The 72,089-nt window shown below is 40.6% G+C and overlaps 1 protein-coding gene across 1 annotated transcript; it reads right to left on the bottom strand.

The window, feature by feature from the left end:
• Nucleotides 1–29,466: 29,466 nt before the first annotated feature.
• LOC140197249 (leucine rich adaptor protein 1-like) lies at nucleotides 29,467–53,983 on the bottom strand. Its single transcript, XM_072257171.1, has 2 exons — nucleotides 53,212–53,983; nucleotides 29,467–31,027 (listed from the first exon to the last, which is right to left on the bottom strand). The coding sequence occupies exons 1-2, from the start codon at nucleotides 53,416–53,418 to the stop codon at nucleotides 30,638–30,640; spliced, it is 597 nt and encodes a 198-aa protein (XP_072113272.1). The 5' UTR covers nucleotides 53,419–53,983; the 3' UTR covers nucleotides 29,467–30,637.
• Between the last annotated feature and the right edge of the window lie 18,106 nt (nucleotides 53,984–72,089).

Raw genomic sequence — 72,089 nt, 5'->3', positions numbered from 1 at the left:
GTTCTCCCCTCTCATTGCAAAGTCCACATACTGATGGAATTTGGGGAGCTTTAATTGAGATGTTAATTGTTTCCACCACTGACAGGAGCTCCTATACCTGAAAGAATATCAGTTGCAATGTAATCTTCTGAGTGAGTCAAAAAATAAATTAGGACAAACCATGGAAAAAAACACATCAGGGAAATAATTCTACAATCCCCAAAGTAAATGAAGTTAAACTGGAGAGAATGTTGTTACCATGGTAATTTTTGTATGCAGTCACGGTGAGAACCTTCGTCCGTTCTCTTTAAAATGTTTGCACTTGTCATGCATCAAACAGCAGGTTATTAAACTATCTGATGATATGTTACAAACGTATCATCTAGTCCAGTTCAAAACTAATGGAACATGCACTCACATTCCCTAGGATCTCTCATTCATATCCTATGCACATTGCTTTTCCATCCAGACACAAACAAACCTTAGAAGTGTAAAACTCTTTAAAATTTGTATCTAAAGTTAGAATAAATAGGACTTCTGAGTTAAGTTGTGATTATTCTCTATCTCTTTTCCAGGACTTAGCTTGTATCACTGAGGAGACTAAAACTAACCACAGCACTTCAAAAATCCACCTTTAAATTAAAAGTAAATGTAAAATTGTCCAGTTTGGCTTGTATGTTAATCAGGCATGAAATGGTGAACATGGTTTTAACAAAACTGTATAAATCTGCTGCTGTGGTTATCAGAACCCAGACATTGCCCATTCAATTTGAAAGCCATCTAATCCCCTGGGAGAGCTAAACCCCAGGACAGGAAGAGGAAAAACAAATCCTAAAAAATCTTCTTTTTGCTCATTAGAATCTAAATAATATTATTTAGAAACTGTACAAGGTGATTGCTGCTTGAACAAGAAACAGTCTTACTCTTGAATGGAGATACAGGATGTTGTGGATGCTGGAAAACTGAAGCAACAGACAAAACTGCTGAAGGCACTCAGTGCATCAGGCAGTATCTGTGAAGCAAAATAAATAGCTGACACTTTGGGTTGCGACCTTTCATCAGGTCCAGAAAGAAAAAGGGGAGATAGCCAGTATAGAAAGCTTTCATACTCACTTTCTCTCCTCTTTTATTCCAGTCAGGATGATAGGAATGTTGACTGCTCAATTCCCTCCATAGATACTAAAGCAATTGAACAATTCAATGGCCAAATTTGTTAACTATCTTCTTGGAAAAGTGTTACTTGTTACATCTAACATGTTTGCGAAACCTGTGATTGTTGAAACTGCCCCCGTTAAACTATTTGGCGTTAACATAATCCACCATGATCCTATGAATTCTGACCAAATCACCACAAAAATATGCTTCTTCAGAGCTCCATCTATCTCACCTAATTATGGTAGTTACTGTTTAGAGCAAACTAAAAGGTCACTCACATAAGCAATGGATGCCATTCAGGGCTAAATGAGAAAATTAACAAGTCGATTGAGAATCTAACTGGAAGTGGCTTCCATTTCCATGTGCATTTAGTGAAAGGATTTGAAAAAATAAATTAAAGAAATGTGATTTTTGAAATGGAGGCATGATGGTAATGTTGAATAAACATCTTGGGATGGAAACTGGCTAGTCCCAAGCCGTGGTCTAGAATTAGGATTGCATTCACCAATGTCTGATGCACTGTATGAGTTTGTCTAATCTTGTGGTCTGAGTTTTATGAAATAATAGAGGGGAGAGTGTCACTGGAGATGGATGCTTATAATGGTGGTTTTGGTGCCAATCTCCTGATTCATTCCTGCAACCATTTTAAGGTAGTCTGGATCAAGCACTATAAGGGACCACCTTTTCCCCAAAAGAACTCAAAATGCCACCTGAGTTGAAACCACCCATAAACTGCATAGCAGCAACTACCTAATTCAATCTCAATGGTTCCTATTCATTTGAATCCATGAGAAAAAATCATACCAGAGTTGAAGCTCATAATTAAAAGCAGACTATTAGGCTGAAGTAATGGAGAATAATTGCTAACTGGGTATTCAGAATACTACGTTAACATCTTCAGCAAGTGTAAAGATAAAATTTGTGAAAAAAGCGAAACTACTTTTTCAAGTGTTAGGGTCTCTGGATTCCCTTTCTTTGGAAGTTGAATTTCTTGTCAAATCAGAAAATTCACTTAAACATTTGCACGGATTTAGTAATATGTGGAAATGGTTGTAGTTACAGATTCCAGTCTTATGAAGTCATAAAAACTAATGTTAAAATTATAAACAGCAGAGCACAAAATGCTGGAGGAACTCAGCGGGTCAGGTGGCATCTATGAAGAAAAATGAACAGTGGGTGTTTCAGATTGCGACCCTTCAAATGGATTATAAACATTTTCCCTGTGAGGAATAATTTGCCAGTGGTTCTGTTACAATTTTCTGGATAAAGGTGGATATGATATGTACTATTATATCTGGCTGCAATTGATGAATAAATTAGATGTTATGAAAATGAATATATGGACAAGTACACTTACCTTTCAAACTATTTTTTTAAGATCTATCAAGAATAAAAAAAATGATACATGATGGTAAAGGGATCACATGTCACTCTGTTTATACTTTAGGGTGTGGGCCAAACACTGACAATTGAGACTAGCTTAGATACCATGGACAAGTTCGGGCAAAGGGCCTGTTTATTTCCTACAAAACTCTATGACTCTGATACTGCATAACAGTTTGCTTTTAATACAGCAAAGCTGTGGTTGTCTTGTGAGGAGTGATGACGACCAAGATCTGCAAACATTGCTGAAGTGCTGCCCATTCAAAGATCATGTCTGTTCTTGTTAAGCACCTTCCAGGTTTCATTCGTACAATAATTTGTCATAGCATAATTGGATGGACGTGAGGAACTGCTGTCCAATGAAGGTATCATCATCATGGCTGCTTCCTGAATAAGAGCCATTGATCTCTGTAAAGTAGTTTCTGGAGGCACACTGCAGCTAAAGATTAATTGCATTTAATAGTTGTCTCAAGAGAATCTTCCCATCTGTTGAAAGTTCTATTGCATGCCAAAAGTGATGAAAGCATCTTGTGAGGCAACTTTGGGCTGTTTTCTTCGGAACTTAGATTGGTTCTTGCTCATAGAGCCTGAGAGGAGACTTGATAGAAGTTTATAAAATTATGAAAGGTATAGGTAGGACTGACAGCCAGAATGTTTTTCCAAAGATAGAAGTGTCAAGTATTAGAAAGCACATATTTAAGCTGGGGGGGGGTGGTTGGGGGGAGAGTTTAAAGAAGAAGTGCGAGATGAATATTTTACACAGACAGTGTTTGGTCCCTGGAATGAAATCTGAAATGATAGTGGTATTTAAGAAGCTGTTAGATAGACGAGTGGAAATGTGGGAAATGGAGGGATATGGATCACATACGTAGAGATTTTGTTTAATTCAGTATTGTGTTCGTTGCAGATCATGGCATGATTGGCATGTTCCTGTTCTGTATTACTCAATGGTCCACATTCCAAGTTCCATTATGCAACAATCCTCCCTTGGTTAAAATGACTACCCAGCAAATAAACAGGCAGCACAACTGCCATTTTCTGACTGATTAGCCATGGAGCCTAGATGCAATGTAAAGACATTGCCCAGATGAAACAGAAAGGAAAAACAAATGACCTCTGTCTTCAAGGGTAGTTTCCTTACTGGAATTGATTGCTCAGCAGGGGAGTCTCTGCCAAGACTGTTTGCAAGAATTGTAAATTCCGAAATGGAGAAATCAATCTCAAGGGTATAAAATTCACATGTGAATAAAACTGTTATCCAATCTACAAAAATAGATTGCTTGAAGCTAACTTCTGAAATCAGGTCAATGCATCAAGTTTAAATTAACAACAACTAATATTGTAATACTTCTGATCTGATTGAGCCAAATACAGCTGCAAATGAATGATGGAAATGACAATAAAAAATGCCAGTGGTGGAAGTCAGAAATAAAAACAGAAAATGCTGGAACTACCTAATGGGCCAGACAGATATGATGAAAGAGAAACAGAGTTAACATTTCAGGTCAAAGATCCACTGTCAGAACTGCGGTAAAAAGGAAAGCCGGTTAGTTTTAAATTGAGGAGAAGGTGCAGAATAGCAGATGGGCTTTGACAGCAGTTAGCGAGTAATAATGTAGGCAAAGCTGTATTAAACATAGCAAACATTCAGCATGACCAGCAGGCCAGGCTGTGTTGGTGAAGGGAGGAGAAACAAGCAATATCAGAGGGTTAGACTATGAGGAGAGATTGAGTCGCCTGGATGAGAGATCTTATAGAAATACTGTATATAAAATTATGAAAGGGTTAGATAAGATAAAGGAAGGAAAGTTGTTTTCACTGGTAGGTGAGTCTAGAACTAGGGCCATGGCCTCAACATTTGGGGTGAGTAAATTTAGGGCAGAGATGAAGAGGAACTTCTTTTCCCAGAGAGTGGTGAAGCTGTGGAATTCTTTGCCCAATGAAGCAGCGAAGGCTACCTCAGTAAATACATTTAAGACAAGTTTGGATAGACTTTTGCGTAGTAGGGGAATTAAAGGTTACGGAAAAAAGGCAGGTAGGTGGAGAGTCCATGGTCAGATCAGCCATGATCTTCTGAATGGTGGAGCAGGCTCAACAGGCCAGATGGCCTACTCCTGCTCCTCTTTCTTATGTTCCTATGTTCCAAAATCACAAATGGAAGAGCTATAGTAGAAATGCCAGTACTGATCAACACAGGAAGAATGAGCTACCAGAAAATGTAAAGTTCAATGTAAAATTCAATGCTGAGTCCAGAGGTTGTAACCTGCTTAGATGGAAGATGAGGAAATGATCTTCAAATTAGCATTGGGCCTTGTAACTATGCAGGAAACCACAATAATGAAATAATACAAGCTAAAGTGCGATCTTTTCTGTTTCCAGTCAAAATGAGTTTGTTCCCAACAAAGCACAATATGCTGGAGAATTCAGTGTATCAGGCAGCATCTATGGAAATCAATGGCAAATTCATCTATTGGGCCAAGACCCTTCATCTCCTCCAGATTTTATGCGTTGCTTTGGATTCCAATATCTGCAGTCTCTTGTGTCTCAAGTTATTTTCATGTGCACAAGTACGGTGAGCTACAGATACAACAACTTGCTTATGCAGCATCACAGCTCATAGGTTCAGACACCCACAGAGTAATATTTATATATACTTTGGTTTTAAAATTTACAGGCAAATAGTTACTTTTTAAAAAATATCTCATTAGTGAATTTAATTAAATAACTTAAGAAAACACACACCACAGCCATTTCTCTTACTCTGACAACTGCAGTAAATTTAAGTAAGTGCAGATTACATCCATCTTTTTGGATTATCTAATAATAATAATTCAGTGAAATGAGTAGTTATAGTTAATATTGTCAGAACTGTATCTGAGAAAAATTCAGCTGTTGTCAACACATTATGCATGAAAATTAACCAGAGTTCGTCACATTTAAAAAGAAACACGTCTTACCAGGTTGTGCATAACTGAATTTTTTGTGGAGTTAACTGGCAGTTTTTTGATGCAATGAGTTGTATGATTTTACAGAGAAATATACAGGTTATAATTATTGAGATGTGGGCAGGTAATGATATTCAGTAAAAAGTCAGGAGAGAAAAGGTGACAACCCAAATAAGAGAAATATATACAGGATTCAAATTCCTTGTGTGAACATTGGGAAGCTGCCAAAATTCCCTGATCAAATTTCATGACTGAGCAGTGTGGAATCTTCTGCAGTCTTACAAAAAAGAGGAGGCATGCTCTGTAAACTTTCTCAAAGAAGTGAAGGATTTTTGGAGCCAAGATTATAATGGTTTGGAATGCAAAATGAAAGCACGATTGAAAATAGTTAGTTTTAAACTAATGTTTAGTGGCTGCACACATCCCTGAAGCATTCAGTGCTCCCAGCTTGGGGGGATTGAGAGCAGCTGAAGTGTATTGGGTATTATTGTGTCCTTGTGCAGAACATCCTAAAGGTTAAATTGCAGGTTGAGTCCGACATGAGGAAGGCAAATGCAATGTTAGCATTCGCTTCAAAACATCTAGAATATAAGAGCAGGGATGTGATGCTGAGGCTTTATAAGACACTGGTAAGGACTCACCTTGAGTACTAACAGTCCTGGGCTGTTATCTACGGCAAGAAGTGCTGATATTGGAGAGCGTTCAGAGGAGGTTCAACAGGATGATCTGGGAATGAAAGAGTTATCCCATGAGAGACATTTGATGGCTCTGGGACTTTACTCACTGGATTTTAGAAGGATGATGGTGGAGCCTCATTGTAACCTTTGGAATGCTGAAAGGCCTGCACAGGGTAGATGTGGAGAGAATGTTTCTCACGATGGGGGAGTCAAAGAAAAGAGGGCACAGCCTCAGGACAGAGGGGAGTCCATTTAAAATGGAGTTATGGAGAAATTTCTTCAGCCAGAGGGTGGTGAGTTTGTGAAGTTTGTTACTACAGGCCACTGTGGATGTCAGTGCTTTGGGTGTATTTAAGGCAGAGATTGATAGGTTCTTGATTAGCCACAGCATCAAAGGTTATGGGGAGAAGACCGGGAAGTGAGGCTGAGGAAGGAAAAAAAGGATTAGCCTTAATTGAATGGTGGAGCAGTCTGAGGGTAGCAGACACCAACAGAATCAACAAACTCATTCGTAAGGCCAGTGATGTTGTGGGGATGGAACTGGACTCTCTCACGGTGGTGTCTGAAAAGAGGATGCTGTCTAAGTTGCATGCCATCTTGGTCAATGTCTCCCATCTACTACATAATATACTGGGTGGGCACAGGAGTACATTCAGCCAGAGACTCATTCCACTGAGATGCAGCACAGAGCATCATAGGAAGTCATTCCTGCCTGTGGCCATCTAACTTTACAACCCCTCCCTTGGAGGGTCAGACACCCTGAGACAATAGGCTGGTCCTGGACTTACTTCATAATTCACTGGCATAGTTTACATATTACTATTTAACTATTTATGGTTCTATTACTATTTATCATTTATGGGCAACTGTAACGAAAACCAATTTCCCCCGCGATCAATAAAGTATGACTATGACTATGACTAATGGGCCAAATGGCCTAATTCTGCTCCTATATCTTATGGTCTCATGGTCTAATGCTGGTGAAATAATAGGTGCCCTTTTAATTGGGTTGAAAGAAAGGCGAAAGGCCTGGAGAGAATGCAGACGGAGGTTTTGCGGGTTTTTGTCCGGGCTAGCCCAGATAAAAATCTGGACTAAAATCAGGTTGGATTTTAGTCCAAACTGACCATTGACTAAGATCTTGGGTTCTGGTGAAGGGTCTTGACCTGAAACGTTGCCTGTTTAATACATCCATAGATGCTACCTGACCAGCTGAGTTCCTTGAGGATTTTATAATGTGATATTCTAAATAAACACTTGGGTATTGTAAAGAAGGTCTCCAGCGGTTGCTGAAAGAAGTACAATGGCAACATGAAATAAGGACATAAGAGATCCTGCAGAGGCTGGAAATCCAGAGCAACACACACAAAATGCTGGAGGAAGTATCTATGGTGGAGGTGAAACAGTCGGTGTTTCAGGATGTTTCAATCGTTTGTCAGGATTGGCTAGGAAGGGAGAAGAAGCCAGAATAAGAAGGTGGGGAGAGAGGAAGGAGCACAAGCTGGCAGGTGATAGGTGAAGCTAGGTGAGGGGGAAGGTGGGATGGTGGGGGAGGGGGGACAAAATGTGAAGTTTAGAGGTGATAGGTACAAAAACTAAAGGGCTGAAGAAGAAGGAATCTAGTGGGAGAGGATAATGGATCTTGGAAGAAAAGGAAGGAGCAGGGCCACCAGTGGGAGGTGTTAGGCAGGTGAGGAGAAAATCACACCTGTTGTGGTAGACAGAGCAAAGGTGCCCAATGAAGTAGTCCCCCAATTTACGTTGTCTCTCTGATGTAGAGAAGGCCATAACAGAAGCACTGGATACAGTGGATGGCCCTGATAGACTTGCAGGTGAAGTGTTGCCTCACTTGGAAGGACTGTTTAGGGCTCTGAATGGTGGTAAAAGGAGGTTAAGGGGCAGGTGCAGCACTTGTCCCACGTGAAGGGATAAGTGCCAGGAGGGAAGTCAGAGGGGAGGGACAAGGGAGTCATAGAGAGAGCAATCCTTGCCAAAAGCAGAGAGTAGGCGGGAGAGAAAGTAGTGTTTAATGATAGAATCCCATTGAAGATGGTGAAGGTTCTGGAGAATGGTGTGTTGGATGTGGAGGCTTGTGAGGTGTTAGATAAGGACAAGGGAAACTCTACCCCTGTTATGGTGATGGGAAGATAGGGCACAGGTGAATGTTCAGGAAGTGGAGGAGATACAACTGAGGGTAGTAAAGAAAGAGAAACCCTGTTCTTTAAAGAATGAGGATACTTCAGATGATCTGGGATGGAAAACTTTATCTGGAGAACCAGTGTGCCAGAGACAGAGGAATTGAGAAAAGAGAATAGCTTTTTTCAAAGTGACTGGGAGAGAAGAGGTGTGGTCAAGTTAACTATGAAGATCAGTAGGTTTGTAAAAGACATCAGTAGACAGTCAATCTCCAGAGACGGAGACAGTGAGATCAGGAAAGGGGTGAGAGATGTCAGAAATGATCTGTAAGTTTGTAGGCAGTGTGGAATTTTGAGGCAAGGTTGATGAAATTAACGAGTTCAGCATAGGTGCATGAAGCAGCATCAGTACAGTCATCAACGTCACGCAGAAAGAGCAGGGGAGTGTTAGCAATGTAGGTTTGGAATATGGGTTGTTCCAAGTAACTGATGAAAAGGCAGGCATAGGTGGGGCCCATGCTGGCTTCTTCCCTTTCTTTCCAGACCTGATGAAGGGTCTTTTCCCAAACCTTTGCCTGTTTATTCCCCTCCATAGATGCTGCCTGAGCTGCTGTGTTCTGACTGCATTTTGTGTGGTGTTCTGGAGATGAGGAATTTGGGTGCAGTCTGTAGTGAGGGATTGTACTGTGTTGTATTTTGTCATGGGAAAGGAACATTGGATCAAACCAAGCCTCAGCAATTGGTTGAAAATGCTAATCACATCATTAGACCTCATCTGCATGCTTTAGAGATTAAAATCCCAAAGATTTCCTGTGGTCATTCCACTCACTACTTGAATAGTAAAATGTAGGATCAATGGATGCTAAATAAACCCCATTGTTTTAACTTCCTTCTGTCCTGAGACCAATGTTAAGGGCATTGAGGTTCCATTAGCCTTGATAAAGCCATAACCATGTCCTTCTCTAATATTATTTCTGATATACTCCGGAGGGGCAGTAGAAAACACCGGTCGCAGTGTGGATGAATCTTTGGAGCTTGATGTTCAGGAGCCATGCAGCTGAGTGAGATCCTACCTTACCATCCCAGAATCGATGTGGACCTCTGTTCAAAGTCTTAAAGTAAAAAATAATTAACCTGTCAGTGTCTCCGCCATCTCCTTGGTTTGGATCCAGTTGGATCCCCCTGTGAACCTCCTCTCTTTATTTTAACGGCTGGTTTTGACCCTCAGAAGTTTAACTCTCAAAAAAAAAACATTCTGTGTGCTGGAAATGGGTTCAGTCCTTAATAGGAACACTAATCCTGTGAATGTATCAATAGTTTGGACGAATAGAGAGACCTTGGCATGTGTGTCCAGCGATCACAAAAGGATGCAAGACAGGTCCATAAGGTGGTTAAGAAGTCATATGCTTTCCTTTTCTAATCAAAGCTCTGAATATATGAACAGAGGTGTTTTGCTAGAAGTATATATGTTAGGCTGCAACAGGGGTACCACATTTTTCTGGTCATTAGACTAGACGAATGTGTGCAAGATGTTGTCAAATACGCAAATTATAGATCAACTAACATCCCAATTAAAGTTCTATGACAGGAACTGGAAAGGAAGGAAAGACTCAGGAACATTACAATTACCTGTGAAGTTATACTTAGCAGATTATTGGATCTATTGGCTATTTTTTGAAATTTTTGATTTACGATATTTGATGTTTATTTTTTAGATATGCATATAAAAATAAAGTTCGCCACAAAAAATTCCTTAAACAATTTCTCCTGGAAAAAATTATCCCAAATGCAGAGCGCAACCAAATCATCAATTTTGATTTAGTCATTATGGTTGAAATCAGGGTAATCTTCAGTCAGTCTAAATTATTCCACAGAAGTAAAGATGTGCCTTTCCATAAATACCCAATTTTGAACACCTGTACCATATGTAGTATTGGTCTGTGGACAATGTTTGTCCCTTTGGTGCCATTATTTTTTTAAGGACTATATCACATGACTAGCTTTCTTATTGTTGGTGAATGAAGACATTTCCAGATACAGTTTATTTGTAAGAAGTCTATGGTACAAATTCCAACTTGTGCTATAACTCTTGTACTGTATTAACATAACATCTTCATTGATTTTTTAAAATTACTAACTAATGTCAGCATCTTACACATGGAGTAAGTCTTATACTGCAATAGAGTTGCTTCATACCATAAAAATATGTTAAAAACATTAATAGTTATTTTACCCAGATCATTTACAGTTTCACCCTTCTACAAAATATCCATTGCACTACATCATTCCGGAAATCAGGCTGTGAGGAATTGTACAAGTGAAAAATAAAAGTTAAAGGAAAAATCTGCAATATACATCCCAAGACCACAGCAATAATTTTAACAGCAGTTTCAAATTTCCCAATGTCTCCATCCCTAATTTCAGAAAAAGAAATATATTTAAAATGATCCATAGAATGTAAAATGCATGAGATATGTGCTCACAAAAACTTCTGGCACCCATTGAAGCTTAAAAACTGTGGCTGCAACGAAATTCTGAATTAATTCTCATTCTGTCACTAGCTATCTGGGTGATAATTAAACTATCATTAGATAAAATAATGCATTTCTTGTTTACTGGCATATTCAACAGGATAATCTGCAGACACATTTTTTGGACATGATTTATCTTATTAAATTTTGATACTGCCCTAATTGTGACTAACAAAAAGGAATCAAATAAATCATTGGAAGCAAAATGAAATTACTTCACAAACAAGAGAAAATCTGCAGATTCTGGGAATCCAAGCAACACACAGAAAATGCTGGATGAACTCAGCAGACCAGGCAGCATCACTGAAAAACAGTACAGTCAGCGTTTCGGGCTGAGACCCTTCAGCAGGACCAGAGAAAAACTAGATGAGGAGTAGAGTTAAAAGGTGCTGGGGGAGGGGGGGGAGAAACACAAGGTGATAGGTGAATCTGGGAGGGGGAGAGCTGAGGTAAAGATTGGTTGGCAAGAGAGATACAGTGCTGGAGAAAGTGGAATCTAATAGGATAGGACAGAAGACCATCGGAAAAAAGACAAGGGGGGAAGAGCACCAGAGAGAGACGATGGGTAGGCAAGGTTATAAGGTGAGAGAGGGAAAAGGAATGGGGAATGGTGAATGGTGATCAAGGTGGGGCGGGGGGGAGCCATGACCAGAAGTTCAAAAAATCGATGTTCAGTAGTCTCACAGGTGAAGTGTTGCCTCACCTGGAAGGACTGCTTGGGCCCTGAATGGTAGTGAGGGAGGAGGTGTAAGTGCAGGTGTAGCTCCTGTTCTGCTTGCAAGGATAAGTGGCAGGAGGGAGATCAGTGGGAAGAGACAAATGGACAAGGGAATGGCTTAGGGAGCGATCCCTGCAGAAAGTAGAAAGCGGGAGGGCAGGGCAAGATGTGCTTGGTTGTGGGATCACACTGGAGATGGCAGAAGCTATGGAGAATTATGTACTGGATGTGGAGGCTGGTGGGGTGATAGGTGAGGACAAGAGGAACCCTATCCCTGGGGGGCGGTGACAAGAGGATGGGGTGAGAGCAGACATGGAAGAAAAGTGTTTGAGGGCAGCGTTGATGGTGGAAAAGGGAAGCCCCTTTCTTTGAAAAAGCAGGACATTGCCTTTGTTCTGGAATGAAACGCCACATCCTAAGAGCAGATGCAGTGGAGATGGAGAAATTGAGAGAAGGGGATCGTTTTTACACAAGTAACAGGGTGGGAAGAGGTATAGTCCAGGTAGCTGTGAGAATCCATGGTTTTATAGTAGACATCAGTAGATAAACTGCCTCTTGAGATAGAGACAGAGAGATTGAGAAAAGGGAGTGAGGCGACAGAAAAAAGAACTTCAGGATGTATTTTGTATGCATTTCTGACATTAAATGCACCTATTGAACTTATTGAACCTATTGAAATGGACCAGTGAAGCAGCGTGGAAGTTGGAAGCAAAGTTGACGAAGTTGACGAGCTTGGCATGGGTGCATGAAGCAACACAAATGCAAGCGTCACGGTAGCATAGGAAAAGTAGGGAACAGACATCAGCGTAGACTTGGAACATAGACCGTTCCATGTAGCCGACCAAAAGGCAGGCATAGCTGGGACCCATGCGAGTGCCTATGGCTACACCTTGTCACAGATGTAGGTAGGAAGGGATTGAACTGGGCGGGGGGGGGGGGCAATAAAAACGAGTCAAGGTAATGCGATATGAGTTCAGTGGGGCAGGAACAAGTTGAAACAAAGGGTCTACCTGGACAGGCAGGTTTGTGGATTTTGGGTAGGAGGCAGAAACGGGAGGTGCAGGGTTCGGGATCTGTGAGGTTGGTGGCAATGAATGGGAGGTCCTCAGAGTTAATAAGGTTGGTGATGGTGTAGGAGACAATGGTCTGGTGCTCCTTTGTGGGGTCTTGTTTGAGGACTAAGTAAGAGGAGGTGTCTGAGAGTGATCGTTGGGCCTCTGCAAGGTAGAGGTCAGTACACCAGACTACTACAGAGTGGTTTCCACTATGCAGTTTGAACCTGGAACAAATAGATTTCCTTGAGTTCCTGAGGACAGTCAACCTGCTTTACTGCTTCTCTGTCCCCAGAATTTCTCTGTTATAAGAACGTAGAACATACAGTAGTACAGCACAGGGACAAACCTCTTGGCTTATAATGTTGTGGTAAATTAATTAAACTCGTAATTAAATGCTTAACTAAACTAATCACTATGTCATGTCTCCCATTAGCCTCTATCACTGCAGAAGAAGCTACACAGGTTTGTCCTACTATCCTACTGATATCCTACTAATGCATGCCCTCTAATCCACAGCAGATGCCATTTCATTGGTTCTTCACTCAACCCTGGAATCCTCTGTATCGACAACAGCTTGGCATTCAATACCATCATCTGCTACTGCGTCCAGCACATAAGAGCAACTTCTAAGAAAGCATAACAGTGCCTCTACTTTGTCAGGAGTTTGTGAAGATTTGGCATGACATCAAAAACTTTGACAAACTTCTATAGATGCGTGGTGGAGAGTGTATTGACTGGCAGCATCATAGCCTGGTAAAGAAACACCAGTGCCCTTGAATGGAAAATCCTACAGAAAGTAACAGATATGGCCCAGACCATCATGAGTAAAGCCCTCCCCACCATTGAGCACATCAACATGGAGCATTGTCTCAGGAAAGCAGCAGAGATCATCAGAGACACCCATCGCCAGGTCATGCTCTCTTCTTGCTGTTGCCATCAGGAAGAAAGTACAGGAGCCTCAGGACACACACCACCAGATTCAAAAAACAATTATTACCCCTCAGCCATCAGGCTCTTGAAACATAAGGGATAACTTCACTCTGCTACATTTGCCCCATCACTGAAATATTCCCAAACAAGAGAAAATCTGCAGATGCTGGAAATCCAAGCAACACACACAAAATGCTGGAGGAACTCAGCAGGCCAGGCAGCATCTATGGAAAAAAGTACTGTTGATGTTTTGGGCTGAAACCCTTCAGCAGGACTGGAGAAAAAAAGCTGAGGAGTAGATTTGAAAGGTGGGGGGATGGGAGAGAGAAATGCCAGGTGATAGGTAAAACTTGGAGGGGGAGGAATGAAGCAAAGAGTTAGGAAATTGATTGGTGAACGAGACAGGTCATGAAAGAAAGAAGAAATTGGGGAGGGAGGAGCACCAGAGGGAGGCGATGGATAGGCAAGGAGGTTGGAGGCTACCCAAATGGAATATAAGGTGTTGTTCCTCCAACCTAAGTGTGGCCTCCAACCTGATAAAATGAACTTCAATTTCTTAAACTTCCAGTGATGCCTCCAACGCCCCGCCCCCTTCACCATTTCCTATCCCCTTGTCACTCTCTCAAGTTATCTCCTTGTCCACTCATTGCCCATCATCTCCTTCTGATGCTAGCCCCCCCCCACCTTTCTTCTTTCTTCCACGGCCTTCTGTCTCTTTCACCAATCAACTTCCTAACTCTTTGCTTCATCCCTCCCCCTCCAAGTTTCACCTGTCGCCTGGTATTTTCTCTCCCCTCCCCCCACCTTTCAAATCTACTCCTCGGCTTTTTTTCATCAGTCCTGCCGAAAGTTTTCGGCCTGAAGCATTGACTGTACTTCTTTCCATAGAAACTGCCTGGTCTGCCGAGTTCCTCCAGCATTTTGTGTGTGTTGCACCGAAATGTTCCCACAACCTATGGACTCACTTTCAAGAACTCTTCATCTTATGTTCTCAATATTTATTGTTTACTTATTTATTATTATTATTTCTTTCATTTTGTACTTACACAGTTTGTGGTTACCTGCACACTGGTTGAATGCCCAAGTTAATTGATCCTATTATGGTTATTATTCTGTAATGGATTTATTAAGTGTTGCAGCAAGAAACTGAATCTCAGGATTGTATATGGTGATGTAAATGTACTTTGATAATAAGTTTACTTTGAACTTTGAATACTAAACTTTTATCTAGGCAACATCTTGTAAACCTCTTTGCACCTTCTCTAAAGCCTTCATATCCTTTTGATAATGGGGTGACCAGAATTGATTGTAGCATCCAGATGTAACCTAACTACATTTTTATAAAGCTGCAGCATAGTTTCCCTATTCTTGAACCCAGTGCCTCAAAGCATGCCATATTTTTTTTTACCACTCCATGAATTCGTGCCACTACTTTTCACGAGCTAGGAACCTGAGACCAAGATTCCTCAGAATGTCAACGCTGTTAAGCATCTGGCTATTAAGAGTATACCGTCACTTTACACTTAGTCTTCTGAAGTGCAATGCCTCATTTATTGCCAAGTGAGGATATCATCTCCCCTATAATGAAAAGAATGAACTGAATCAAGCTATTCAGAAATGGAACTTGGATCGTTAGCAGTTACGGCTCTAATACTGAGAGAATTTTATTTACAAAAACCCGATAGTTTAAAGTGCAAAGTATATTTATCATTAAAGTATGTATAAATTAAGCAACCTTGAGATTTGTCTGCTTACAGGCAGCCACTAAACAAGGAACCCGAAAGAACCCAATTTTAAAAAAAGAACAACACCCAATGCACACAGAGAGAAAAAAAACACAAATCTTTCAAGTGGTAATAGCAAGCAACAGCATTTAGAACAAAAGTGACTCCAAAGACTTGAAGCCCGGAGCAACCAGAGCAGGTCCATAGCCTCAGCCTCTTTTTGTCACCCACCAGGGCAAATTTTCACGGAGTTTGCAGGCCAGAGTATAACACCGCCTCAGCCTCAGCACCGTAGAGAGTGGAGTAAACGCTGCGGAGTAGTGAGCAGAACCGGCCTGACCCTCACCTCCGGTCCCGACACCCTGCCTTTCCTGTCCAACTGGCCCAGTGTTTAAATTGTCTAACAACTGACTTGTGTCCCACATTAGGACCTAGGCCCCACCACATTGATACACTCTGGGCCTGAACCCCGACACCATGCTCGCTCCAACTCCATCTCCAACATAGAAACATAGAAAACCTCTAGCACAATACAGGCCCTTCAGCAAACAATGCTGTGCCAAACATATACATACTTTAGAAATAAAATTGGGTTACCCGCAACCCTCTATTTTTCTAAGCTCCATGTACCCACCCAGGAGTCTCTTAACTGATCCTATCGTATCCACCTCCACCACTGTAGCCAGAAACCCATTCCACACACTCACCCACTCTCTTTGTAAAAAACTTGCCCCTGACATCTACTCTGTACCTACATCCAAGCACCTCAAAACTATGCCTTGTGGCAGCCATTTCAGCCCTGAGAAAAAGCCTCTGACCATCCACACAATTAATGCCTCTCATCATTTTATACACCTCTATTAGGTCACCTCTCATCCTCCGTCGCTTCAAGGAGAAAAGGCCGAGTTTATTCAATCTATTCTAATAAGGCAGGCTCCCCAATCCTGGCAACATCCTTGTAAATCTCCTCTGCATCCTTTCTATAGTTTCCACATCCTTCTTGTAGTGAGGTGACCAGAAGTGAAAACAGTACTCCAAGTGGGGTCTGACCAGGGTCTTGTATACCTGTAATATTACCTCTCAGCTCTTGAACTCAATCCCAAAGTTGATGAAGTCCAATGCACCGAATGACTTCTTAACCACAGGGTAAACCTGTGCAGCAGCTTTGAATGTCCTCTGGACTCGGACCCCAAGAGCCCCCTGCCAAGAGTCTTAGCATTAATACTATATTCTGCCATCATATTTGATCTACCAAAATGAACCACCTCAGACCTATTGGACTGAAGCCCATCTGCAACTTTTCAACCCAGTTTTGCATCCTATCGATGTCCCGCTGTAACCTCTGATAGCTCTCCACACTATCCACAACACATCCAACCTTTGTGTCAACAGCAAATTTACTAACCCATCCCTCCACTTCCTCATCCAGGTCATTTATAAAAATCACCAAGAGAAGGGGTCCCAGAACAGATCCTTGAGCACACCACTAGTGACCGACCTCCATGTAGAGTATGACCTGTCTACAACCACTCTATGCTTTCTGTGGGCAAGCCAATTCCGGATCCACAAAGCAATGACCCCTTGGATCCTATGCCTCCTTATTTTCTCAATAAGCCTTGCATGGTGTACCTTATCAAATGCCTTGCTGAAATCCATATACACTACATCTACTGCTCTGCCTTCATCAATATGCTTAGTCACATCCTCAAAAAATTCAATCAGGCACATAAGGCATGACCATATGCCATACTGACTATTCCTAATCATATTATGCCTCTCCAAATGTTCATAAATCCTGCCTCTCAGGATCTACTCCATCAACTTACCAACCATTGAAGTAAGACTCATTGATCTATAATTTCCTGAGCTACCTCTATTCCCTTTCTTCAATAATAGGGTAGTTAAGAAAGCTTATGGGGTGTTAGCTTTCATAAGTCGAGGGATAGAGTTTAAGAGTCGTGATGTAATGATGCAGCTCTATAAAACTCTGGTTAGGCCACACTTGGAGTATTGTGTCCAGTTCTGGTCACCTCACTATAGGAAGGATGTGGAAGCATTGGAAAGGGTACAGAGGAGATTTACCAGGATGCTGCCTGGTTTAGACAGTATACATTATGATCAGAGATTAAGGGAGCTAGGGCTTTACTTTTTGGAGAGAAGGAGGATGAGAGGAGACATGATAGAGGTGTACAAGATAATAAGAGGAATAGATAGAGTGGATAGCCAATGCCTCTTCCCCAGGGCACCACTGCTCAATACAAGAGGACATGGCTTTAAGGTAAGGGGTGGGAAGTTCAAGGGGGATATTAGAGGAAGGTTTTTTACTCAGAGAGTGGTTGGTGCATGGAATGCACTGCCTGAGTCAGTGGTGGAGGCAGATACACTAGTGAAGTTTAAGAGACTACTAGACAGGTATATGGAGGAATCTAAGGTGGGGGCTTATATGGGAGGCAGGGTTTGAGGGTCGGCACAACATTGTGGGCCGAAGGGCCTGTACTGTGCTGTACTATTCTATGTTCTATGTTCTAATAAGGGAACAACATCTGCAACCCTCCAATCCTCTGGAACCTCTCCCATCTTCATTGATGATGCAAAGATCATTGCCAGAGGCTCAGCAATCTCCTACCTCGCCTCCACAGTAGCCTGAGATATATCTTGTCTAGTCCCAGTGATTTACCCAACTTAATGCTTTCCAAATGCTCCAGCACATCCTTTTTCTTAGTGTCTATATGCTCAAGCTTTTCAGTCCGCTGTAAGTCATCCCTACAATCGCCAAGATCCTTTTCCATACTGAATGGTGAAGCAAGATATTCATTAAGTACCTCTGCTATCTCCTCCACTTTCATACACACTTTTCCACTGTCACACTTGATTGGTCCTATTCCCTTACGTCTTATCCAATTGCTCTTCACATACTTATAGAATGCCTTGGAATTTTCCTTAATCCTGCTCACCAAGACCTTCTCATGGCCATTTCTGGCTCTCCTAATTTCATTCTTAATCTCCTTCCTGCTAGCCTTATAATTTTCTAGATATCTATCATTACTTAGTTTTTTGAACTTTTCATGAGCTTTTCCTTTCTTCTTGACTAGATTTACAACAGCCTTTGTATACTATGGTTCTTGTACCCTACCATCCTTTCCCTGTCTCATTGGAACACCACGCAAATATCCCCTGAACATTTGTCACACTTCTGCTGCACATTTCCCTGAGAACACCTGTTCCCAATTTATGCTTCCAAGTTCCTGCCTGATAGTCTCATATTTCACCCTACTCCAATTAAACGCTTTCTTACTTGTCTGTTCCCATCCCTCTCCAATGCTATGTTAAAGGAGATAGAATTATGATCACTATCTCCAAAATGCTCTCCCACTGAGAGACCTGACACCTGACCAGGTTCATTTCCCAATACCACATCAAGTACAGCCTCTGCTCTTGTAGGCTTATCGACATATTGTGTCAAGAAACCTTCCTGAACACACCTAACAAACTCCACCCCATTTAAACCTCTTGTTCTAGGGAGATGCCGATCAATATTTGGGAAATTAAAATCTCCTGCCACGACATCCCTGTTATTATTACACCTTTCCAGGTTCTGTCTCCCTATCTGCTCCTCAATGTTCCTCTTAATATTGGGTGGTCCATAAAAAACAGCCAGTAGAGTTATTGACCCCTTTCTGTTCCCATCTTCCGCTCAATGACCTGACTGACAATCCCTCTATGACTTCCTCCTTTTCTGCAGCTGTGACACTATCCTGATCAGCAGTGCCATGCCCCCCCTCTTTTGCCTCCCTCCCTGTCTTTTCTGAGACATCTAAAGCCTGGCACTCTAAGTAACAATTCCTGCCCCTGAGCCATCCATGTCTCTGTAATGGCCACAACATCATAGCACCAAGTACTGATCCACGCTCTAAGCTTATCCACATTGTTCATGATGCTTCTTGCATTAAAATAGACACATCTCAAACTATCAGTCCGAGTGCATCCCTTCTCTATCACCTGCCTATCCTCCCTCTCATACTGCCTGCAAGATTTCTCTATTTGTGAGCCATGCTTCAATCTTGCTCTGACCACTTATCCTGAATGTCGCGATTTTGCTTCGACTTTACATCACACCCACATGCTTCGACTCTCGAGACAGACTCGCCTTTGCTTGCCTCTTCATTGTTTGTGGTGATCGTTTACCACAATTTTTGCACAGACAAAGTGTTACGAATAAATTATTTAATTGTATTTCTTGCTTTATGAGCCACCTGTAAGCTGTCACTCAACTTCAGTAGCGCCATCTTGAACCAATGGGGAAAAAAACACTGATAACACAGATTGAATATAGTGATAATACTTCACTAGCTATATACAAGGGTCTGAACCATGCTTTACTTGGCCACGCCCAATTCCATGCACCATCACAGGATGATATCACTAAGCTCTCTACGTTTTTAGGATGTGCTCAAACCTTCCTTGAAAAAAGTTGCAATATTTTCCCTACCTCCTGGGAATTTGTGGCATGTGACCTCTTTGAGAGAAGGAGCAGATGAGATGGTTTTGAAAACCTGGATTTGATGTATCACTAGTTCACAAATATCTATGTAGTCAAGTGGCAGACAACCCACGTGTCCCATTTGTTTGAGCGTCTATCAACAGACACTTCTCAGGACTTAGCATCACTGACGATGTATCTATAACTTTGCCTATCATTATTTTTTGTTCCAAATATGCAAGTTCAAATTTATCTGCATTAAGTTTCATCTGCCATCTGTTTGGCCAGTTTCAAAGTTTACTTATTATCTGCAGAGGTGGTCTATTTCTTTCTATTCTCTTCCAAGATCTTCTACCAGTCTTCTGGTTTCCATGTTTTGTTCATATCACTTAGGAATTAAAAGAAAAAACATATTTAATATGCATGAACTGGGATAAGTGCACCTGAACTAGTCTAAGTTAGTTCTTTTCTGGATGGGGGAATTATAGGATGTTGGAGAGAAAATATGCCAATTATGTTGTATTTTTCCATTGATATTTTTGTCTTTGGCCTAGTTTTACGTTCTTGTCTTGACCGGGAGGCATTCAGCTATCAGGCTATCCGTTGTGTGATTGATAGTTTAGTCAAACCCCATGTAAATCAGTGACCCTTAAAGTACGGAGAAGGAATGCTCCAAACATGAAATAAGCTTTCCCTGTGCAAAGAGATAAACATCAATGTTGCTGCATATTAATTTATTTCTGATAAAGGAATACAGAGGTCTGCACAAACTGCTGTTAAAATCTCAGGTATGTGTATCTTTCTATGTTTCTTCCTTATACTTATTAATGGCTTTTCCACATATTCTTGCATTTATGGGCCAAATGCACCACAAACCAGGGATCTGTCCAAACTGGTATCTCTTAAACTGTGTGTAATTTAACTTATTTTAAATTTTCATCCTATCATATTAGTCAGTAAAACAATACATTGATATATATATATATATATTTTTAATTCTTTTCCTTTTTAGATAATAATTCGATACAAGCTAAGCATGAATTAAGGTAAACTTGAAATGTTGCTTGTAGGTTTCTTGTATTATTGGATTGTTAAATGGACATTAAAACTGACAAATAAATTAAAGATCTGATACATTATTTTGAATGTTGGAGAGGTTACTTTCTGTAACCTTTTACACCTAACATTTTGTATATAAAAATATTGGTAAGATAAATCAAACAAATTGAAAATTTCTTTAATAAACCCCAATGTGATTTTCTGTACTTGCATTTCAGCAGTATATTTTTCATCCATCACCATGGCCTATTATGGAGATGAGGGGCTTGTAACAGAATTTCATGATAGCACTCCTGGGACAGTTCTGAAGCACATCTCTTACCAAAGTGCATTTTACCATCTATTTGAAAGGAGAAACTCTGCAAAAGTGTGTTCTCTTGAAGATCCACCTGTAGAGCATCATGGTCATCTCTACATGGAGCCAAAAGAAACAGCGAAGATCTTAAATTGACTTTTTGCATCTGTTTTTACTCGGGAGAAAAACACAGAGTCTATAGGACTGAAATGAAATGGCAGTGAGGTCATAGACTGTATGCTGACTGCAGAAGATGAAGTGCTTGCTGTCTTGAAGCAATTAGGGTGGATAACTCCCCAGGGCCTGAGATGGTGTCTCCTCAGACCTTGTGGGAGACTAGTGCAGAAATTGCAGGGGCACTGGCAGAGGTAGTTAAGGCATCCTTAGCCAAAATTGAGGTGCCGGAGGACCGAAGGATAGCTAATGTCAATCTATTGTCCAAGAAAAACTCTAAAAATAAGTTGGGAAATTATAGGCTGGTGAGCCTGAGGTCAGTAGTGGGTAATTTATTGGAAGGTATTCTAAGGAAGCAGATATATAAGTACCTACCTGATTAGGGATAGTCAATATGGCTTAATAGGTCATGTCTAACTAATCTTTAAGATGGAAAGACCATGAATGTTGTATACCTGGTCATAAACAAGGCTTTTGACAAGGTGTCACGCAGGAAGCTTGTCAAGAAGATTTAGGCGCTTGGCATTCAGGATGAGGTACTGAATTGGATTTGACATTGGTTTTGTTGGAAAATCCAGTGAGAAGTAGTAGATTGTTGCTTCTCTGAATGGAGGCCTATGACTAATGGTGTGCTGCAGGAACTGATGCTGAGTCTGTGGTTGTTTGTCATCTGTATCAATTATCTGGATGATGTCGTGGGTCAGCAAATTTGTGGATGACACCAAGAAGACTAAAGAACGCTATCAAAACTTGCAGCAGGATCTGGACCAGCAAAAAAAGTAGGCTGAAAGATGGGAGATGAAATTAATGCAGACAAGTGTAAGCTGTTGTATGTTTGGAGGACAAACCAGTAGTACTTACACAGTTAACGGTAGGGCACTGAGGAGTGTAGTAGAACAGAGAGACTTTGAAATAGAGATCTATAATTCCTTGAAACTGGTGTCACAGATAGATAAAGAGCACTTTAGACACATTGGCCTTCAAAAATTGAAGTACTGAGTACAGGAGTTGGGATAAAACAGTACAGCACAGGAACAGACTTTTCAGTCCACAATGCTGTGCTAAACCAATTAAAATTGATGTTATGTTGAAGTTCTCTAAGACATTGGTAAGGCGAAATTTCTAGTATTGTGTGTAATACTGGACATCTACCTACAGGAAAGATATCAATGAAGTATAAGAGTACAAAGAAAATTTACAGGGGTGTTGCCAGAAATTTAGGACCAGGGTTATATGGAAAGGTTAAAGAGGTGAGGACTTTGTTCCCTGGAGCATAGGAAAATGAAAAGAGATTTAATAGAGGTATACAAAATTATGAGAGGTATAGATTGGGCTAATCCATGCTTGCTTTTTCCACTGATGATAGGTGAGATCAGAACCTATAGGTACTAAGTTACAGGAGAAAGGTAAAATATTTAAGGGAAACTTTTTCACTGAGAGGGAGAGTGTGGAATGAGCTGCCAGTGAAAATACTGGATGTGGGTTCAATTGCAATGTTTAAGAAAAGTTTGGATAAATACAAGGATGGGAGGTGTATGGAGTGTTATAGTCCAGATGTGGATCAATGGGACTAGACAGGACAGTTCAGCATGGACTAGATGGGATAACAGGCGTGTTTCTGATCTGTAGTGCTCTATGACCCCATGACTCATAGTTTTTTTTACGTCAAGAGCAGATTGCCATCATCACTGAGGGTGAGTCATCTTTGTACTTTTGCCTCCCATTTGTTTGTCCAGATCAATGTGGTTAACTGGATTAGCAAATTTGCAGATGACACCACGATTGGGGGTGTGGTGGGCAGCAAGAAAGACTATCATAGATAGATAGAATAGTACAGCACAGTACAAGCCCTTCGGCCCACAATGTTGTGCTGACCCTCAAACCCTGCCTCCCATATAACCCCTCCCCCACCTTAAATTCCTCCATATACCTGTCTAGTAGTCTCTTAAACTTCACTAGTGTATCTGCCTTCACCACTGACTCAGGCAGTGCATTCCACGCACCAACCACTCTCTGAGTGAAAAACCTTCCTCTAATATCCCCCTTGAACTTCCCACCCCTTACCTTAAAGCCACGTCCTCTTGTATTGAACAGTGGTGCCCTGAGGAAGAGGTGCTGGCTATCCACTCTATCTATTCCTCTTATTATCTTGTACACCTCTATCATGTCTCCTCTCATCCTCCTTCTCTTCAAAGAGTAAAGCCCTAGCTCCCTTAATCTCTGATCATAATGCATACTCTCTAAACCAGGCAGCATCCTGGTAAATCTCCCATCAAAGCTTGCGGCGGGGTCTGAACCAGCTGGAAATATAGACTGAAAAATAACATATGGAACTTAATGCAGATAAGTGTGAGGTGTTGCACTTTGAGAGGACCAACCAGGGTGTTAGGGCACTGAGGAATGTGGTAGGACAAAGGGATCATGGAATACAGGTCCATAACTCATTGAAAGTGGTGGCACAAGTAGGTAGGGTCATAAAGAAAGCTTTTGGCACATTTGCCTTCATATATCAAGGTGCTGAGAACAGGAGTTGGGATGTTATGTTGAAGTTGCATAAGACATCAGTGGGACCTAATTTGGAGTATAATGTGTAGTTTAGGTCACCTACCTACAGAAAATATGTAAATAAGGTTGAAATAGTAGAGAAAAAAATTACAAGAATATTGCTGGGACTGGAAGATTAGATTAGATTAGATTTAGACTAAATTCAACTTTATTCTCATTGTGCCGAGTACAGATACAAAGCCAATGAAATGCAGTTAACATCCAACCAGAAATGCAAAGAATAGTGTTATTTACAAAATAACTGCCAATAGAAAGTAAGTGCTACAGCACACAAATATAGAAGTACTGAGACAGTACAATATGGGTGCAATACTGCTTAGCGCTGTGATGTGAGGTTCAGCAGGGTCACAGCCTCAGGGAAGAAGCTCTTCCTGTATCTGCTGGTGCGGGAACAGAGGCTCCTGTAGCGCCTACCGGATGGGAGAAGAGTAGAAAGTCCATGGTTAGGGTGAGATGCAACGCACTGCACGTGCACAGCCCTCTGGTGAAAATGATATCATATCCATTCAATAGGGGCTGTAGACAATTCTGATTTGATGGAGAAAGATGTGAAAGCACAGTGAAAATCTGGAGAAATTTGTGAAATGCAGGTTCGCTGTTGTTGCTACTGCGCGATTGAGAATCTTCTGGAGGGAAGGCCTCAAAATCCCCGGCTTTGACTGCTATTGGCAACCGAGATTGAAGTCGAATCATTTGGATAGAGATGGTGCTCGGTACTCGGTGTCGGAGAGCTGATTGGAGGCTCGAAGTTTTTGGAGGACTCAGAGTCAGACTGTGATTGGGCATGGCAGGGAGAATTTTTCTTCCTTCTCCCGTCTGCGTGAGATGTGGGACATTTGAGAGACTTTGAACTTTTTACTGTGCTCATGGACCGTTCTTCATCAAGTTATGGTATTATCGCACTGTTGTAACTATTTGTTATAATTATGTGGTTTTGTAAGTTTTTTCAGTCTTGGTCTGTCCTGTGTTTTGTGATATCACACCGGAGGAAATATTGTATCATTTCTTAATGCATGCATTACTAAATGACAATAAAAGAGGACTGCGTGTCTTCATAATCTAATAATGCTTTTCACCTTGCCCAGGCAGCGTTTATGGTAGATGTTCTCAATGGTGGGCAATTGGGTGCCGATAATCTGCTGGGCAGTTTTCACCACACGCTGGAGTGCTTTGCGGTCCAATACGGGACAATTGCCATATCACACTGAGATGCGGTTGGTGAGTATGATCTCAATGGTACAGCAATAAAAGTCTGTCAGTATTCCGGGACAGAGGAGAGCTTTCTTGATGCTCTGCAGGAAATAAAGGCACTGTTTGTGCCTTTTTGATCAGGATGTTGTTCAGGGACCAAGTGAGATCCTCGGAAATGTGGACACCAAGGAATTTGAAACTTGATACACGCTCCACTACAGCTCTGTTGATGTAGATGGGGACGTGAGTGTGGCTCCTAGCATGCCTGAAGTCCACAATGATCTCCCTGGTCTTCTGGGTATTAAGGGCTAGGTTGTTGTCGGCACACCACGTGGCCAGGTGCTGGACCTCGTCCATGTAGGTCATCTCGTCATCCCCTCTGATCAGGCCAACCAACGTGGTGTCATCTGCGAACTTGATTATGGAGTCAGAACCATGTACAGGAATGCAGTCATAAGTGAAAAGGGAGTACAGAAGAGGGCTCAGCACACAGCCTTGAGGCATGCCGGTGTTCAGGGTGAGAGTGGAGGAGGATAAGTTGTCTAACTTAACTGATTGTGATCTGTTAGTCAGAAAGTCCAAGGTCCAATTGCAGAGGGATGAGCTGATACCAAGCTGGCGAAATTTGGCGATCAGCTTGGAGGGGATCACAGTATTGAATGCCGAACTAAAGTCAATGAACAGCATTCTGACGTAAGAGTTGGGGCTGTCCAGTTGGGTCAGGGCAGAGTGAAGTGCCGTGGAGATGGCATCCTCTGTTGACCTGTTGGTGCGATAGGCAAATTGATGGGGGTCCAGGGTAGAGGGTAGACAGGATTTCAGATGTGATAGAACCAGTCTCTCAAAGCACTTTGCAATGATGGGGGTGAGTGCAACTGGACGGAAGTCATTCAGGCCTGTGGCAGTGGAATGCTTCGGCACTGGCACGATGGTAGTGATCTTGAAGCTTGTGGGGACAACTGAATTATAATGAAAAATTGTACAGGTTAGAACTTTATTCCTTAGAATGTAGAAGATTGAGTGGAGATTTTACAGAGGTGTACAAAATTATGATTTGTGTAGATTGGGTAAATGCAAAAAGGGTTTTTCCACTGAGGTTGGGTGAGACTACAACCAGAGATCATGGGTTAGGGGTGAAAGGTGAAATGGTTAAGGGTAACATGAGGTGAAACTTCCTCAACCAGAAGGTGGTGAGAGTGTGGAACGAGCTTCCAGAGTAAGTGTTGGATGCAAATTTGATTGCAACGTTTAAGAAAAGTTTGTTAGGTACCTGGATGGGAGGGGTATGGAGGGCTATGTTCTGGGGGCAGGTTGATGGGACTAGGCAGTTTAAATGATTTGGCACAGACTAGTTAGGCCTGTTTCTGTGCTGGTTTCTTTTCTATGACTATCTCTGGATTACTACAGTAATCTATACACCATTCTTGCCATGTCAGCTGGGTGTTCATTTGTTTTTGAGTAAAATTAAATTTAAGCACTTGTAATCACACAAAGCAAAGATTTTTCAATCTTATTATCCAACTATTTGACTTAGGCACAAAAGGACTTGCAACTAATCAAATAATCCTTTAGTACAAGATCACTTGATAGTAATAGCTTCCTGTGTACTGGGCTATATTTCACTGTTTTTATATGCATTACATTAAGAATGTTGAATTAGGCTTCCTGGCCTCAGGTTCTAAGCCTGCACATGACTAATCATGCCTCAACCACCTGTCTATCTAATTTGTTCTCATGTAGAAATGAGTAATAGACACATATTTGCATAAAGAGTTAGTCCATTGAAAAATAAATAATAAACTGAGCTGATCTAAAATTGAGTTGTGCTAACTGCAGCATACAGCTTAAACTTTCAGGCAGTAGAAAAGGTGGATTAGTTTCATGCCGTGTAGCTCTGCAGTGGACATTATATGGATATGTCCATTATATTATGGACTGCATTGACTGAAGTCTTCTTAATCTCAGATGTTTAAAGTACCCTATTTTTCAACTTAACTAGTTCTCCCTGCTCCCAAAAAGAAGAGGAATGTAGTAAAACCCTGTCTGTTCATTTGCTTGCAGATAGCCTATTGAATTGATATTTTAAATAATTGTTGTATTCTTGACAGTGTGTTCCAGTCAAAATGACACCAGCAAACAATGGTTCCTCAGGCGACATCCTCTAGATAGCAAGTCTTTTAAATTATTTCACTTTTTCTATGCCTTCTGCTTGTTTTTTTTGTATTGTCTGTGTTATGGTAACTATTGGTATCTGATGTACTGTCTGGATCTTGATCGAAGGATCCAGCACCCTGCTATGTCCAGAGAGCAGCCTCATGGAGATCAAAGATGAGAACTCAAGCTGACTCATGGAAAAAAACAAAAATCATAGGTTTTTGATTGATGGGATAGATTAACCCCAGCCTGAAACGGCAAGGAATACTGAGCATCGAAATGAAGGCGTTCGGACACGGTCAGCGATCACCCCCAAGGAGGGCAGAGGGTCAGTGATCGCTCCCAATGGTGCCAAAGGATCAGCAATCGCTCTCAATCGGGTCAGGGATTGCTCCCAACAGGGCCCACCATTTGGAACAGGCATGAGTTCTGAGTCAAGGAAGGACTGTTCAATGTTCTGAGATTTATGAGATTGGACTGTACTTTATATTGGTCTCCTTGAGTTATTTGGCATTTTCTTTCTTGTGGCCGAATGGTGGGTGGGTGATCTGTAAGTTCTTTGTGTGTGGGTGGGGTGGGGGGCGATGCTGCTCCCGCTGTTCTTTTTCTGCGGGGGAGGGATTGGGGACGTGTCACTATTGTCACTGTCTTTTTCTGCGGGCGAGGAGGGAGGGGATTGCTATTGTTCCTGTTTTTTTCTGTGGGGGAGGGAGTCAGGGATTGTTATTGTCGCTATTCTTCTTTGGGGAGGGGATGGGAGATTCTGGAGTCTGCGAGTTTTATTTCTTTCACTTTTTCATGTGTATTTCACATTCTATCTGGAGAAGACAAAGATCAGAGTTCTATTGTACATGCATACTTTGACAATAAAGTGAATCTTGAACCTTAAACCCAGTGGAACTTCGCTCCATTTACGTGATACCAAACCAACCATTCTTTCAAATGATTTCATGAGTTAACACTGAGTTTTTGTGTTGCTAATTAGCATCTCAGAAATCCTCTTGGCTGGTGCATCACTAAAAGTCTGTCAGTCATATGTAATATAATAGTGAGCAGCCAGTTATATAGCCCCTAGATTCCCCCCTCCTTCCTTTTCTCCTACTGTCCACTCTCCTCCCCTATCTGATTTCTTCTTATCCAGCCATTGACTTTTCCCACCCACCTGGCTTCACCTATCACCTTCCAGCTAGACTTCTTCCCCTCCCCCCACCTTTACATTCTGGCATCTTCCCTCTTCTTTCTCAGTCCTGAAGAAGGGCCTCAGCCCAAGATATCGACTGTTTATTAATTTCCTTAGATGCTTCCTGACTTGCTGAATTACTGAAGTTGCAGAGATGAAACTTGTTCCTCATTGAATGATCTTACTCTGTGGGAATGGTGCTCCGTTAAAATTTGTGCAACAAATTAAGTCAGTGTTTCAATTCAAGTAAATGATAACACACCTTTGCAAAATGTAGCCTAAATATGTTGCTCAAAATTTGAGAATTATTTTACATATGCCTTAAAATATCTTTTAATTTAATGGAAGTCAAGCAATATTTAAATTTAAAGCTAAAATGTAGTCTATTTTTACCAACACATTTAAATCAGGACAATGGTGCAAGAGCTACAGAATCAGAGTGCCCTTGATCTGAGTTCAAATGCATAAGTGAAATTGTCAACTTGTATGTGACTGTTATGTTAAGGCTTTTTAAATAGAGTTTTAAAAATACAACAATAATCTTGTATCACAGATGTCGGGCTGGCAAGTGCTGAAAACAAGGACCAGGGTTCTGGTCTCGGGTTTGGATGTCCGTGCAAGTAGGAGACAAAAAGGCTAGTGACCACGCACCCTCCACCCTCTGAGTCGGTGAGTTTGGAGATTAAAACCTGGAGTTTGGGGTCCCGTCATTGGCTACTTTTGGGTCGATAATGAAGTTTCAAGCCTAAAGGTTGAATGGAAGTGCAGAAGTCAAAATCCGATGCTGAATCCCTCGGTCTGTGAGTCTAAAGTCCACTGGGGAAATTTCAGGTCTGTTGTATGTGACTCCATCGGAGCAGAAAGGCCCGTTCTGTTGTTGGAGGACTGTCTGTGTGTGTGAGTGGGTTTGTGGGTAGGTGAGAGGGAGGAAAGGGGCTAATTATGATGTGCTCTGGGTTGTTTTGTCAAGCATTGTAGACATATCTATTGGCGCCAGAATGTGCGGCGACATTTGCGGCCTAGTTCCTGCACACCCTTAAGTTGTATTGGTTGTTAACGCAAATGACGCAATTCACTGTATGTTTCGATGTACATGCAATAAATAAATGAATCAGAATCTAAATTATATCACTCAGTGTAATTTCAGGAAACAGTTTTATTGCTTTCATCAGTGTTTAATCTTATGTTCCATAATAAGATGAAAACATTCTTATTGTCTAGTTTGATGAGTTGTAATAAAAACCATTCCTTCTCCTTTTGATTTTAATAAATTATACCAATGGGTGCTTCTCATACAAGTTTGTTTTGTTTTCCCTTCCATTTGTAGAAACATGAAAGAAAATCAAGAACAAACTTAAACCTATTCTTTAAAAAAAATGAATTGAATTGTTTACTTTGGCTAAAACTAGAAATTTGCATTTAAAATGCACTTGAAAAATCACTGATTAGAGTAAAGTTCAAGTTTCTACCAATATCCATCTGCATTATCAGAAACGTGAGAGAATACAATTGAACGGTGTAACAGAATGTTGTTTTTCTGTTTTTGTTCTCATCTCTTTTAAAATGTCTCCTATGGTAGCAACCTGGCTTAGTTTCATTTACTCTGGAATAATTTATTAACTATTCCTAAGTAGTTAGTATTTTAAAGTCTCCTATCCAACACTTATAAGTCACCTGACTTAAGATAATTGAAAGTAGCTTTAAAAACTATACTGAACAATTTAATAGTTTTGAACTTAAATCATTTTGTAGATTTATATTAGTTAATTTGATTTCTTTTATATGATTTTAAAAAATGGCATGTAACATGAAACCATGGCTGAAATTACTGCAGCCTTTCTGGAATCCTTGCAAGTAGCAGAGCTGTGCTATTTAGTTCAGATTGAATGGCCAGTTTTCTGACTGAGCTTCATTTGGGTAAAGTGAATCATGAACCCAAGTGACATATTGAAAGCTACACAAAAGTTAATGATTTTAGTTGTAACTCCTATATCAACACGCCTCAGTCTTTTGCATTGGTTTTACTGTTTCTATCCAGTCTGTGATGTTATTCTGCACAGAAACTTTACTCTAATATTTCAAAATATCCTTGCTCACATTGTCCCTTGCACTGAAGTTACTATGGCAATGTAATCTCAAGTAGTGAATTCTGAATATGGACAGTACTTTAAAATAGGTGATATCAGATTAGTCATCCAATATACATTTCCTCTGTTAAATCTATATCAACTATTTCACATCATTAAAGTCAGAAAAACTCAATAACACAGATAATGCAGAGACATTATCTTCTTGGTCTCAAGTAACTTATCCAAAATAATAATATCCATCATCAGAGTCCTCTTTGGATTCTTTATTGATAGTTTCACTTTTCAGTGAATCTTTTGTCAAATGTTCATCTGAGAAAGGATCTATGTCCGAGGGTGTGCGGTGACCTGGCAGGTCATCACCCAGTGTGTCTAGATAACTCCCCACAGAAATTGAATCAAGTCCATCACCACCCTCTTGTAAGCTGTTCCAGCTGCCTCGCAGTGAGGTGTTCTGGCTTTCCATCAAGCTGTAGGTACTACTTGCCAAACTGCTGCCCCTGCTGGCCAATGTTCCCTTCTCCTCCATCATCCATTTGATGGATTCAATACCTTCATTGATGGTGAGTAACTGATGCATCAGTTTGACATCAATTGCCCTGAGACAAGCCTAGGGTAGAGAAAAGCAAATTAGCATGTTTACATAAACCAAATGTCATTTAGCACACAGGCTTGAGATTCTTCTTAACTGAAACTAACATAATGTATAACAGTTCTGATGTGACATTTTCAATTTTGAAAGCATCATGTTTGAACTTTAGCCTCTATTCTGGTATTTTTGGCATCATTTTCATAACAATTCCAAGTACCACTGTGGAAACAGGATATCTTCAATCAATTATTCATAGAAATATGACTTTATTTATATTCCCAGAGTCCATCTTAAATGTTGCAACTTTTAAAGAGGAATCTTAATTCAAGGAGTACGTGACTGAAAAATATGTACATCTGCTGCAATTTCATTCTGAAGTTAACATCTGTTCACTGGTTGAATAAAGAAATCCTAGGGTGAAACTTAGGTTCACTGACTATAAACAGATGATACAAATAGTTCGCTTTGGACTGAATTGGCTGGATTGTCCACAATGTGCTCTGATTTTGCTTGTAGTGTTAATGGTTGCACAGATCTTTGTGGTTACTTTAGCATATAGCTCACTCTGACAACTGACAAGACAAAAATATGGGCCACATTCTTTTAGATCTTAGTTATCTTCTAATCTAATCAATCTATCTTACCTCCATTCCCCGTGAGGAGCTAATGATCCTATTACACTCTTCCCTCGATACATTGCAGAAATGTACATCTGTAAGTGACACCATATTAAGCTAGCTAATTATTAACTGTTCAACAACATATTCTATTGCTCCATGTACATTAACCATCCAGGAAAGTGGAAGCAACTGATCAAGCATAATGCTTTCACGACTGAAACTCCCATTTTTACATGGGAGGAAAAGAAACCTGTGGACAATGACTATAAGCAGCTGGAACATTGTGAATGGTCGCAGTATCAATCGGACAAGGACCAGGTAGTTGAAGAACTAAATGAAACAAAGTTAAGAGAGGTGTTGAAATTATCAATAATATCAACATTGATTATCTACAATATCAACACATGAACCTTCATAGCTTTGCCCATTCGCAGTCAGGAAAGGACCAGGTAACTGAGGATCAAAATGAGACCTTAAAGTAAAATGATGTGTTAAAAATATTATCAATATTAGTGCTAGATTAAAACTACTAAATATGCTTCATGTACATTATATGATCGATGTAACGTTCATGATTCCAAATAGAAAGACCTTTATCATGTAAAATAACAAACATATTTGGCATTTCACCAAATGCACATATTCAAATCTAGGCACTCATGCTGCAACAGAAATATATTCCATTTAATTGCTCAGAATATAACTTATTCTGGCACTGCCATCAATCAGATGATCAGATATTATAAAGACATAAACAACAGGAAATCTGCAGATGCTGGAAATTCAAGCAACACACATCAAAGTTGCTGGTGAACGCAGCAGGCCAGGCAGCATCTCTAGGAAGAGGTACAGTCGACGTTTCAGGCCGAGACCCTTCGTCAGGACTAACTGAAGGAAGAGTTAGTAAGAGATTAAAACTCTTCCTTCAGTTAGTCCTGACGAAGGGTCTCAGCCTGAAACGTCGACTGTACTTCTTCCTAGAGATGCTGCCTGGCCTGCTGCGTTCACCAGCAACTTTGATGCGTGTTGCTATTATAAAGACATGTTTGAAATGCATGGTAGAAACAACATAGGTGCACTAAAGTAATATATGATTATTTTATACACTGGGTTAGATGATCTCAAAACCAATGAATCACTCTAAGTTCCTCAGTCCTCCCATATTCAGATGAAAATAGTCATGGGAATTTAAACAACTTAAGGAAAGGTTCCACTGTACTATTGTATCTGGTGCTCCCAAGGCGGCCTCCTCGATATTGGTGAAACCCAACTTAAATTGGGTGTCTGCTTTGTCAAGCACCTCCTCTCTAACCACAAAAATCGGAATTTCCCGGTGACCAACCATTTTAATTTCAATCCCTATTCCCATTCCAACATTTCGGTCCATGGCCTCCTATTCTGCCACAATGAAGCCACTCTCAGGGGAGGATCAACACCTTATATTCTGTCTAGGAACCCCTTATATCCTCCAACCTGATGGCATGAACATTGATTTCTCCTTCCGGCAATTCTTATTTCCTCCACCTTACCTTTCCTTCTATTCCCCACTCTGGCTTCTTACCTCCCCTGGTGTCCCTCTTCCTTCTATTTTTCCCATGGTCCACTCTCCTTTCCTATTGGATTCCTTCTTCTCCAGCCCTTTTCCTTTCCCACCTACTTTCCAGCTTCTTACTTCATCTCCCCTTCCCCATCCACCCAACTTCACCTATCACCTTCAAGCTTGTTCTCCACCTCTCCCTACCCCCCCCCCCCAATATTTTTATTCTGGCTCCTTCCCTCCTCACTTTTCAGTCCAGATTAAGGGTCTTAGCCCAAAATGACAGGTAATTCCTCACCATAGATGCTGTGTGACCTGAGGCGTTCCTCCAGCACTTTGTTAAGGAAATATTGCTCTATGAAAAATTCCACCTTCAACTGTTGCATGCTGTATTTCTATGTTACTCTACGTCACCACTTCTTTATCATCAGAGTCAAATTCCCACTTAACATCAATGTGGAAATACCCTCATGTCATAGAATATGACAGGTCCATCACCTGTCTAATTAATACCAGAGGCCATCCATTTTAGATGAGAGGGTGAAAGTTCAAAGAGATGTGTGGGGCAAGGTTTTATACATAGAGTTGTGGGCATCTACAGCGTGCTGGCGGGGGTGGTGATAGAAGCAGATATGATAGAGACACTCTTAGATAGACAGACAAATATGAATAGAATGGAGGGATATGGACTACATGCAGACAGTAGTGCATAGTTTTGACTTAGTTAATTAAGTGTCACTAACTTAATTAGTTTGGCAGAACATTATGGGCCAAAGGGCCTGGTCTTGTGCTATACTGTTCAGTGTTCTATCTCAAGAGAACAGTTAAGGATGGTCAGTGCAGTCCTTGTTTGTCACGTCAACATACCATGAATGATTAAAAGTATGGCAAGATGTGCAAATGATCAACTGCAAAATAAAAATAGCCTTACATTTTTACCCCTCAGCATAATAATAACGTTGTGTTTAATACTCTTTCCATTTTAAACACAAATTTCAAATGATGAAAGGTTCAAATAAGTATACTTTGAAACTATACCAGAAAATTGTTCAGCAGTTGAAAACACTGTGCAAGTTAAAGTTTAACTAGTGTTCCACATTTTGTTTTTATTGAATTGCAGTGAATTTTTATGATAGAGTTTGCAGTTTGTTGGTTTCCCATATTTTTCAAATCACTCAGTACATATTTCCTTTTTTTGTGGTGAGATTGTATTGCAAGCTGTGTGTTGGTCCTATACCGTTTGCAAATATAAAACTCACTGCGTATACATGATGAATGCTGCAAAAGGCAAGCCCAGACAAGGTGATAGCAAAAGAGTAACACTTTAAATATGGAGCATGGAAGTAAAATTATAACTAGACAGGTCTAAAAGAGTTGAAAGCTGAAGGAAAACTATTAAGCATGAAATATCTTTAAAGCATTAAAAGGTTTATGAGAATAATTCAAGGAATGAAGGAGTTAATATATGAGGAGAATTTGATGGCCCTGGGCCTGTACTCTCTGAAGTTTAGAAGAATGAGGGGGATGTCATTGAAACCTATTGAATATTGAAAGGCCTAGAAGAGTGGATATGGAGAGAATGTTTCTTATAGTGGGGGAGTCTAGGACCAGAGGGTACAGCCTCAGAATAGAGAGACGTTCATTTAGAACAAAAATGGGAAGAAATTTCTTTAGCCAGAGGTAGTGAATCTGTGGAATCCATTGCCACAGATGGCTATGGAGGCCAAGTCATTGGGTATATTTAAAACGAAGGTTGTTTTGTCCTTGATTAGAAAAGGCTTCAAAGGTTATGGGGAGAAGGCAGGAGAATGTGGTTGAGAAGGATAATAAATCAGCCATGACTGAATGGCAGAGCAGACTTGATGGGCTGAATGGCTTACTTCTGCTCCTATGTCTTTTGCTCTTGCAGCCTTATGGTCTCCATGGCCAATGTCTGTTTATGGGAGCTGTTGGTGATCTGGTCTAACAGCACAGACCAGGAACGAAAACCCAACCCAAAGTGGATCTCACTATAATCTCTTATTACGAAAATAGATCAAAGAATATAAAGATGAATTAATATTAATATTGAAGGAAACAATTCATTAAGATATTGCATCTAATTAACCTCTGGCAAACCCCTGATGCATTACGCCAACACGTTCTCAGCCAACTGTTCTCAATTGTTTTCACTTCAGAGCAAATAAATGCACAGTTTTGTGCTGACATGACATTCATGTCATCTATTGACACCCCATCTGTGAATGGAATCATAATTAAAATATTAGAGAAAGGCACAATAGTTTGGGAGAATCTCTTAAGTCTGCATTAATTTGACACAGAACATTAAATATCACCCTCTCTCCCTCCACCCCACCCCTTCCCTTCCCCCACCCCACTCTTCTAATCATTCCTGACTCCATCTGCCTCTAATCATTCACCTTTCCTCAGTACTCCTATTATCTACAGACTCCAGTCTCAGCACTCTCCCTCATTTCTCTATATTGACCATCTTCCCATTCCACTCTCAGTGCTAATAAATGGTCTCACTCAAAATGTCAACATTTCCTTTCCTCTGTAAATCCTGCTCAACCAACTGAGTTCCTCCAGCAGTTTGTTTACAATCCTGAGCTGGTCAGCATGGATTTGTGAAAGGAAAATCATGTCTGACGAATCTCAGAATTTTTTGAGGATGTAACTAGTAGAGTGGATAGGGGAGAACCAGTGGATGTGGTATATTTGGATTTTCAAAAGGCTTTTGACAAGATCCCACACAGGAGATTAGTGTGCAAACTTAAAGCACACGGTATTGGGGGTAAGGTATTGCTGTGGATAGAGAATTGGTTAGCAGACAGGAAGCAGAGAGTGGGAATAAACGGGACCTTTTCAGAACGGCAGGCAGTGACTAGTGGGGTACCGCAAGGCTCAGTGCTGGGACCCCAGTTGTTTACAATATATATTAATGACTTGGATGAGGGAATTAAATGCAACATCTCCAAGATTGCGGATGACACGAAGCAGGGCGGCAGTGTTAGCTGTGAGGAGGATGCTAAGAGGATGCAGGGTGACTTGGATAGGTTGGGTGAGTGGGCAAATTCATGGCAGATGCAATTTAATGTGGATAAATGTGACGTTATCCACTTTGGTAGCAAAAATAGGAAAACAGATTATTATCTGAATGGTGGCCGATTAGGAAAAGAGGAGGTGCAACGAGACCTGGGTGTCATTATACACCAGTCATTGAAAGTGGGCATGCAGGTACAGCAGGCGGTGAAAAAGGCGAATGGTATGCTGGCATTTATAGCGAGAGGATTCGAGTACAGAAGCAGGGAGGTACTACTGCAGTTGTACAAGGCCTTGGTGAGACCACACCTGGAGTATTGTGTGCAGTTTTGGTCCCCTAATCTGAGGAAAGATATCCTTGCCATAGAGGGAGTACAAAGAAGGTTCACCAGATTGATTCCTGGGATGGCAAGACTTTCATATGAAGAAAGACTGGATGAACTGGGCTTGTACTCGTTGGAATTTAGAAGATTGAGGGGGGATCTGATTGAAACGTATAAAATCCTAAAGGGATTGGACAGGCTAGATGCAGGAAGATTGTTCCCGATGTTGGGGAAGTCCAGAACGAGGGGTCACAGTTTGAGGATAAAGGGGAAGCCTTTTAGGACCGAGATTAGGAAAAACTTCTTCACACAGAGTGTGGTGAATCTATGGAATTCTCTGCCACAGGAAACAGTTGAGGCCAGTTCATTGGCTATATTTAAGAGGGAGTTAGATATGGCCCTTGTGGCTACGGGGATCAGGGGGTATGGAGGGAAGGCTAGTGCAGGATTCTGAGTTGGATGATCAGCCTTGATCATAATAAATGGCGGTGCAGGCTCGAAGGGCCGAATGGCCTACTCCTGCACCTATTTTCTATGTTTCTATGTTTAATGTAAGAACTCTGAATAAATAATCTAAGTGAACGTCAGATTCTGCACACCATTCTCAATAGAGGTTTTTAAATTTACTGCCTTATAACCTCATAGAACTGTCTTTCTCCTGCACTACAGCAAAACACAATAAGCATACAGTGAAAAAGTGGAACTTTTCCTGGTAATTCTTTTGACTTCAGAACAAGAGAGGACCTAAATAAAAGTGTTCAGCAAGCAAGGGGAGAGTGATTCTATCCCAGAAATTAAGCACCAATATAATCAGTATAATCAGTAAATAGAAACTACGTATTTAGAATATCCTCCTCCATGTGTAGCAGACCAACACTGTGATGCTGGAGGATGTAAATCACTTGCCATTAAGTATGAAACATCATTTCCAAAGGAAAATAAATGATTTACATGAACAATACTCCTGAATATGTGAAGCTATATGTGCTACCTTTTTTGAAAACATTACCAAGACATGCTTCTGACCTTTAGCAGAATGTTAAGGTGAACTTGAATGGACTTCCTGTAGTGTATGTACTGTACATTCAGTGCTATATGGCCCCTTTGGCTGCTTTCAGTAAAGGATAGTTGCTCAGTAGCTCTCTCTTTGCTACTTACCTTACACAAAAACCTGATATGCAGAATATTTAATATCAAATTTAGTCTATGACTGAAGTAGGGGATAGGATTACATCAGTGAGGAAATTCTGAAGAAGACCACGCAAGTATGAGCAAATCATAATTCCTTAAATAAATGCAATAGTTTTGATAGTTATTGCACAGGGTTTATTCTATCACTGTTCTTCAAAATCTGCAACACCAAAATGGTGTTGACATGCATTAATGAAAATTTGTATTTTTTTTAATTAGTTCATTCACAGGATATGTATGTCTTTGGTAAAGATAGGATTTATGGACCATTCCTAATCCTCTTTTAACTGAGGAAGCAAGTGAAATATAATCTCTTGGTGAGTCTGGAATCACATATAGAACAGACAATGTGAGAATGCTAGACTTTCTTTCCTAAAGGGTATTAGTGAACTGCTTGTGTTTTTACAACCAGTTTCTTGCCTATGATTATGGAAACTATCTTCTTTTACATTTTAGTTACTTCAATTTATGTTTCCTAGCTGATATAGTGAGATTCAAATTTGTGGTTCTGGATCAATGCTTTACAATTCTGGATGTTATTTCTGTAACTTAACACCATATTATCACAGCCATAGCTAAAATATTTAAACATAAATATTAAAAAAGAACAGGAAACAAAGCAACAGAGAAATGACATTGAGTTATGTTTTGTGAGTATGTTCCGATTCTTGCTGGAATACAAATAAGGAAACAGTTAGTTTGTTTAAACGTTGTTGAGTAGATGAAGCTGTCATGATCTTAATAGCTATTTAACTATGTTCCTTTCTTGACACTAATTTTGATTTTTTTTTTTACACAATTCAGTAATTCAAACTGGTTTTAATGTCTGGAGAATACACTTCATCCAAAAGAATGCTAAGAAATATGTTTAGAAGTAAAACCTGGAAACAGTAGATATAACACATATATATATGTAATATAGATAATAACTTGAGGGGTCATTTTGCTTTAGATTATCTATGTGACAAAGACAGAGTTAGTACTTTCTGCTTCACCAAATACTGTATTTGCATTGAGAGTCAAAATTTTCAACACAATGAAAATCCATTGTAACTCAGCATGAGAAACTAGTTTAAGATGGTAATCCAACCTAACCTGAATGCAAGACACATCCCAATACTTGGCCGTTTAGACTCATTTACTTGTGTCGGTTCTTTCTGGTTCAGTTAGACTAGTATAAAAGATTCCAACAATGGAAGGGGAAATACAAAAAAAAACCTCACGCAATTTATTGCAACATTGGGTACTGTCAGCAATTCACACTGCATCTCCTGGCAACTTCTATTTCTAAGGGGCTGCTGTCTCCAAAATGGTTATTGCTGTGCAGTTCATTATCTGTTATATACTCAATGACTACTCTATTCGTATCTTCTGTGCCTAATAAAATAGCCACTGAGGGGATGTTCATGGTCTTCTGCTGCTGTGGCCTCTCCACTATCTTGCTGTTTGCAACTTAAGCATATCATGGCAAAGAGAGTCAAAACAATGCATCCGCTTTGTTTTTAAACTCGATGACTACACCGGAATCATTCTTCTGGAGTACTGGCTTAAAAACATTATGCTAAAGTGTTTTTATTTTAATGCTTCCATGTGCCAATTTTAAATGCATTTAGATTAATCCTCCTGATCTACACCAGTGTCAATTTATCACCACCATCATAATGTTAGGAATATATTGTACATAGTTGTAGATGACTGTTGCAAAAGTTAGCCATTACGGGTTAAATTTGGGTTGGTTACATACTACTTGGGAGAGTACAGAAGTCAAGAATGATTGAAGGCCTCAATTTTCATATAAATTCTAAAGTATTAATAGCATAAGAAGTTCTTCGTTCTTCAATTTGATCAGAGTAAATATGATTATCAATGATTCTTCAGAAATACCATTGCTGGTTATTATGATGCTGAGATACATTCTAAGGTGCTGGGACACATCATAATTGACATAACCTAGGGTCACTGGGGAGTGAAGTACTGACATTTCAATATCCACAGAAGATGTATCAGGCTATTTAGCTTATCCAAAGAACAGGATAAAATCACCAGGTCACTTCGCATCTATAGTGTGAGTAAGAAATGAGAAAAAAGACAGACTGCTGGTGAAGCTCAGTTGGTCTGGCAGAAGCACTACAGGCAATGTGGACAGTTGACATTTAGGGTTGAGACCCTTCTTCTGGACACCCTGATCTGTAGAGGAAGCTTACATTCAGGTCATCAACCTATCATCAAAAAGATTCTGATGAAAGATAAAGGATATTGCATGGAATCGTTCATATTGGAGTTGGGGAATCATTATTAGTGAATAAAAGTTCAAGAGGAGAGGTGGTGAGTGAGATTTGTTCATCACGATCCTATGTTAACAGAAGGGATGAGCAATTGGTGAGAGGGGGATTGTTTATAGTAAAATAAATTGATTATTGTGGTAGAGGGGTATTGAATTACTTGGGGGAAGGTAAGCATTCAGAGATGGTGAAGGGGAGAGGGCATGATGAAGTGAGAAGCTGATGATCTTGGGGAACTGTTTCATCTCCTGGTGCACAAGAATTACTGGCGAACCAATTAGTTTCTCCCAGTCAGGAATTCTCTTCCTTTAGGTGCTGGAGAAATAGGAAGCACAGGTAATTAGATCTAACCCTGGAAAAGATAATAAAATCTGAGGCATGAAACCAAATTAAAATGTTTAAAAGAGCACTCAACTCTTCTGAACTTTACTGGCTATGCTAAAACACAAGTGGGTGGTGTCAGGTTTGAGATGATGAATATTTTATTAGCCTACATAAACTTACTATTTAAAATTTCAATTAGTGTTGCTTCATCAGGAAACTACAAAGAACAGCTCAAAACATATTATTTATAAAATTCCACTGTCCTCATGAAAGAAAATATACAGTATTTTAACCAAAACTTTATTTTATGATCACAATGCCATTTAGCAAAAAAAATTTCCATCGATATATCTAACACTGTGCAAAAGTCTTAGGCATATACTGTGTGTATAGCTAGCAGCCATAGACTTTTGCACAGTAGTGAAGTAATGATATGTTTTTATTGTGGTGCTGTTGCTGGTGCAAAAGAAATTTCATGACGTAAGTGAGTGATGATAAATCTGAATCTGATGTGCATTTCTATCGATGCAGCTATAAAGAAGACAAGACAGCGACTATACTTCATTAGGAGTTTGAAGAGATTTGGTATGTCAACAAAACACTCAATAACTTCTATAGATGTAACATGGAGAGCATTCTGACAAGTTACATCACTCTTTGGTATGGGGGGGCATCTGCAAGGACTGAAAGAGGCTGCAGAGTGTCGCAAATTTAGTTGGCTCCATTTTGGGTACTAGTCTACAAAGTACACAGGACATCTTCAAGCAGTGGTGACTCAGAAAGGCAGCGTCCATTATTAAGGACCCCCAGCGCCCAGGGCATGCCCTTTTCTCATTGTTACCATCAGGTAGGAGATACAGAAGCCTGAAAGCACACACTCAGCGATTCAGGAACAGCTTTCTCCCTTCTGTTATCCAATTCCTGAATGTACATGAACATGACCTCATTTTTTTAAATATATATTATTTCTGTTTTTGCACAATTTACGTATTTACTTATTTGTTTTTCTTCTATATTATGTATTGCATTGAACTGATGCTACTAAGTTAACAAATTTCATGATACTTGCATATATATGCTGTAGACCTTTGCACTGTACTGTATCTGTTGTTGGGGATCTATCCAATGATAGCAGGAATGTCAGTCTACAGTAATTCATCATCTCAGCTCATGCATTAAGAATAACCATGTGGAGGTACCGAAGTTTAGTGTATCACAGGGATAAAATAATGGAAAGTGCGTGAAATTATATTAGTAAATTATGAATCTGGATAGGATTAATAATGTAAAAAAATACCATTTCTCATGTCAATGGCATTTTCTGAATGTGCAGGTAATCTAGTGTCACTTAAGACCATTGTTAAATTCATTATCCTTTTAACAGCCAAGTGTAACTGGAGAGCCTCTCTAGTTAGACATGAAATAGGGTATTTGTAAGTTGTAATGATTTCATCTTCACCTTTATGGCTGTTCTCAAATCTCATCTAAAACATTTCAACACATTATGCATTTCATCACACCTTTTCATCTTCCCACAACAATCAGCTGCAGGTATTGGGCTATCTTAATTCAATAGAATGTGGCTATACTTCAAATAATTAATTTCCCTTTGTTAGCTATTCTGAAACAAATATTAAATAATTAAACATAATTTGTTTTCTCCCTTGTACAGTTTTGATGAAGAGACTTTGAGCTGAAGTACTAATTCTGTAGCTCTGTCCACACACTCTGCTGGGCCTGTTGAATGTTTCATGCAGTTTCTGTTTTTCCAAATTTCCACCATCTGCATCTCTTGATTGGCATAAAATACACTATTGCACGTTATCCTGTCCTGGAACTAAGGAGTATACATTTTATCAATGCTCAAAATATTTTCAACACCCTCTAATTTGGCATCTGGAATGAGTTGGTGCAAAAGGTGACGAAGACAAAAGCAATAACCACTTTTAACGGGCATCTTGATGCATACATGAGCAGAGCATGGGGGATATAGAATTAAAGTGAATAAATGGGGTTGTATAACAGGCATGATGATCAGCAAAGATGCAATGGTTGAAAGGCTGTTCCTATGCTGTATGACTCTATGACTAAGTCCGATCCTTTATTGTACTATTTAGAATAGCAGATAATAAGCTGCCAACAATCCAGTTGATTTGTGACAACACCTGATTGATTTGGTGTTGTGTTTTCATCCCTCTAAAGGATATGATAGTATTCAGGATAGGGTGCGTTATAAGGATCATATACAGTTTAGGGGCTTGACAGATGAGATTTCTTGGTCTTTTTGTCCTTAGTTAGTTCATCACACATGAAGCTGAAAGACTGAAATGCCTTGCTTTCTCAGATTTCTGATATTTCTACTACAATTGCACCCCTGGATGGAATAGTTTAACATGTATTCAGTCAGGAAAAAGAGACACACGCGCACACACACACACATGCATGCACATGCACAAACACATGTAATATTGTAGTAGTCCACTGTGGTCTGTTCAGCACTACAATTTGTGTTAAGGTAATTATACATTTAGTCAGATGAATCTTTGTGCTAAAACATGATCTGGACATTGCCAGAATTCAGATACCAAAGTCATAATTCATGACAAGTGATAAACCAATGAATATAAACCAGTGAGATGCAAATATCGCATTCCTGCTCATTAACATGATTATTCAGTTCAGCCACTACAAATCATGCTGCAAAACCGATTAGCGGCTCAGCAGAGGTGATCAGCATTGATTTTACAGCTGGGTTGTAATCAAGCTGATAAATTTCTTAAAGGGGAGGTACAACCTGGCTTCAGGACTTGGTGTTTGCAAGTGTGGTGCCAAAGGTGATCGGATCAAAGATGTAGAAACGAGAGCAGCGAAGATGTTTTGTTGCTGTTGACCTAGAGGCTTTAATGGGCAAGGCAGGAAAGAGAAGACATAGCATCTGTCCACAGAACATCAGGAGTCCTTCCAAGTATATAATACAAAGCATAATGGAGGAAATACCTTATAAGATCAGAATCAGAATCAAGTTTAATCACTGGCATATGTCATGAAATTTGTTGTTGTGCAGCAGCTGTACAGTGCAAGACAATAAAAAACAAGTTACAGTAAGTGCATATTATACAATTAAATTCGTAGAGCAAAGAAAGAGCAAAGAAAAAAAAAGAACAGTGAGGTAGTGTAGATGGGATCAGTGCCCATTCAGAAATCTGAAGCAGAGAGGAAGGAGCTGTTCCTAAAGCCTTGAGTGAGTATCTTTATCTTTGTACCTCCTACTTGATGGTAGCAGTGAGAAGAGAGCATGTCCCGAGTGATGAGGCCAAGCAATGTTGCAAAAATATATAATTTCAAACATTTACTTGAAGTCAGTAAAAGTACTTTCAAGCATACAATTTAAACACACACTGCTCAAAAACTCAACACCCCCACCCACTCACCTGCCAACAGCCTCCATCAATCAGGATGTATCCTTAACATTCACTTCCTATACCTCACACCATGCCTTCCAACCATACCTCACAGCTTGTGTAAACTGCCTGTTACTCAACCATGACTAACCACCTAACCCAAACACATTCCACAACACTCATTGACACCTGTCACTTCACCTCTCTTGCAGTTGAATCTGGGAACCAATAGGGCAGCAACTAACTGTGGGTTATGGGCTCATCAATGTCACCCTTTCAGCATTTTTCCATAAGTGACATGGTGTTTCAAGCGGATAAGTTGAAATCTCTGAAGAAGTGATATCTGCATAGCTCATCACACACTTCAGTTCTTTCTTGTCGTACAACCTTACTCCTGCTTTATTTGCCATGTTAACAATGAGTCCTGATTGACAGACACTGCTGACATTTTGGGGTGTAGTGATTTGAGTATAGCGATAATAGTTGCAAATATATTCACTCACTTTGAAGAAATAGATGAAATTGTACTCCTTGCAAAACTCACATGCCCTTGTCTCTCCCTGCAGAGAGCTGAGAAATGCAACTTGACAGGCAGGAGTACAGGAGCCAGAGAGGGGGAAGATACAGCCACAACTTCACTCAATTTATCTGTTACGTTGATATTTTGTGAATAACGTTAATACTTTGTGAATAACTTACGCATGAGTTTTGAGCTGGCATCTAAAAGTGAGTCACTAAGCAACACTGAACTTCATTCAAGGCAGAGGGAAAGCAATTCACGTGTACAGGGGAAAGATTTCAAAGGGGCCCAAGCGGCAACTTTTCACACGAAATGTGGTGCATACATGGAATGATATATATAATACTTAAATTAAATATGCAGAGCAAAAAGAGAGCAAAGAAAGAAAAGGAGAATAGTGAGGTTCATTGTAAGTGGGTTCATTGTCTCTTCAGAAATCTGATGGCAGAGGGAAGGAAGCTGTTCCTGAATCATTAAGTGTGTGTCTTTAGGCTGTTGTACCTTTTGCTTGATGGTAGCAATGAGTAGAGGGTACGTGGACAGGTACACAAAGGGGAAAGGTTTAGAGAGCAAGTGGAACTTGTTTGGCACAAATGAGTTGGGCCAAAGGTCTTGTCTCTGTGCTGCATTGCAAGTACAAAGTTCAAAATAAATTTATTATCAAAGTACATGTAAGTTACCATTTATTATTCTAGATTTATTTTCTTGCAAGCACTCACAGTAGAAAGAAATGTAATAGAAGCAATGAAAGTCCACACTCACAGAAAGACTGCCGAGCAGCCAATGAGCAAAAGAAGAAAAGTTGTGCAAATACGAAAAAAAAGATAAATACATACATACATAATGCTGAGAACATGAGTTCTAGAGTCCTTGGAACTGAGTCCATGGGTTGTTACTCTTCATGAATATGTGTACCTTGCCTTTAATACTCAGTCAATGTCAATTAGTGCACAAAGGCCATCTCCCCAAACTGAATATTAACCTCACACACTGCTCAATCCATCACAACCACATCACTCATCTATCAACTTTCTTCCTCCCTCAGGAATCGCACTCAGTATTCATACATTACATTGCACCACCACACACTTAGAATGCGTCTCACACTCACATCTCATAGCTTGCTCAAAGTGTCTGTGATTTAATCAGAGCAGAAGACTGAATACCAATTCTGGTATGGAGGACTCAGTTGAAGTGTTAGTCAGCCTACCAATAGAAGGCTACAAAAAAGTCATCTTTAGTACAGTGGATCTGCATGCAATATCAAGTAGCATGGAGGAGCTCAGTAGCAACCACACTCAACACTCTGCATGCAACTTGGAGCCCTTTTACTTCCATTTCTACTGAGACCATCCATTTTGTTGAAAATGCTCCACACATGGAGATATTCTGCTGCCTTTACCTTTAACTGTTTTATGAGTTCTTCTGGAGTACTTCTAGTTAAGAAAATCTGATAAGCATTGTTACACCCTTCTAATTCCACTCCACATCTTGTTTCCCCAAACTGCTGCTCTGCCTTGCACCTGAAAGTTTCACTTACTGTGTTTGAACTTACCTCACAGGGTCTGTACTCAATGGAGTTCAGAAGAATGAGGGAAGATCTCATTGAAACACACAGGCAATGGAAGCCTGTATAGAATGGATGCAGAGACAATGTTTCCATTAGTAGGATGTCTACATTTCGAGGCTTCAGCCTCAGAACTATGGCATGTCCCTTTAAAACTGAGATGAGGAGGAACTTCTTCAGCCAGTGTGGTGAATTTGTGAATATTTTTTGTTGTGAAAGCCAAGTTATTGGGTCTACTAAAGACAGAGATTGATAGTTTCACAACAAGTCAGGCTGCCAAGGATTACACCAAAAAGGCAGGAGAATGGGGTTGAAAAATGAATCAGGTATGGTTGAATATTGGAGCAGACTCAAGGGGTTGAATAGTATTATTCTGCTCCTATAACTTATGATCATATTGTCCTACACTTTCCTGCACTAACCTTGATTTCCCTAGTCTCCAAAAATTTACTGATCTCTACTTTGAATACCCTCTGAAACTGGGCCTACACTGCCCTCTTCAAAGAGAATTCCAGAAGGTACACTCATTTTTAACCTGCATGTCTGGCCCTTTAGTTTGAGACTTTGACCTCTTGTTCAAGATACCAGAAGAAACCAAATCCTTATATCTATCCTGCCAAACCTTATCACACCTTCTCTTAACTAATTTTAAAGCATTTTTTACTGTCCAAATGACACAATTTGTTACAGTGCCAATTCTAACACAATTTAAAAGGAAGCTGTCTCAGTAGAACTCCTTATTTTCCTGGTATCAGTCTTCATGAATCAAAATTCTGACCTCCTCCGCTATTCCTCTGTTCTTCTTATCTGTTCTGACTCTGGGCAAATTTACTTCCGCAGAACCAATCCAGAAGTTCTCCATTTTAATTTACACCCTCAGTCTCCATGCAGAGCTTCACTCCTAGTTCTGTCCATGATGCTGAATCTCCAGTGATGCTGGTTCTCCACATTACTTGAATTGGAATACTTCCCCTTTCACTCTGCATCCTTCTGTAGTTGGGAGATGATGTCTTCTATCTTGGCTCACGCCTCAAACTTTGGAGACTGCAAAGGGCAGTATCTAACTCTCTGCCTATTGCTTTTCCCAGCACTAACACATTCATTTCCATCCTGTTCCCCTTACCTGAAACTCCTGCAGTAATGCTGTGCATATTTGCACATTTGCACTGCAGACTTTGGCCTTCACCAGTAAGAACGCTGTATCTGCTTAATAAGGGCAAAGGTTGCATCTTCTCAGTTTTGTATCTGGGTCTGCCTTACTGTTCAAACCTAAAGCAAACTAGAATTCCATAGCTGCCTGAGCGGAGCTGTGTGACTACTTCCTGGATCAATTAACTCCTGCCTTCCCTGATGTCCAATCAACCATGCACACCAGCTCAACAAATGAAGGACAGAATAACCCTTACAGCAGCAGGCCTGGTACTGGAAGGTGAGCTTAGGCTGGGAGGCTGCCCTTCATGGAAGAAAGAGAGCCTAATTCCACCTGATGGGTTATTTTAGCTTCCTCTGTATTGCAAGTCACCTATCACTCCATGGACTTAAGTTTCAGCGAAATGATGGCACCTAATGCAGGTTTTGATGCCCTGAACCCTAAATTACAGATGACAGTGCTGAAACTAGTGGAGCTGCTGCCTCAGAGCACCAAAAACCTGGGCTCAGTCCTGATCTGGAATAGTTTACATGTTTTCCTGTGATGATGTGGATTTCCACAGTGTGCTCTGGCTTCTTTCCACATTGCAAACACATGCAGTTTTGCAGGTTAATTTGTTACTGTAAATTGACCCCAGTTGCAGTCTACTGCATCAATAGGGTGTTCATAAGTATGTCACTTGTATTGGTTGGCAGATCCATTCTGGGTAGAACAGAATCCAAGTCTTGAGCTTCCTGACATTGAATACAATCTTCTCGACAGAGTTTTCAAAGTGTTTCATCATACACCAGTATAGCAGCCTTAGGGGATGAAGAAAATTTACAGAGGTGGGGGTGATGCAGATTTCATAACACCAGAGCCAAAATACTTCCTTTGTGAACTGCCTCATCAATGTCTTCATTGGAATCCTCAGTAGCTGTGTGAGACCCCGCTCTTTAATATTCCCAAATACCTCTAGTGCACTTGTTCCTGTCACTTCACTACAAACACAAGCTTTAGTCTAAAATGTATTATCAGCTGTTACTGGGAAATTAAAGGGCAATGATCCAGAATTTGGATGAGAAAAAAACTGATTTAACCTTTTTATCCTAATTCATTAATTGCACAAAAAAGCAGTATTGTGCCATTAATGACATAATCAATGAGTGAACCATGCTTTCCTGGCTTAGCAATAAAAGCTGGAGCAAAGTAATGTAAGTTTTTCATCTCCAAGTGAAATTAAAATGCCCCTCTTGAACATAATTATTTTCATTGACTTCCCAAAATGATTTTTACGTGCTCCCTCTTTGCATACAGGCAGGATTTATAAAGTTCACACTGTCTGTTAACTAGATGCTGCATTCAGCGACTCTGAAGAATGATGAGAGAGGGCCTTGAATGTTGTACAGGGGGCCATGGAGCAGCTCTACACCATGTGGCACATTCACCATGCCATTCAAGTCACCCCCACCTCTATAAATGTCCCCCATCTCCAAGGCATCCACAGAGAGTTCTGCAAGGGGTGATTGATAAGTTCGTGGCCTAAGGTAGAAGGAGTCAATTTTAGAAAACCTAGCATATTTATTTTTCAACATAGTCCCCTCCTACATTTACACACTTAGTCCAGTGGATGTGGAGCATACAGATCCCTTCTTCATAGAAGTTGGCGTCTTGGACCTCCAGAAATGGTCCACAGCGGGGGTGATTGATAAGGTCATGGCCTAAGGTAGAAGGCAATGAGTTAATAACTTCAAACCTTCTGCATAATCACTCAAAGAGTTGAACTGCACGTGCAAGTAATGAGAGCTGATTAACTTATCGCCTTCCACCTTAGGCCACAAACATATGAATCACCCCTGCTCTGGACCACTCTCGGGAGGTCCAAGACGCCGACTTCCACAAAGACGGGATCCATATGCTCCACAACTGCTGGACTAAGTGTGTAAATGTAGGAGGGGACTATGTTGAAAAATAAATGTGCTAGGTCTTCTAAAATTGACTCCTTCTACCTTAGGCCACAAACTTATCAATCACCCCTCGTATAACAGTGCTGATCTGATTCTCAGTAGGTAGCATATAACGTGAGGGCAGCTGTGACCCTTCTTTACGTGCTACCTTCCACAGATCAGCACTGTTATAGAGCCCTTGGAATAGCAAGACAGTTTACAACTCTTCAAAACTGGAGGACAGCATGAAAGCGCTTTCTTAAAATGAAGAAATCCAAATTTAACATATAGTTTGATCACTCGTCATAATGTGTTAGAACAAAGAGCAATGCCCAGTTCACATCAAATATAGGCAAAATCTAATTTCTGACTGACAGTATTTTAGACTTTATTGGGTCTTCCTCCATAGGGTCCTAAAGGTCATAAAGCATGGGTACAGGCCTTTTTGACACCAATTGTGCCTACCTGAGCTGCTCCCTCTTGCCTGTGTTTGGCCCATATCCCACTATTTATTTCTTATCCACTTACCAGTCCAAATATCTTTTAAACATTCTAATTGTACATGTCTCCAACACTGACAGCTTGTTCCATATACCCACCACTCATCATCATAGGACATGCTGTGAAAAAGAGCCCCTCACAATTTTATAAACCTCCATATGATCACCTTTCAGTTTTCTTCACTCCAGAGTAAACAGTCCCAGCCAATCACTAATCGGGATAAAGGGAGGGAAGGAAGTAGAGAGTCCTTGCCTACATCTACCCGTTTTAAATCAACAGAAGTTATGGGATGTTAAATGGTGCGTGAGCAAATATAAAAGGTTGACAATACCATCACGTTCACTGAATTCAAGTCTGCCCTTGGCCACAACCTCAGCATTATGATTAACTCATGCATGGATGCCTCCTCCTTCCAAATAGTTGCTGGTGTTTTCTGTGTAACAACTATCGTAAGAGGGAGGGAGATGTATCAGTTGGCATTGAGCAATATGTGTGGTAATGCAGCTGTCATTTTTGAATAGTTAGTGTGTGAGTGTACCTGTATCCAAGCTACAACTTGAGATTTAAGGCTTGCAACATACTAAATGTGTGAAGGTGAGATGAATGTCATGTAGGAGGGCTGACAGGTAGAGATTGGTGGGCATGTCATGGATTGAGCAGTGTGGAATCCTTGTGGTACAGTTGACAAATTATGGTATTAAAGCTGTATTCACCAAACATAACCACTCAAAAGTTTATTAGAGATACAAGAGATGCTAGAAATTTTGCCGAGACTCCTCATCAGTCCTGTTGAAGAGTCTTACCCTGAAACATTGTTTATTTCCCTCCATAGATGCTGCCTGACCACTGAGTTCTTCCAGCGTTTTGTTTCTGCTGATCACAGTTTTCTTTAGTTTGCCTTTGAGATTATAACCATGGCTTTTGCCTTTCTGGCCATCTGTTGCTACAGATTGCTTGCTATGCATTCTGCAAGTCCCAATGTACTTTTCAGGTACAAGGCATATCTTTTCCTTCCCACATTTCTGATGGTGCTAACAAATTGGACTATATGACCACCTTATATCCACTGGCACATTCAGTAAGAGACTGCAACACAGGAGCAAATATTTGAACAAAAATATTTCCCAGGCACTGTAGTAGAGGAAATTGGACAGTTCTCAGAAACCTAGCACACCCTCAGAATTAAATGGTTTTCTCTGTGCAATAACATGTTTTGAGTATGTTGAATGACAATGTGGGGTTTTCAATTTCATTCTTAGATATTTCAGCACCTAGTACATAACTTCTGTGTTCCTCCCTTTTCTTTTTTCATTGTTTATCTTCATTTAATTCCTCCTGCTGTATTTCTTTTTCCTCACATATTCATCCACTTCATTCTTTATATTCCGATTTTGAAATGAGTTCTTCTGGCCTGTGTGGAGTGCCGGAGGGGTTTGGGCTCGAGGTTTTTAGGGCAGCTGAACTGGTTAATTGTTGTTTAATTTCCTTGTATTTTTCTTGAGTGTCTTGTTCTTTGTAATGCAGTCTTCTGATGCCTTCTGTTTAAGCTTGTAAAGTTCATCTTGATAGGCTCAGGAATTCCGTATCATTTGTATTATTTAATTGGCTCCCCGGTTAGTGCTAATTACAGGGTTCTTGTTTTGAGAATGTTACTTCTTGCAGTGTCACTTGGCCAAGCCACCAATTTTTTTTCTGGAGTTATTATGAATAAACTCTTGTCGCTGTCTCTACATCAGAATGCTGTCTTTCCTCTCCACTTGTGTTCCAATATTGCCAGCGTGCATCATGAAAATTTGCTTCCTTTAATACAACGACTCATCCAAATTGCTCTTTGGTGAGTTAGACTAGTTTGTGCAGTGTTACTAAACAGAGGCTGATGATGTAGGTTAACAACAGGACTAAGGCCCAACATTCTGTACTCAATTTGGATATAATTCATTATGATTGCCTAATCCTTCTGCAAATTTCATTTCCATCCCCAAGAACATCGCTAAGCACAGCTGCTAGAGCTACATTTACAGTAAAGCTACAGAAAGGCCTTCATCACATTGACAGACTTGTTTAGTTGCATTAACAATTGTGTCATCTCTAGGAGTGTTGCTGACCCAGAAACATCTTCAGTCTCCATATCCTCCACGTTAAATGTAACCAACAGATATCATTACTGTTTATAATGGAATCTAATGAGTTGACTCAATGTATGGGACCCCAGTGTATGCACTGAGTTCAGGTGGGTTGTCTATCCACTCTGATAAATCATTCAGGTTTGACAGGAGTTAGGACATGCCATGTCATGCTTGCTCAGCCCAAGTACTTCATCCAGGTCAGGATTATTTGCTTAGCATTACCACATGTAAATGGTATGTTTAAGGTTTTTACATTTCCAGAGGTGGACAAGTGTAGGGACCTCAAGTTTGGAAAATATTATATGTTCCATTATGTATTGATTGACAGGATCTTGTTAGTTTCAGAGATCTCAAACCAACAAGATCTGGTCACCCAGCCAAAAGTCTAGTTTATTTTTTGTATTACTACAAGCCAACTCATAGTTATCAAGAAGAATGGTTTGCCTGATTTCCTACTGATCTTGTTTACTAAGTTATTTTTGTACTGATAACATGATTATTTTCCAACTAAACAATGAGCCTTTATTTTAATAATAGATAGAACTATGAGATATTAATAATTAACACATTTAAAATTCAATTAAGTATACTTTGCCTGTTCTATTGTTCAATAAGATCAGGGTTAATCTAATCTTGCCTGTTTCTTCTATAGATCTGACTTTCCATTGACCCAAATTACCCTTCTGAAACCAAACCAGGGTGAGGCTTTGGTGAATTTTGTGTATTCAAGGGTTTAACTGCTTAAACATAATGCAATTTTGCCACCACCACGTACCTGGAACTGCAATGTTTTGATACATGTACTGTTATATTACCCAGATTGCAGTCCACACCATAAGATACTACTGAAACACACCACTTTCCGCAGTCCCATGGCCAAGACCACAAAAGGCATTGTGCATGTTAAAAGTTCTTTCCTTCTGACCCTTTGGAATTTCAGTTAAAATCTAGCCAGACGAATGATAGTTTGAGTAAAAAGATGTAAATTCAAACTACATAAAACAAGAAAGACAATACAAAAGCAGGAGTTGGCCAAATTGTCCCTCCAGCCTGCTCAACAAATCGAATACCGGCTAATCAATCATTCCAGAAAGATGAGGTTGCAATAAGGACCCATCCTGAAACTGGGAATAAAGATCAATCTTGAGATCTAGTGTATCTGACCTGAGAATGGATTATGCTAATTTGAATCCCCAAGCTGCTCAAGATTTCCATTTTATATTAATAAAGCCCTATGCTTTAATACGACAAAGCATTAAGCTTGTTTCTCTTGAGAATTTCCAGTTAAAATACTATATTTCTCAGGAAAAAAAGACCTGCAGACAAATGGAACATTTTGGCAAAATACTTTAGATAATCTCAAAAACAATTCTACCTGAGGTAAAAGGTTCACTGAAGGTAAAATAATACAACAAGTTCTGTTTCTTCTTGAAGAGCATTCCAAACAAAAAAAAATCAAGCACTGTGTCGTTTCTTTCATATTTATATGGAGAACATGGAACTAAGTTCGAGTTCGACCTATACTACATACACCTGGTATTTTGCTTCCGTGTAAGCAGGCGACCCGGTTGTCCTGTGCAGCGTACGTGCTTAGACCGCGCTCCTACATACAGAGCAATCCCTTAGCTGACATTCTCTCGCCGGTACATTGTCAGTACCCCGCAAGCGCTCTCTTTTTCTCTTTTTCACTTACCATTTCCAGCTTCAATATCTGAATCTTAGTTTCCAATCTCTCCAACGCGTTGCAGTTACTCAAAGTTCCCGAGGTAGAAAGAGCTACCTCATCGTCTGTGCGGCGGCATGGCTGGTCTTCCCTAAGTGATCGTAGCAGGCTTTCAGGAATCTTACGTCCCATCTTGATCTCTAGTTCTTTTAAATCCGGCAGGACATATTCCTCCATTCTCGCCAAATGAATGTTTGATGGTTCAAACGCAATTATTATAGATTGCAACACGTCAAATGAAACATTTTTAACCAATCGTGAGGTTGGGAAGGAATACACATCAGCACGGGACTGATGATAACAAAGTTAAGGTAGTTACTTCTTAATTGCAAGGATCATTGGGGCTCCAGTGCAAAGTGACAAGTCGATGCTGTCTCGTTTCTTCGAAGACGAATGTCAGTTGGGGGAAATTGACGTTTGAAAAGTGCAGCAAGTGTTCAGATCTGTTTTTTTCTGCCGGTAACTCTGGATTAATTCATTTCCAGAACGGCATACGGTGAGCAAGACGGCAGATAGGAGTGAGCGCTTCAAACAGCTCGTTGTCAGTGCAAGGCTCGCTGACCTCGCAGTGTGTGTATGTGTATATGTGCGTTTCACACTCTCTCTCCCTGTTTCTCTCTCTCTCTCTGTGTCTCTCTCTGTCTCTCTGTCTCTCTCTCTCTCTCTCTCTCTCTCTCTCTCAACTCCCCACCCGAAGCAGCAGAGCAAACCTTCAGGTAAACCAGGGCACAGTGACCAACCCCTTTACCGTAATCCATCAAGAACTGTCGCGTCCCTCTTTGCTGGTTGTTCCATCGCCAGGCGCGATCGGGGCCGGTCGCAAGAGTTTCATTTTGTAGTGTTGGCGGTTTTACAGTGTGCGATGACATAGCTGCCGTTTAACAGTAATAGTCCTTGACACCGCCATTCTAAAACAAAGACCAATTCAAGTTGTGACGTGAAGCCCGCAACAGTTTCAAGAGGAAGGATTATGATAGAGCACTCTCCCGAAATTAGACGCGATGTCTGTACGTGACACTGGGGGAGACGATGATGAACGATTGTCAATAATCTCGCCCTTTGGAGTTGACGTAACAAGACAGCTAGAGACTATTATACAATGCTAAAATCTCACACTTCGTAAACTTCAGCAACAGAATAATATATTAGTATCACAGTAGTTTTAATTATGTCAAGATGTTGATTTATTAGTTAAAATATGTCCGGAATCCTTTTCAACTCGAGGATGTATGAACCTCAACCTGCTTGATACGAAGTGAATACTGGTACACCTTCACCAAGAACGCTTAAAGAAGTATAAGCGCGTAATATGTAAACTTTTACTCGTAATCGGTTCTAAATATTTCTCTGATTCTATCCTTTTGCATCTTTAGGTCCGCCTCAATTGAAGTAGACTAAGTAAAATGTTTATATAAACTATATAGGTTATAAGTATGGACTGTGAGAATTACAGTCGTAATCTCCTTCTCCAGCTACAACACGGTGCAAAAGTCTTAGGCACCTGTTTATAGGGCTAGGGTGCGTAAGAATTTTGCACAGTACTGCATATGCTAAATATTAACCATTGTGCATGGATTAAATCAATAAACTTTTTATTTTATTTCTATTTTTATTGAGATAGTGTGGAATGGGCCTGTCCAGCAGTGTCACCTTGGAATCCCCCAATTTAACCCTAGCCTAATCACAATTTACAATGACCAATTCAACTATCAACTGGTACGTCCTTGGAATGTGGGTGGTAAGCATAGCACCTGGGAGAAACCCATGCAGTCATGGGGAAGACATACAAACTCCTTATAGGCATTGTCGGGAATTGAACCTAGGTCGCCTGTACTATAAACCATTGTGCTAACCACTATGCTACCATGCTGGTGAATTCAATAAAAAACACAAATCTGGTATCAAGTTTTGATGAAACATGCCAACTATTCTCCAGGTTATTTTTACTATCCTTCTCGGTAACTCTGGTATCTTAAGAGACAACAAATGTCCATTAAAAGTCCATTAAAAACATTTGCTTACTGAGCAGAAATTTCTGTGCAGAGAAAATGATCAGTAGATAGTTGATGCTCAAAGAGGATTTCCTCTGTTGTCTGAGGAATTTACATGTGTAGAGTGAAGAGGGTCTGTCCAATGAATGGTGGATGTGGTGTATTCCAATAGCCAACAAATAAATTAGGCCTTGTACAACTTTGACCTTTTCCCACATATTCACAGCCCAGACTTGACAAAGGCAGATACTGATGGTAAAATTCACCACTGTCTTCAATGCACCAGCACAGTATTTAATCTACTGGGGAAAAGGGTACTTGAAGATCAAGACCTCAGACTTGGTACAAAGCTCAGGATCTAATGGCCAGCATCAATTTCTGCCCTTCCACGTAGCTGAGAAAACAGTAGTAGCATGGACTCCCACAAACTTTAAGAAACATCTAAATAAGTATTTGTATGGCCAAGCTATAGTAAGCTACAACTTAGTGATAAAATACAATTAATATAGATCAGTATTTTATAGTCAACATCGACATGGTGGGCAGAAGGGCCTGGTTCTGTGCTCTATCATTTAATGGCTTTTTGTTTCTGAGACTTCAGCTATCCATGACACAACTCAAGGTACTGGAAAGATGCCACCAATGCTGTCTCTGCAAAATCCTCCAAATTCCCATGAAACAGTATCACTATTTTCTCCAAAACCAACATCTCCAACACTGAAGTCCTTTTACTCATGCAGCAAAATTGAACAGGGTACATCATTCGCATACCCAGCACTAAACTTCAATTCTGAAGTTGGCAGGTTAGCCGGCTTCTATGGTGGGAAATGACATTCTTTCTTTGTAGTCCAGATGAAGGATCATCTGCCCATTACCCTCTATAGATGTTTCCTGACCAGATAAGTCCATCCAGTGCCCTTGCACGTTACTATAAATTTTCAGCATCTGCGGTGCTTGCTGCCTCTATTCTGAACCCTCTCTTGGAAAGAGATTAGCAGGTGGTCAGAGAAAATTAAATCATGGATGTGCTCAAAGGTTCCTTGAAGAAAAGCAAGATTCTTACTGCCTCTTAGGAAACTCTGGCCCATGACCAGTTAAAGTGCAGCACAAGTATTATGTGTAGTAGGGAGAAACTCAAGGTCATAGACCAGGAGCAAAAGGAGTACACTACTCCCAAGCTACACACCTATCCACCCTGCCAGGCATGATCTGCTCCATCTGTGGAAGAGTCTGCAGTTCACACAATTGATTTGCATACCCAGTGACTTGGCATCCACAGCAACCCGTGGCAATGAATTCCACAGATTCACTATACTGTGCCTAAGGAAATTCCTCCTCATCTCTATTCTAAATGGACATCCTTCGATTCTGAGTCTGAGTCCTCTGGTCTTAGACTCCCCCACCACAGGAAACATTATCTGCACATCCACTCTATTTAGGCCTTTCAACATTTGATAGGTTTCAATGAGATCCCCCTTCATTCCTCTAAGGTTTCAATGAGATCCCCTTTCATTCCTCTAAATTCCTTTGAACCCTCTCCAATATCCGTACATTTTTTTCTTAAATATAGGGTCCCAAATGGTTCCTAGTACAGCACTCCAAGTAAGGCCTCACCAGTGCCTTATAATGCTTCAAAATTACATCCTTGCTTTTATATTCTAATCCTTTCAAAATGAATGCAAACATTGCAATTTCCTTCCTCAGAACTGGCTCAACCCACACATTAAACTTTAGGGAATCCTGCACAAGGACTCCCAAGTCCCTTTCCACCTCAGATATTTGAATTTTCTCTCCATTTAGAATATAGTCTATACTTTTATTTTTTTCTACTGAAGTGCACAGTCATACACTTCCTGACATTGTATTCCCTCTGCCACTTCTTTGCCCATTCTTCTAATCTGTATAAGTTCTTCTGTAGCTCCTCTGCTTCCTCAACACTACCTGCCCATCCACCTGTTTTTCATATTGTCCACAAACGTGGTCAAATATCTATCAATTCCATCATCCAAATGATTGACATAAGGTATAACATAAAAAGAAGCAGTCCCAACACAGACCCCTGTGGAACACCACTAGTCACTGGAGGCCAACCAGAAAAGGCTCCCTTTATTCCCTCTCTTTGCCTCCTGCCCATCAGCCAGTGTTCTGTCCATGCTAGATATCCTTCCTGTAATACTGTAGGCACTTAACTTACTAAGCAGCCTCATTTGTGGCACCTAGTAAAAGGTCTTCTGAAAATCCAAGGTCACAACATCCACTGATTCTCCTTTGTCTATCCTGCTTGTTCTTTCTTCAAAAAATTCCAACAGATTTGTCAGGCAAGATTTTCTGACATAATCATTGAGGAAACCATGCGGAGTATGGCCCATTTTATCATGTGCCTCCAAGTACCCTGAAACCATGTCCTTACCAATCGACTCCAACATCTTCCCAACCACTGAGGTCAGACTAACTGGCCTATAATTTCCTTTCTTCTGCCTCTCAGCCTTCTTGAAGAGTGGAGTGACATTTGCACTTTTTCAAACATCTTGAACCATCGATTCTTGAAAGATCATTACTAATGCCTCCAAAATCTCTTCGGCCATGCTTTTCAGAACCTTGGGGTGAAGACAATCTCGTCGAGGTGACAGATCTACTTTCAGACCTTTCACTTTCCCAAGCACCTTCTCTCTAGTAATGGCAACTTGACACACTTCAGTCCCCTCTTGAACTTCCAGCATTCCGTAAGTGTACACCTCAGTAAGACCAATGCAAAATACTTGTTCAGTTCATCCATTCATTCTTTGTCTCCCCCCCCATTACTACCTCACTAGCATCATTTTTTCTACCTGTCCAAAATCACTCTTGCTCCTCTTTTATGCTTCATGTATTTAAAGAAACATTTAGTATCCACTTTGGTATTACTGGCTAGATTACTTTTGTATTCCATATTTACCTTATTAATGACCTTTTTAGTTGCCTTCATTGGTATTTGAAAGCTTCCCAATCCTGTAACTTCCCACTGATGTTTGCTCCATTTTATGCCCTCTCTTTGGCTTTTATATTGGATTTGACTTGTCTTAGCCATGGTTGTGTCATCTTTCCTTTAGAACACTTCTTTTTCTTTGAGATGTGAATTGCACCCAGAACTTAAAGCCATTGCTGCTCTGCTCTGCCATCATCTCTGCTAGTGATCCCTTCCAATCAGTTTTGGCCAGCTGCTCTCTCATGCCTCCGAAATTTCCTTTTCTTCACTTTAACACTGATATTTCTGACTTTAGCTTCTCCTTCTGACAGCGGTCCCCAACCACCGGGCCGCAAAGCATGCGCTACCGGGCCGTGAGGAAACGATCTGATTTGGCGATATGAGTCAGCTGCACCTTTCCTCATTCCCTGTCACACCCATTTTTGAGCTTGAACGCAGACAAGCTCATTACGCACATGTCTTCCATGTCAGCGCGGGAAGGAGATAAACTCCTCGAGCTTGCAAATGACGGCGGGCTGAAAAGTATGTTTGACATAACATCTCTGCCGGCATTCTGAATCAAAGTCAAGGCTGAATATCCTGAGATAGCCACGAAAGCACTGAAAACGTTGCTTCCATTTCCAACATATCTCTGCAATGAATGCAACGAAAACTAAATTGCGGAATAGACTGGACATAAGGAACCTCCTTCGAGTATCGCTGTCTCCCATCACCCCTCGATGTTGTTGCAGGGAAACAAGCCCAGGGCTCCTACTGATTCAGCGATATTGGTGTGTTGCAATGATTTTATATGTTCATACAGGGGAAATATGTGTTTAATATTCAAATGTTACTTAAAATGTTATGATGCTATTGACTTAATATAACCATATAACAATTACAGCACGGAAACAGGTGATCTCTGCCCTTCTATTCCGTGCCGAACGCTACTCTCATCTAGTCCCACCGACCTGCACTCAGCCCATAACCTTCCATTCCTTTCCTGTCCATATACTTATCCAATTTTTCTTTAAAAGATAATATCGAACCTGCCTCTACCACTTCTACTGGAAGTTCGTTCAACACTTACTTCAAGTTCCCCTGATAATTGACTTATCGCTATATTCATGCGAGGAAAATATGCGCTGTGTGTTTAATATTAAATTTGTTAGATAAACCCTTTTAGAAACGAAATTGAGTGTATTAGCTACTTATCACCTATATTGCGTTCGTGATTAACACCCCCCCGAACAGAATCGCCAAAAACGATTTGTAGAAAAAAATCGGCACCTACACACAAAACACGCATGCGCACTGGTACCCGCGCAAGGCTTCATGGTCATTGTAGTCTTTCTCTGGGTAAACCCAACGTATTTGACTGCTAACAACAGGAATTCTGCAGATGCTGGAAATTCAAGCAACACACATAAAAGTTGCTGGGGAACGCAGCAGGCCAGGCAGCATCTCTAGGAAGAGGTGCAGTCGATGTTTCAGGCCGAGACCAGTCTTGATGAAGGGTCTCGGCCTGAAACATCGACTGCACCTCTTCCTAGAGATGCTGCCTGGCCTGCTGCGTTCACCAGCAACTTTTATGTGTGGTATTTGACTGCTACTGTTGTTCGTTGGCAACCCTACCACCCCCACCACCCCCCCCCCACCCCGGTCGGCCGGTCCGCAAGAATATTGTCAATATGAAACCGGTCTGCAGTGCGAAAAAGGTGGGGACCCCAGTTCTATCATACTATGATCACTGGTCCCTAAGGGTTCTGTTACCTAAATTCCCTAATCAATTCCAGTTCATTGTGCAACACCCAATCCAGAATAGGGTGATCCCTTAGTGGGCTCACCCATGAGCTTCTCCAAAAAGCCATCACATAGACATTCTACAAATTCTCCTTCTTAAGATCCAGCACCAATCTAATTTTCCCAATCTACATGCATATTGAAATCCCCCATGACTATTGTAACATTGCACATTTGACATGTATTTTCTATCTCTTGCTATAGTTTGTACATCTTTATTGCTGTTTGAAGTTCTGTACACAACTCGCTTCAGCGTCTTTTACAATTGCAATTTCTTAGTTCACACCCACAGTAATCCTACACCTTCCAATCCTATGTCACCTCTTTCTAATGATTTGATTACATTTATTATTAACAGAGCCACACAGCCCTACTGCCTCCCCTTTCGATACAATATGTATCTTTGGTTGTTAAGCTCCCAGCTATAATCTTCTTTCAGGCATGATTCAGTGTTGCCCACAACGTCATACATACCAATCTGTAACTATGCTACAAGTTCATCTACCTTATTCCATACACTGTGTTCCAATATAGCACCTTCAGTCCTGTAATCATCACCCTTTTTGATTTGCCCCCCCCTTTTATATTGCAACTTATCCCGTTCACTGGCTTTTTTGCTCTGTCATCAACTTCTCCTTGATAGCAGTCTCACGAAACACTGTCTCTGCTTGTAAACTAACTACCCCATCCTCAGCCCTATCACTTTGGTTCCCATCCCCCTGCCAAATTAGTGCAAACCCTCCCCAACAGCTCTAGCAAACCTGCCAACAAGGATACTGGACCCCTCAGGTTCAGGTGTAACTTGTCCCTTTTCAGTATTCATTAAAATTCAGAAGAATGCGGGGTGACCTCTTTGAAACCTATCAAATGGTGAAAGGTCTTAATAGAGTGGATGTGGAAAGTATGTTTCCTATGGTGGGAAAATTTAAGACTGGGGACACAGCCTCAGATTTGAGGGGCATCCTTTTAGAACAGAGATGAAGAGGAATTTCTTTAGCCAGAGTGGTGAATCTGTGAAATTCTTTGCCACAGGCAACTTTGGAGACCAAGTCGTTATGTATAATTAAGGCAGAGTTGACAGATTTTTGATTGGTCAGTGCATGAAGGGGTATGGGGAGAAGGCAAGAAATTGAGCCTGAGTGGAAAATTGGATCAGCCATGATGAAAAGGCAGAGCTGACTCGACGGGCCAAATGACCTAATTCTGCTCCTATATCTTATTGTCTTGTGGTATTGTGGTCTTTTATACAGGTCATGCCTTCTCCAGAAGAGATCACAATGATCCAGAGATCTGAACCCCATCACCTGAACCAGTCCCTTAGCCGTGCATTCATCTGCCAACTCATCCTATTCTTACCCTCACTGGTGCATGGCACTGGCAGAAATCCTGAGATTGCTCCCTTGGGGTGTCCTGCTTTTCAGTTCTCTACCTAGCTCCCTAAAATCTCTCTTCAGAACTTTCTCACCTTTCCTACTCCAATAAGCTTTCTTCTAGCAAAAATTGTTCTGATTCCTTTCTAGGGTTTTTGTTCTTATTCTCTGGCTTTCCTAATTTCCCCTGAGCAGCCTTTCAAATCTCTCAAATCTGACCATCACTTGTACGATCTCCCCCCCCCCCCACCAAACCTGACCCAAATTTTGCTGGTCTCCCAATTTCATTACTTTACTGAACTCTTTCTGACTAGTTTGACGTCCAACACCTCTCTAACCCTCCTGATCCTTTTGATTTCACTTCTTGTGATTAATGGTTTCACTAATACCTTTTTGTCTCTCTAATCTCCCTCTTACCTTAACCCTAAAGATCTCTCCACCTTCCCTACTTTCTGTCTTGCTCCCTTCTACCACTGTCCCTCCATTCTCTGAATCTGGTTTTCCATTTTCCTCACCATATCATCTCTCCATAATCTTCATCCCTTCCTGCTTTCAGCAGAGGTTCAGTTTTGCTTGCCACAAGTAGAAAATGGAGACAACATTGCATATTTATGTCCACCTGTTAACTATCACTCAGATATGCCACTAAACTTGATATAACCTATTTCAGATTTCCCTCACATAAAACATTTCCCTTCTTCCTTCTCTGCCTCCCCTTGAGTATTGATAATATTGTCTACCTATTAGGCAATTTTCCATTGCATTTCAAATAGTTCCTCAGGTACAAAGTGTGGAAGCAATGAGTTCGAGAGACAGGATGTTTTGTTTCAGTTTTATAAAACTCTAGTTAGGCCATGTCTAGAGTATAGAATTAAATTCTGATCATCCTATTATAGGGAGAAAATGAAGGTTTTGCAGAGGGGACAGAAGAGATTTACCACGATGCTCACTGGATTAGAGACCAGAGGCTATCAGGAAAGTTTGGACAAAATTGGGTTGTTTTCTGTGCAGCAGGAGAAGCTAAGTGGAGCCCTGATAGAAATTTATAGGATGATGACAGACATAGATAGAGAAGTGGTATCTTTCCTCGGGGTTAAAATGTCTAACACTGGGTGGAATACATTTTAGTTGAGTGGGGTTAAGTTTAAATGAGATCTGCCAAGCAAATGCTTTTACATAGAGAGTGATAGGTGTCTGGAATGTGCTGCCAGGGGTGGCAGTGGAGACAAAGACAACAGAGGTGTTTAAGAAGCTCTGAAATAGGCAAATGAATGTTTAGAGAATGGAGAGATAATTACATTGTGCAGACAAAAATGATGAATTTGGTTATGCATTTAATTACTAGTTTAATTAGTCCAACAAACACTGCACACCATGGGCTTGTTCCTGTGCTGTACCTCTCTATGGTCTAGATTCTTAATGCACAGAGATTCTGGTGAAGGAGAAGAGTCTAACCATAGAAGGCATGCATTTAATGTGAGAGGCGTTAAGTTCAAAGGAGATGTGCGAGGCAAGTTTATTCCACGCAGAGAGCAGTGTATGCCTGGAATTATGCTACCAGGGGTGGCAGCAAAGAAAATATGATAGAGGAGTGTAAGAGTCTCTTAGATAGGGAATGGAGGGATAATGACATTGTGTAGGGATTCATTTAGGCATTAATTACTAGTTTAGTTTGGCACAATACCATGGTCCACAGGGCCGTTCCTACGCTGTACTGCTCAGTGCTCTATGTTCTAGATTCATTCTTGTTCAAACCTTGTTCAAATTTCAAAGTTCAAATAAATTTATTATCAAAGTAGATATATGTCACCATATACAACCCTGAGATTCATTTTCTTGTGGGCATAGTCAACAAATCTACAGAATAATAACCATCACAGAGTCAATGAAAGACCGTCCATCTTGGGTGTTCAACCAGAGTGCAGAAGAAAACAAACTGGGAAAATACAAAAAGAAAGAAAAAATAAATAAATACATACATACATACATACATACACACACACCCAGAACATGAGATGAAGAGTCCCTTAAAGTGGATCTGTTGGTTGAGTTGGGTGAGGGGTAATAGCTGTACCTGAACCTGATGGTATGAGTCCTGGGGCTCATGTACCTTCTTGCTGATGGCAGCAGTGAGAAGAGAGCAAGTCCTGTGTGGTGGCCGTCCCTGATGATGATCATGGTGGTTTGTACGTAAAATTAAATATTCACATTCAAACTTATGTTTCTTATTTGGTTATTAGAAAAATGCATGGAAGAGAGAAAGAGCAATGAGAAATATTTATTAAAGCGTTTCCAGCCCATTTGAAGGCTAGGAGGAGCCTGAAGTGGGTTTTGTTTTTCATTGACATTATTACATATGTGTTAATACCTACTGTGTTTCAACAAACAACTCACATATTTTACATTGGTGAACAAGTTCTGTTTATCCCATTGGACAGGCCTTGGGTAGCGTAGGGCTACGCCAGAACAATCATGAGACTTTACTATGAATGTTTCTGCATCTGTAAGCTCAATGGAGATATTTTTCAAAGGGTTGTTTATAAAATGCTGAGTTTAGTTGGGCATGCTGATTCAGAGCCAAGTTTTCTGTGGCAATCTGAAATAGCCATTACCAACCCCTTCCCTCCTGGTTGCAAATGTAGGACACCTAATGTTATTTTTGACAGCCACCAGAGAGCGTCTGAAATGGTCTGATTAAATTTTGGATTGAATATTGTTCCAGTGTCATTTACATCCATCTCTGAAACTAGACCTTGTATAAAATAGGCACAAAGATATCTATTTTCTTTTCCTTATACTGTACTGCTTAAATATTAAGCTGCTTTAATATATGTCACAGTTCTAACCTCAAAGAACAATCCTCTTCTCTGCAGAATTTGAAACAAATTAGAATTGTTTTGAGTTATGTAGGTACAGATGAAAAAGAAGAGTACATCAAGATAAAGTGAAGTATGAAAGCAAGGACAAAGTATCAGGAACAAGTCTTAAAATAGCCACAGGTACCGTACATGAGTGAAAGATGATGCAGAACTCGAGAGTTGAGGTTACTGAGCCAAACTAAGCTTATCCTGCCTAGCTCTATCTCAATAAGATCAGTATTCTCCACTCTGGCAGTAGCTGCTATCTCACAGTGCCAGACATCTGAGTTCAATCATAGCCATAAGAGCAATAGACATGGGAGCAGAATGAGACCATTCGTATGACTGAGTCTGCTCTGCCACTTCATCATAGTTGATCTTTGTTCCCTCTCAACCCCATTCTTCTGCCTTCTCCTCATAACCTTTCATGTCCTAACTTAACAAGAATCTATCAACTTCCTCTTTAAATATACCCAAACAGTTGGCCTCCACAGCCACATATGGCAACAAATCCCACAGATTCACTGCTCTCTAGCTAAAGTAATTCCTCCTCATCTCCATTCTAAAGAGAAGTCCCTCTAGCCTGAGGCTGTGAGCTCTGGTCCTACACTCCTCGCTATTGGAAACATCTTCTCCGCATCCACTCTACCTAAGCTTTTCAACATTTGATGTTTGAATGAGATTTCTCCTTTATTCTTCTAAATTTGAGTGCGCACCGACCCAGAGCCATCAAACTTTTTCTATGATAACCCTTAAATTCCCAGAAACATTCTTGTGGGCTCCCTCTGAACCCACTCCAATGTCAGTACATCCTTTGTCAGATAAGGAGCCCAAAACTGCTCACAATACTTCAAGAGAGACCTCACCAATGCCTTATAAAGCCTCAACATTACATCCTTGCTTTTATTTATCAAGTCTCCTTGCAACTCGGATTTTTAAAATTTTCTCCCTATATAGAAAATAGTGTGTGCTTATATTCCTTCTACAAATATGCATAACCATAAATTTCCTGAAGATGTACTTCATCTGAAACTTCATTGCCTCTTCTCCTAATCTCTCTGAGTTCTTCTGCAGCTTTCTTGTTTTCTTGACACTACCTGTCCCTCCAGCTTTCTTCATATCATTTTCAAACTTGGCCACAAAGCCATGAACTCTGTCATCCAAATCATTGACATACAACATAAAAAGAAGCGCTTCCAACATTGATCCAAATAGCACACCACTAGTCACTGGAAGCCAGTCAGAAAAATCTCCCTTTATTCCCGCTCTTGCCAATCAGCCAATCCCCTACCCATGTCAATACCTTTTTTGTCATACCACGGGCTGTTATCTCGTTCAGCAGCCTTATATGTGACAGCTTATCAAAGGCCTTCTGAAAATCCAAGTACACAATATCAACCGATTCTCCTTTGTCTATCCTGCTTGTTACTTCCTTAAAGAATTTCAACAGATTTGTCAGGAAATATTTTCCTTTATCATGTGTCCCCAAGTACCCCTAAACCACATGTTTAACAGTGGACTCCAATACTTTCCAAACAACTAAGGTTAGGCTAACTGGCCTATAATTTCCTTCCTTCTGCCTCCCTCCCTTCTTAAAAAGTGGAATGACGTATGCAATTTTCTAGAACCATATCAGAATCTAGTGATTCTTGAAAGACCATTACTAATTTCTCCTCAGTCTCTTCGGCTACCTGTTTCAGAACCTTGGGGAATAGTCATCTGGTCCAGGTGACTTTTTTACTTTCAGGGCTTTTAGCTTCCCAGGCACCTTCTCCCCAGTAATAGCATCTGCACTCACTTCTGTCCCTTGACTTCCAGCTTACCGCTAGTGTCTTCCACAGTGAAGACTGACTAATGCAAGACACTTATTCAGTTTGTCCATAATTTTATTGTCCCCATTATTACCTCTCCATTATCATTTTCCAGCAGTCCAATATCTACTCTCGCCTCTCTTTTACTCTTTATATAGTATATCGAAAAAAACTTGTAGCATTATCTTTGATATTATTGGGCAGCTTACCTTCATGTTTCATCTTTTCCCTCCTTATGGCTTTTAATAGCCTTCTGTTGATTTTTAAAGAGCACTATTTTTTGCTCTATTTTATGCTTTCTCTTTTGCTTTTATATAGGCTTTGACTTCCAATGTCAGTCATCCTGACTTTAAAATACCACTTCTTTGGGATGTACTGTATCTATTTTGCTCCCAGAAACTTTAGCCATTGCTGTCCTGCTGCCATGCCTGCTAGTGTCTCCTTACAATCAAGTTCGGCCAGCTCCTCTCATGCCTCTTTAATTCCCTTTACTCCATTGTAATACTGATAAATCTGACTCTAGCTTCTCCCTCTCAAATTGCAGGGTGAATTCTATATTATGATCACTGTCTCCGAAGAGTTGCTTTACCTTAAGCTTCCTAATTACAAGCTACTCCAAAAAGCCATCTTGTAGACATTCTAAAAATTGTCCCTCTTGGGATCCAGCGTCAACCTAACTTTCCCAATCTACCCGTATATTGAAATCCCCAATGACCTGTAACATTGCCCTTTTGACATGCCTTTTCTATCTTCCTTTGTAATTTGTAGTCCACATCCTGGCTACTGTTCAGAGGCCTGTATATAACTCCCATTCAGGGTCTTTTTACCCTTGCTGTTTCTTAACTCTACCCACAAGGATTCTACATTTTCTGATCCAATGTCACATCTTTCTGTGGATTTGATTTTATTTTTTACCAACAGAGCCATGCCATCTGCTTTGCTTACCCGCCCATCCTTTAGATACAATATGTATCCTTGGATTTTAAACTCCCAGCTATGATCTTCTTTCAGCCACGACTCAAAGATACCCACAACATCATACCTGCCAATCTCTAATTGCACTGCAAGATCATCTACCATATTCCACATACTGCATACATAAAAATATAACACCGTCAGTCATGTATTTGTCATCCTTTTTGATTTTGTCCTCATGTACCTCATCCCACTGATTGTAATTTTGCTCTATCAACTGCCTATCATTCCTGACAGTCTTGCAACACACTGCCTCCATCCACTTATATACTAACTAACCGATCCACAGCCCTATCACTTTGGTTCCCGTTCCCCCTGCCATATTAATTTAAATACTCCCCAACAGCTCTAGGAAACCCATCCGCAAAGATATTACTCCCCCTTGCGTTCAAGTGTAACCCGCCCCTTTTGAATGGGTCATACTTTCCCCAGAAGAGATTCCATTGATCCAGAAATTTGAAGACCTACCTCCTGCACCAGTTCCTCAGCCATGCTTTCATCTGCCAAATCATAATATTCTTATCCTCACTGGCACATGCCACAGGCAGCAATCCAAAGGTTATTAGCCTGGATGTCCTTCCCTTTCAGCTTTCTAACTAACTCCTTAAATTATTTCTTCAGGATTTCCTCCCTTTCGCACCTATGTCATTGATGCCAATATATACCAGGACTTCTGGCTGATCACCCTTCCCCTTTAGAGTGCTGTGGACCTGACCTGAGACATCCCTGACCCTAGCACCCAGGAGGCAATGTACCACACTGGTGTCCCTTTCATTTCCACAGAATCTCATGTCTCCTCATCGAACTATAGAATCCCCTATCACTACTGGAGTCCTCTTCTCCCCTCTTACTTTTTAAGCCCCACCAGCCTCAGTACTGGAGACCCAGTCGCTGCGGCTTCTTCCTGTTAGGTTAACCCCTTGAGCAGTATCCAGAGCAATATACTTATTATTAAGGGGAATAACTACATGGGTACTCTGTACTAGCTACTGGTGAAGAGGTTGTATTGGACCAAATAATAGGGAATATAGATGAGCATATGAATTAAGTGTTAGTGGAAGAGCCTGTTGGAGATAGTTTGTTTACTCATTTGTAGATACAGCATGTAACAGACTCTTCCAGTCCATAGTGTTGGTAACTCTGTAAGTTTCAGGTGAAAGGTATGGACGACAAGGACTTTGATGCCAAAGCTTGTTAATGCTAGGTTTGAAATAAACGTAGAACATAGAACATAGTTACCTACAGCACATTACAGGCCCTTCAGTCCTCAATGTTGTACCGACCATGTAACCTACTCTAGAAACTTCCTGGAATTTCCCTACTGCGTAGCCCTCTATTTTTTTTAAGCTCCATGTACCTATTTAAGAGTCTCCTAAAATACTCTATAATATCCACCTCTACCACCTTCGCTGGCAGTGCATTCCATGAACCACCACTCTCTGTGTGAAAAACTTAGCTCTGACATCCCCCTTGTACCTACTTTCCAGCACCTTAAAACCATGTCCCCTCGTGTTAGCCATTTCAGCCCTGGGAAAATGCCTCTGGCTATCCACATGATCAGTGCCTCTTATCATCTTATGTACCTCTATCGGGTCACCCTCATCCTATGTTGCTCCAAGGAGAAAAGGCCAAGTTCACTCAACTTATTCTCATAAGGCTCGCTCTCCAATCCAGGCAACATCCTTCTAAATCTCCTTTGCATTCTCTCTATAGTAGTCACATCCTTCCTGATGTGACCAGAACTGAACAAGTCTAACTAACGTCTTGTATAGCTGTAACATTACCTCACGGCTTTTGAACTCAATCCCATGGTTGATGAAGGCCAACACACCATGTGCCTTCTTAACAACACTGTCAAACCTGCGCATCAGGTTGGGTGTCCTGTGGATGCAGACCCCAAGACCTCACTGATCCTCCACATTGCCAAGAGTCTTAACATTAATGTTATATTCTGTCTTCAGATTTGACCTACTGAAATGAACCACTTCACACTTATCTGGATTGAGCTCCATCTGCCACTTCCCAGCCCAATTCTTCAGCCTATTGATGTTGCACTGTAACCTCTGACAACCCTGCAGACTATTCACAATTCCCCCAAATTTTGTGTCATCAGAAAACTTACTAACCCACCCTTCTACTTCCTCATCCAGGTCATTTATAAAAATCATAAAGAGGAGGGGTCCCAGAACAGATCCCTGCAGAACACCGCTGGTCACCATCCTCCACGCAGAATACGAATCATCTACAACCACCCTTTGCCTTCTGTGGGCAAGCCAATTCTGGATCAAAAAGGAAATATAGAGGAAGTACAGAGAACTGAAAATAGGAGGTGTTTTAGGAATAGAGAAAGTGAAAGACATCAGAAGGGTACTTAAACAAATCAGAAATTAGAAGGGCAAAGCATGGCAAGATTAAGCCTTATTTCCCAACATTTTAGACATATATAATGCAGAAAGTGTAAACGAAAAGAAATAGGGCCCATTAGGGAACAAAGTGGCGATTGGTGCTTGGAGCCAGAGGATATAGATGATGCCTTAATTGAATGCTTCTCATCTGTATTCACCAAAGGTAAGAAATTTGTAGTCAGATAATTCAGGGAGAGGTCAGTGAAATTCTAGAACACGTGATTTAATTTAATTCGGAATTGTGTTTGGTGCAGACACCATGGGCCAAAGAGCCTGTTCCTGTGGTATATTGTTCTGTGTTACCTTTAAAACGCAGGTGTTAGATGTCGTAGTGAGATTAAAGTATGTACATCCTCAGCAGGGAATGTCATCGGCTGGTGCCTTGACCAAGATGCTTAAATCTTCACTTTTCACACGTAAGGTGCTGGGTGACTGGAGGAGACAAATGTGGTACTCTTAATAAAGAAAAAGAAGAAGGATAAGCCAAGTACTGCTGGACTTGAAGACCAACATTATGGGAGGGAAGTTCTGCTCTATCCCAGAAAAAAAGTTCTGAAGGACGTGATCAAGCTGAATTTGAACAAGTAAGGAATTCATCAAAGGTAATCAGCATGATTTTGTTAGGGATAGGTCCTGTCTGACAAATTTGATTGCTTTTGAAAAGGTAACAAAATGTATTGATGAGGGCAGTGCAGTTTATATAGACTTCAGAAAGGCCTTTTGAAAGTCCTACATGCAAGCTTTGTCAAAACAGGTTAGAACCCAAGGGATTTAGAGCAAATTGGCAAATTGAATCGAAAATTAGGGATGATGGAAGGTAGAGGGTGATGGTACAGGGTTAGGTTTGTTATTTGGAAGCCTGTGACCATTAATGCTAAAATCCTTACATTTAGTTTTATGTATTAAAATTTTGGCAGAAATGTAGAAGCAATGGTTCGTAAAGTTGCAGATGACACAAAAATAGGTAATATTGTTGATTGTCATAGATTTCAGAATTATATGGATTAGTGAGTAAAACGGGCATAACAATAGCAGATAGAATTTAATTCTGGTAAGTGCAAGGTACTGTACTCTGGTAAGATTAATAAAGGTAGGGCATATATAATGACTAATAGGCCCTTAGGTGGTAATGATGAACGGAGTTTGCAAGTGTTTTGAAGATGGCCGCACATACGGTGGTGAAGAAGACATATGGCATACTTGTCTTAGCCTGGGATGGAATATAAGACGAGGAAGGACAATTGGTACAGTTTTATACAAATGTTGATTAAGCCACAATTAGAGTATTATGTACAGTTCTGGTTTCAACATGATAGTAAGCATGTAATTGCACAGGAGAGTCACCATAATGCTGTTTGGGATGTAGCATTTCAGTTATGAGGAGAGACTAGATAGGCTGGACTCGTTTACTTCAGGACTGAGGAAACCGATGGGGATTGGTGATAGAAGTATACAAAATGACAAGGGCCATAGATTGAGTAGATAGTTAAAAACCTTTCCTGCAGAAGAGGTGTCGCAAACCAGAGGGTATAGGTTTGGTAAGGAGTAAGAAGCTTAGAAGGGAATTGAGGGAGGATATTTTCACCCAGAGAGCGATTAGAATCTGCAGCTGGGTGGTTAAGGCAATACTCTCACAAGATTTAAGATGTATATGAGCCCATGAATTGGAAAATGCGTGGAAGGCTAGTGACCACGTGATCAGTTTAGGCACTTCATGATCAGCAGAAACATGAAAGGTCAAAGGACCTACCTCTATGCTGCATGACTCAATAGATTTTGAGGGTTTTCTGAAAAGAGAGCTGTAATGTTTAACAAGTGCATTAATTTGGTCTAAGTAATTCTAAAGATGAGAGAATAGTAACCTAAGTTCTCAATTTATAACAAGAAAATTTAGAGCATGCCATCAGATAACAATGATCCTCACAGGTCTTCAAAATGTTCGTATTAGACTTCTGGGAATCCTTCCGACATAATTATCATCAAAAAGAGTGAACCTCTTGGCTCTGCTCAAATTTTAAGGTCCACAAGTATGAAATCAATCTTGAGGAATTCCGCAGATGCTGGAAATTCAAGCAACACACATCAAAGTTGCTGGTGAACGCAGCAGGCCAGGCAGCATCTCTAGGAAGAGGTACAGTCGACGTTTCAGTTGGTCCTGACGAAGGGTCTCGGCCCAAAACATCGACTGCGCCTCTTCCTAGAGATGCTGCCTGGCCTGCTGCGTTCACCAGCAACTTTGATGTGTGTTGCATGAAATCAATCTTGATCTGTTTCACCAGTTACTCCTTATTAAATACCTTTCTTGTCAAACGATGTATAACTTGTGAATAATTGACGTATGTCCAGATTGATCTTTTCCAGTGGTGCAGTGACTAGTTCTTGGTCAGTTGCACCATCTAGTGACCAAATAATAGACTTACTTCCAGTATCCAGCTTGAAAGTAAGCATTTGCTCAGAAATGAGATGATGCCTTACTTCCTAAGGAAACCAGCTGACAGATGGGGATGAATTTACATTTGCAAACCTTTCATGGTATGGGATCTAACTTATTGTACCCCATTACTGAAGGACTAAGAACTTAAATAGAATCCAATTGGCTTCTTTTCTTCTCACAGCTCCTCCACCTTCAATGCAGCCAATTTAAAACTATCAGAAGCTTGGTCCACATAATTCTCTTCTAACTCAAGTACA

Source organism: Mobula birostris, chromosome 5, assembly GCF_030028105.1.
Source record: "Mobula birostris isolate sMobBir1 chromosome 5, sMobBir1.hap1, whole genome shotgun sequence".
NCBI classification, from domain to species: domain Eukaryota; kingdom Metazoa; phylum Chordata; class Chondrichthyes; order Myliobatiformes; family Myliobatidae; genus Mobula; species Mobula birostris.
This window is presented reverse-complemented; position numbering and strand designations above follow the sequence as displayed.

Bases quoted from the DNA above. Each gene is read 5' to 3' on its own strand.
- LOC140197249 (XM_072257171.1), bottom strand. From the start codon at position 53,418: ATGGAGGAATATGTCCTGCCGGATTTAAAAGAACTAGAGATCAAGATG. The intron at 31,028-53,211 runs GTAAGTGAAAAA...TCTCTACCCTAG, and splicing joins AGATATTGAAGCTGGAAATG to GCTTGTCTCAGGGCAATTGA.